Source organism: Dipodomys merriami, unplaced genomic scaffold, assembly GCF_024711535.1.
Source record: "Dipodomys merriami isolate MVZ:Mamm:240054 unplaced genomic scaffold, mDipMer1.0.p SCAF_41, whole genome shotgun sequence".
NCBI lineage: Eukaryota > Metazoa > Chordata > Mammalia > Rodentia > Heteromyidae > Dipodomys > Dipodomys merriami.
Window position 1 is genome coordinate 11,896,388 of NW_027205715.1, and position 70,610 is coordinate 11,966,997.

General features: G+C 48.9%; 1 protein-coding gene across 1 annotated transcript; it reads left to right on the plus strand.

The window, feature by feature from the left end:
• The first annotated feature begins 9,979 nt into the window (after positions 1-9,979).
• On the plus strand, positions 9,980-51,962 carry LOC138807041 (cadherin-3-like). The gene is made up of 16 exons (XM_069992614.1): positions 9,980-10,062; positions 10,270-10,390; positions 34,395-34,483; positions 36,868-36,993; positions 37,124-37,279; positions 37,396-37,540; positions 38,669-38,844; positions 39,387-39,515; positions 41,105-41,290; positions 43,105-43,346; positions 43,679-43,824; positions 44,829-45,053; positions 46,488-46,694; positions 48,523-48,653; positions 48,994-49,140; positions 51,007-51,962. Exons 1-16 carry the CDS (start codon positions 10,012-10,014, stop codon positions 51,217-51,219), a joined length of 2,490 nt encoding a protein of 829 aa, XP_069848715.1. The 5' UTR covers positions 9,980-10,011; the 3' UTR covers positions 51,220-51,962.
• The last annotated feature ends 18,648 nt before the right edge of the window (positions 51,963-70,610 follow it).

A 70,610-nucleotide genomic window follows, 5' to 3' on the forward strand; every position in this document is an offset into this window, starting at 1 on the left:
TTAAAGGTTTCAGTTTCTAGACTTTTGCCAACCACTGAGATTCTAGGGTTTCGTGAGTGCTTATTGATTAATCAATTCCTTGCTGGCTATATACACATCTACATAAATGCTTGAACTCTGATCTCTGGAAACTGACAGCTCAGGCCTTGGCAAAAATTCACCTGTGTTGAAGGCAGTGCCTCCGCACCCAAGATTCAGGGAAAGGAAGCCCTGCAGGGGATAGCAGGTTTCACAATGCATGCACTTGTCAGGACGTCCAGTGATGGATGGGAAGAGTTGGCTAGTGATGTCATCAAGTCAGAAGCAGGGCCGAGAGAAGATCAGTGATAGACTCAGGACCCAAGAGCAGAGCGTTGGGCGGGGCTTGCCAGGAAACCAGGCTTCTCCCAGAGTTCCTCACCGCTTCCTGGACCACTAGAGCACACCCACTTGTCTCTGGGACACATCCTTTGTGTGTTCTGTGGGAGTGAAGCGCTTGGAGTTTTACTACCAAAAATGGGAAGAAAAGCTCTATGGAAATGTTTCTTGGAGGACCTAGAATTTAACCTTGGACCAAAGGCAAATATGCTCATTTTCAGAGATTCTTAAGAAAAAGGATCTGAGGGCTGGGCGTATAGCTCAGTGATACAATGACTACCATAGCATAGGCAAGGTCCTGGGGTCCATACCCAACACTGCAAAAAAAAAAAAGATAATAATGAATTAATGTTTAAAAACAACAGATGTCAAATTCTTTCTAACAAAAATCTTGTCCCCAATTTTTTTCTCCTAGAAAGTACTTATGGATGGCAGGTTAACAAATAAGTTAGGCAATGGGCTTTAGAGCAAGGCAGATCTTAGAGCAAGGTTAGATTGTGTCTTTCCTTTCCTCTAGCTGTGTGGCCTTCAGAAAGGGAAATCACCTCAGTTTCCTGGAAATAATACTTAGCAGTGCTGCCATCCAGTAAGTAATCAGTGAGTCTGGTATCCAGTGAGTAATCAAGAAATGGTGTGGGCCTGGTGCTGGTGGCTCATGCCCGTAATCCTAGCTACTCAGGAGGCTAGATCTGAGGATCACAGTTCAAAGCCAGTGGAGTCTGTGAGACTCTGATCTCCAATTAACCACTAGAAATCCAGAAGTGGTGCTGTGGCTCAAGTGATAGAGCACTTGCCTTGAGCTGAGGAGCCTAGGGATAGAACCCAAGCCCCAAGTTCAAGTCCCATGCCAAACAAAAACAAACAAATAAAACAAAACAAAAAAAGAAATGATAAGGGCTGGGAATATGGCTTAGGGGCAGAGTGTTTGCCTAGCATACATGAAGCCCCGGGTTCCATTCCTTAGTACCACATAAACACACACACACACACACACACACACACACACACACACGAAATAGTGCTGTGTCTCAAGTGGTAGAGCGCTAACCTTGAGCAAAACAAGCTAAGGGATAATGCCTAGGCCCTAACTTCAAGGCCCCAGGACTGGCAAAAACAAAAGAAAGAAAAAGAAATGATGAGCTGGGTGCTGGTGGCTCATGCCTGTAATCCTAGCTACTCAGGAGGCTAAGATCTGAGGGGTACAGTTCAAACACAGCCTGAGTAGAAAAGTCTGAGATTCTTATCTCCAATTAACCACCAGGATCTATTAGTGGAGCTGTGGCTCAAAACGGTAAAGTTCTAGCTTTGAGCACAAAAACTCAGGGACAGTGCCCGAACTCTGAGTTCAAGCCGACTACTGACAAAAAGAAAAAAGAAAAAAAGAAATGACAGTTTTTTCTTTTCCCTCCCTCCCTCCCTCCTTCCCTCCCTCCCTCCCTCTGTCTCTCTCTCTCTCTCTTCTTTTCTTGTGTAAGTCCTGGGGCTTGAACTCAAGGCCTGGCGGTGGTCTCTTAGCTTTTTTACTCAAGCCTAGCACTCTACCACTTGAGCCACACATGTCCAGCTTGCTGGTGGTTCATTGGAGATAAGAGTCTCATGGACTGTCCTGTCTGGCCTCGCTTTGAATGTTAATTTGTAGACCTCCGACTTCTGAGTAGCTAGGATTATAGGTATGAGCCACCAGGATCTGGCTGAAACCTTGCTTTTAAATATTACTGTAGGTTGCCTCCAAAAAAACGTTATATAAACACTAATAAATCAAGATATGATAGGTGGCGGGGCGCTGATGGCTCATGCCTGCAATCCTGGCTACACTGGAGAAAGATCTGTCGGATTATGATTTGAAGCCAACTCAGGCAGAAAACTCTGCCAGACTCCATCTCCAGAAAAACCAGCAAAAAATAGGGCTGGAGACTTGGCTCATGTTGTAGAAGGCCAATCAAGCAAATAAGCAAGTGTAAGGCCCTGAGTTCAAACCTCTGTACCTAAAAAACAAAGTGGTAAGTGTTCTGCAAAGATTGAGGCAGATAAAAGTAGAGGTGTGTGTGTGTGTGTGTGTGTGTGTGTGAGAGAGAGAGAGAGAGAGAGAGAGAGAGAGAGAGAGAGAGAGAGAGAGAAGAAATCATACTTGAAGCACTATGGTAAGGGGAGTCTCTCTAACAAGTCACATCAAAGCAGATACCTCCAAGGGGTAAGAGGAAGATGGGGAACAGTGAGCAAGGCTTCAGGAAGAGCAGGGTGAGGCCTGAGACAGAACCCCCTGGTACTCAGGGGAACCACAGGGAGAAGCCATGAGTCAGAGGATGAAAGATTGCTCCACCTAAGCTGGGAGCAAGCAACTTCCTTTCACTGAGGTGGAAAGGTTGTGGGAAGGAGCAGGTTGAGGGGGGAGGAGCGGTGGAGTTGAGTTTGGAGTGATCTCACCATCACCCAAATGGGAGTTATTAGCCCCAGAGGTCTTAGAAGGATTAAGTAACTCACTCCAGCTCATCTGGTGGTGATTTTCAGAGGCACTATTCAAACACAGGTCAAGTCTTTTCTCTTTGTAAATGGTCTGCTTTAACATACAGATAGCAAGGTCTCAAAGGCCTTAGATTCTACCCAGATAAGATGTCTGCCACAAGTATCCCCAGAATTGATACATTCTCATAATGACAGATGATTATCCCTAGACTGAATTGATGCATGCAACCACAGCCTCATCCTGCCATTTCTAGATATTCCTAAACATGCCTCAGTGGAAGTCTTGGTCTCTCAATCCCCAGCATTCCCTGCCTGCCAATGGGCCACTCAGAAGCGAACCCTGAGACAATGATTCATGTGTTTGAGTGACTTAGGGAAGTGCTCCCAGGAGGAACTGGTAAATGAGTGGGAGCAACAAGACACAGCATGACAAGAGGGCCAGGCCTGGTAGTGCATACCTGCAATTCTATGGGAGGCTGAAGCAGGGGGGGTGAGCATTTAAATCAAGTCTGGAATACTTAGTGAGTTCTAGGCATTGCAATCCTGCCTTGGCCTATGTTACCCTTCACCCTTCCTGATTCTCACTTCCACAGCCAGTCCTGTTGCCAACACCTTCAAAATATACCCAGCAGCTGACTCCTTGCTCCCTTTTACTGTAATTTTTTTGGTGGTATAGGATTTGAACTCCAGGCTTCATGCTTGCAGGGCAGGCACTCCACCATTTGAGCCACATTCCTAACCTTTTTATGCTTTAGGTATTTTTCAGGAAGGATCTTGTATTTGTGTCCCAGGCCAGCCTCAGCTAGAAATCCTCCTACTTACAGCCTCCCATGCAGCTGGAGTCACAGATATGAACTACCACTTATGATGTGTTGAGATAGGAACTAAGTTTTTGTCCTTGCTGCCTCGAACCTTGATACTACCAATATGTGCTTTCTAAGTAACTAGGATTACAGGCATGAGCCACTGTGCCAACATGATAGGTTTTTTTAACTATGGTAAAATGCATATAAAATTTATATCCTACTAGTTGGCATGTTTTTGTTTTGTTTTTTGTACATCAATGCCTATTTTATATTGTGCTGGTCCTGGAGCTCGAACTCAGGGATTTGGCACTGTCCCTTTTTGCTGAAGGCTAGCACTCTACCACTAGAGCCACAGCTCCACTTCTGTGTTTATTTTGTGGGGGGACAGAAGTGGGGTTTAAACTCAGGACCTCACAATTTCTAGGCAGGTGTTCTATCACTTGAGCCACACCTCTAGTTCTTTTTTTGCTTTAGAAATCTTTCAAACAGGTTCTTACATTTGTGCTCAAGCTACCTTGGACCAAAATCCTATTTATACTTTTGTGTGGCTAGAATTACAGGCATAAACCATTGCATTTAGCCCAGAGCTTTTTTTGCTCAAGGGTAGTGCTCTACCACTTTGAATTACAGTGCTACTTCCGGTTTTCTGGTGGTTAATTGGAGATAAGAATCTCCAGGCTTTCCTGCCCAGGCTGGCTTTCAACTGGGATCTTAAGATCTCAGCTTCCGCTGGGCCGCGTGGCTCCCACGCCTGTAATCCTAGCTACTCTGGAGGCTGAGATCTGAGGATCGCTGTTCAAAGCCAGCCCAGGCAGGAAAGTCCCTGAGACTCTTATCTCCAATAAACCATCAGAAAACCAGAAGTGGCACTGTAGCTCAAGTGGTAGAGCGCTCGCCTTGAGCTGAAGAGCTGAGGGACAGCGCCCAGGCCCAGAGTTCAAGCCCAGGCCCAGAGTTCAAGCCGCACGGCCGACAGAAAAAAAAAAGCAAACAAAAAAAACAGATTTCAGCTTCCTGAATAGCTAGGATTGTAGGTGTGATCCACCAACGCCGGCTTTCCTCCCAATTTTTAAATGTATAGTTCCGTGGTATTAAATACCTTCAATACTGTGATGTTGTCACCAAGCATCCACTCACAGAACTCTCTCATCTTGCAAAACAAAAACTATTAGCTATTTTTCTATCCATTTATTCATCATCAAACACAAGTTGCTCCTGCTTTTCAACTTTTATGAATAGTGCTGTTATAAACCTGGGTTTTTTTGTGTGTGTTTTTTGCCAGTCCTGGGGCTTGAACTCAGGGCCTGGACTCTGTCCCTGAGCTTCTTTTGCTCAAGGCTAGCACTGTGCCACTTCCAGCTTTTTCTGTTTATGTGTTACTAAGGAATTGAACCCAGGGCTTTGTGTGTGCTAGGCAAGCACTCTGCCACTAAGCCACACTAAGCAGGTTTATAGCAGGTATATATCTCCAAGTCCCTAATTTTACTTCTTTGGGGAATGTACCAGAAATAAAATTTGATGGATCATATAGTATTTCTATTGTTTTCTTTTTCATTTTTTGTGTGCTGGTCATAGGGCTTGAACGCAGTGCCTGAGTATTGTCCTTGAGCTTGTTTTACTCAGTTCTAGTACTTTACCACTTGAGCTACAGGAAGTGGTGCTGTGGCCACAGCTCCACTTCCAGCATTTTTGGTGGTTAATTGGAGATAAGAGTTCTACAGATTTTCCTGTCTAGCTTGGGTGCTATCCTTGTTCCTTGTGCTCTTCAGCTCAAGGTGAGTGTTCTACCGCTTGAGCCACAGCACCACTTCTGGTTTTCTAGTGGTTTATTGGAGATAAAAGAGTCTCATGGAGGGGCTGGGAAGGTGGCTCAGTGGTAGAGCACTTGCCTTGCATGCTCGAGGCCCTGGGTTTGATTCCTCAGCATCACATAAGAAAAAAGCCGGAAGTGGCGCTGTGGCTCAAGTGGTAGAGCGCTAGCCTTGAGCTGAAGAGCTGAGGGACAGCACCCAGGCCCAGAGTTCAGGCCCCACGACCGGACCCCCCCCCAAAAAAAAAAAAAAAAGAGTCTCATGGACTTTTCTGCCAGGGCTGGCTTTGAACCACGATCCTCAGATCTCAGGCTCTTGAGTAGCTAGGATTATAGACATGCTCTACTGGAGCCAGTCTTTCTTTCTTCCTCTTTCTTTCTTTCTTTCTTTCTTTCTTTCTTTCTTTCTTTCTTTCTTTTCTTTCTTTCTTTCTTTCTCTCTTCTTTTTTTGCCAGTCCTGGGGCTTGAACTTAGGGTCTGGGCACTGTCCCTGAGCTCTTCAGCTCAAGGCTAGCTTTCTACCACTTGAGCCACAGCACCATTTTTGGCTTTTTCTGTTTATGTGGTACTGAGGAATGGAACCCAGGGCTTTATACACATGAGGCAAGCACTCTACCACTAAGTCACATTCCCAGCCCTATTTTTCTTTTTAATTGACACAAAATCCATATTTCTGTTCACAGTGTGGTGGCTGCAAACAAGTCTACCATGTGTGGTGGTTCTATTTTAAATGTTTGTAATGCTCATTCTCTCTTCCATCGTAGCTGCACCGGTTTACATTCCCACCAGCAGGGCACAAGTGTTCCTCCACACTTACTCTCCCCCCCTCCCTTTCTCTCTTTCCCTCCCTTTCTCCATCTCTCTTTCTTTACTCAGGCTTCAAGTCAAGGTCATAGCCTGGGTGCTGTCCCTTCGCTTTTTCAGCTCAAGGCTGGTGTTCAACCACTTAAGCCACAGCTCCACTTCCATTTTTGGTGGTTAATAAGAACTAAAGAGTCTCATGGACTTTCCTGCCCAGGCTAGCTTTGAACCATGATCCTCTGATCTCAGCCTCCTGAGGAGCTGGGATTATAGCCCTGAGCCATCAATGCTCAGATGCTGTCTACTTTTTAATTTGATCTCTCCATAATGACCAACCAAACCCAAATCATTCCAACTGTTATTTTCCTGGATGCCTGCAATAGACTCCAAGGACCTCCCAGCTTCTGCCCTGGTCCCCAAAAGTTTCCTTCCCACTCAAAACCAGCAGAGGCTTCCTCCCTCCCACCCACCCAGAGTACAGGCCAAAGTCTGACAGTGGTGACCGGCTCTGTACAGTGCTCTCCACATTCCCCAAATCTCTGACTCATTTCCTACTTGCTCTTCTACTCCAGTCCCATTAACATTTTTTTTTTCTGTTCCTTATAATCTACTGCCTCCAGGCATTCTGGTTCTCTTCACATCCTAGTTGTAGCTTGTTCTATTACTTCCTTGGGATCTTTGGTGCAATGTCCACTGTCTTCTTTATGAGGCCTGTGGCATTTTGTGTTTGCTCTCTGCTGGGAATGGTGGGTGTAGCTCAGTGGTAGAGCTCTAGGTTCAGTTCCCAGCATCGAGATAAGAAGAGAGGAAGAAAAGGTTTGAGAATGAGAAAAGAGGAGGGGGAAGTGGGGGAGGAGGGGAGAAAGGGAAGTTGGACTAATTCTGTGACAGTTACCTGTACAGAATGACTCCTAGGGACCCTGCCACCTGGGATTTGTTTCCTCCCCAGAGCTCTTTGGAGGTTTGATGGATGCAGCGTGGATCCAGGGTGGGAAGGCAGATTGCTGGCTAGGCTATTTTCCCCTCAATCTCCCTGCTCTGTGCTGAGCACTGCTGTACTGGGGAGGGGGCCCACACTCCCTCCACCCTTCAGCATCCTGTGTCCCCACCCTTGGACGTCCAGCAACACCATGTCCTCTCTTTTCCCCTCATCCTCAAAGCAGCAACACCTTTCTGCCATTGCTGGGGTTTGGTACCTTCACACCTCTTTATCTGCTTTCCAACCCTACTTTTTTTTTATATTTATTTTAAACAGTCTTAGGACTTGAACTCAGGGCCTGGCACTGTTCCTGAGCTTCTTTTGCTCAAGGCTAGCACTCTATCACTTGAGTCACAGTACCACTTGCGGCTTTTTTCCTTCTGTTTCTGTGGTACTGAAGAATTGAACCCAGGGCTTTTCATGCATGCTAGGCAAGCACTCTACCACTAAGCCACCTTCCCAGGCCCTCCAACCCTACCTTCTGTCCATCCACGTGCACTTCCGGTTCTATCTTTGGTCAACCCAGCACTGTCACGATCACACCAAATTACCCATTTTTTCCTCTTCTAGCCTTTACACTCTGGGCTGGAAAATCCAAGGGTGACAGGACTTTCTTGTGTCCGGTTTGCCACTCAATCTCCTCCAGTGCTTGGCAGGTAGCAGGCAGTCGGGAACTGTAACTCAAATCCATGGAGTGAAATGAGTGACTGAACCGCCGCCAAGGGGCAGCTCGGGACAGGACAGCGAGGCGGTGCAGCGGCGGGCAGAGGCGCTGAGTGTCAATTCCCGGCCTGGTCTCTCGGCCCCCTGCCCGGAATGCTGAGTGCCCGGGAAGATGGCGGAAATGAGCGCCCGGCACAGCTCTCCAGCCGGGTGTTTACTTAATTAGGGTCTGCATCCCGAGGCTCGTTTGTGTTTAATGGCTTTGTCTGGCTCCGGGAGGGGGGGGCGGGTCGCCCCCCACGTTCGGCCTGGGCGTGCGCCATTGCGCCCCCCCCCCGGTAGGGACAGAGCCCCCCTCCACCTCCGCAGGACCCGGAGGCGACCCACCAGCGGTCCTGATCACGCAGCGCTCCCCGGACACCAGCTGCCAATTGCTCGCTTTACCCTCCGCTGTGAAATTGAAGGCTTCTCATTTTCTTAGTGGAGGAAGGAGGGGTGGCTCAGGCAGGAGAGAACCCGCCGGCCAAATGAGCCAGATCCTAGAGCTGCAACAGCAAGCCACATCGGACCGTGCTCTAGATGTCAGGTACTGAGTTTAGTGCTTTTCGTGTGTGAGTTCATTTTGCTCCAAATTCTTGAAAGAGCAGTGGCCTCATAGCTCCATGAACAGATGGAGAATGGTCCCCAGATTGGGCCCCATGATTGTCCTCACCCATGTCCCCTAGAACAGGTAGGTAAAGGCACAAACCCCCTATATCTGAGCTGGGAAGAAAGAAGGGGAAGAACAAAGCAGCAGTATCCTGGGATTCTCCAGGGAGCTCAGGTCTTTACAAGAAATGTGGCCCTGGGCTGGAAATCTCAGCTCGATGGGGAAAAGGTGGAGTGACTGAGTCTTAGGGCAGTTTCTATGTCCTGGGCCCACTTGTGTGCTGCCAAGAAGAAAAGCCCTTCACGTTTAACGAGGAAGGAGCCCCAGGATCTGTGGTTTACCTCGCAGGAAGGGTGTAGGGGAACTGTCGATGAAGAATATAACTTTTTAATGTAGATTATATAAGGTATTCTACGTGAATAAAAGCTGCGTTTAAAAATTGGTCTTGTTTGCATTTTACATAACGATGATACGTTATCTCTGGTACTAGGGCTTGAACTCTTGGCCTGGCACTAGGTTTTCTTTTTGCTCAAAGCTAGAGCACTCTAACCCTTGAGCCGTAGCTCCACTTGTTTTGTTTTTTGTTTTCTGGTTAATTGAAGAGTCTTACAGACTTTGTCTGCGGGGGCGGGGGGGACTGGTTTCAAACGGTGATCCTCGGGTCTCAGCTTCTTGACAAGCTAGGGTTCCAGGTGTGAGTCACCAATGCCTGGCGAGGAAGCGTTATATATTGGGGGAGTTGGGGTGGGGGAGAGAGGAATTTGCTAGAAACTACGGGGCTAATGGCGACTCAGCATCCCCCTACCTCGCGCCCAGCCCCGGCCTCCTCTGCTGGCCTGGCACTGGGTCCGCTGCGGGGCGGACTCGAGGATTCTCCCGCAAGGTGATAGGCTGGTCCAATGCGCCCCCCTCCCCCGAGACATCCCCCCTCCCGCCAGTTTTAAACCCTGGTCCTCGGGGCGGGAGCGCGTGGACGGTGGGCAGACCCCGGAGTAGCGGGTGTTGGGGGGGGACACACACCCCGACTCCAGCCAAGCTCAAAGGGAATCTCTGCTTTCGGTCCGACTCAGATCCGTCTTCCCCCTTCCACACCCTCCTCCCCGCTGTCACCGCAAAGCAAAGAAATCTTTGTCTCCCGCTGAGGAATGGAGTGATTTTTTTCTCTCTCTCCTTTGAATCCCCAACCTTCGAGACCCTCCGAGTTCCAGCTGGGAACAACTCCAGCACTGCCCCAGCGCCCGCGAACGCCCACCGGGGAAGGCGGATGGGGGCTCACCGAAGGCCCCAGGCGCGCCCGTCGCGGCCCCACCTGCCAGGGGGCGGGGCCTCGTGACGCTGGGCCAATCAGCGCCCACCTGCGCTCACCTGGCCCCCCCCCCTCCCGCGGGCGAGCGGCGCGGCTCGGAGCCGAGCGCCGCGGAGTTGGGTGGTCGTCGCCGCGCTCTCACCTCGCTTTCTCCCGCGCGCGCGCTCCCCGCAACCATGGGGCTCCTCCGAGAGCGCCTCGGGCCCCTCCTCCTCCTCCTCCTCCAGGTACCCCGGTGCCTGGCCCGCGCCCTAGCGGGGACCGCTCCCTGGAGGGCGGGCGGGGTCCGCACGCCGCCGGGGCGTCGAGGGCCCGCGCGGGGCCGGGCTCCAGGCGGGTCTGGGCAGTCCCCAGAGTTCCGGTGGGGGGGGTCTCCCCGAGATGGGGCACAGCGCTGACCCGGACTCCCCCCCTCTTTATTTTTAACCCTCAAGGCACAGGTTTGCTGGCCTCGGTGCGCAGCCTCCGAGCCGTGCCCGCGGAGCACCGGGGAGGCTGAAGTGACCTTGGAGGCGGCCAGCACCGAACTGGAGCCGGGCCGGGCGCTGGGGCCAGGTAAGACCCTGCCAGAGACAGCCCGCGAGGAACCGCCGCGCACGGGACCGCACGCCGCCCGCGCCAGGGGTGTCCGGGCCGGGACAGGGCACTTTCGGAGTCTCAGATCCCGGGGAGGCGCAGAAGGCGTGTGAGGGGGGGCTGAGGGTGTGTGTGTGTGCGTGCGTGCGCGTGCATGCATGGCTGTCGGACCCGGCTGGGCAGAGAGACGCCCCCCTAACATCCAGTCCCTCTTTGCCCCCGCAGCCGACGCTTGCTTTGACCCCTCGGTGCCGAGTAGCTGAGCCCCTCACCCAGCCCCGACGTACCGAGCCCTCCCTGGCTGGCCCCAGCCGAGGAATGCGCGATCCGCATTCCTTCCCCAGCCCCCGCGCAGGTGTGGGGATGAGCCTTGCCCCAGCAGCCCCCTTCGCCCCTCTCGGGCCCCCTTTGTGAACCGTGCTTTGTGTCTCCGACAGACAGACCCGGTCTGTTTCTCTTCTCTTTGCTCCCCTCCCCCGCCCCCCTTCTTCCCGGGCAGCTAGCTGGAATGCACTCTTAACCCTGCCCTTCCCGGAGGGTCTGCTCCCCCTGCCGCACGTCTGCCTGCCTACAAAGGACCTGGCACACCTGGGCTGAGGCCATCACGTATGGGGGGGTACGGCTGCTCCCCAAAGTCTTGGGACTGGGATGGTAGATCAATTGGGGAGGGGGGGGGTGAGTGTAGGAGAACCAGAAGGCCTTGGGCAATAGAGAAGGGGGAGGAGAGATCAAAGCACATTTTTGATCTGCCAGTTACTCATTTTCCTCACTCAAGTTCAAGAACTTGAGAGTGGGGGGGACTTTGGTGTGGGGAACCAGTGTGTCATGAGACTTGAGAAGTTGCCGCTGGCCGGTGAGGGTGCTCTTTACCTCTAAGCGGAGAGAACAATTGGGGATTTCAACACAGAATCAAATCCAAGCCATAAAACAGGGGTGTAACTTGGGGGGGACGTCCACTGCAGAACTCCCCCTGTGGAGAGGACCTACAGTTTAACCCGCTTTCAAAACGTTCAGAATGGTGGCCACTTAGCATTTTTTCTAATGTTTCTATCAACATAATCCTTATCCACCTCTCAGCACAAATGCCCACAGCTTGAACGTGGGGGTGTCCGTTCCTAGGGATAGAAAGGCCCTTCTTTGTTTCTCTAAGGAGGATTGGGGGCCTGGAGTCTGTGGAAACCTTTAAAAAAAAATCTTCCCCCAAATAGCTCAGCAGATTGACAAAACAATTAACACCCAGGCTGGGCCAAGCTGCCTAAACCCTTGGCTGCAGGGAGCTGAGCTGAGGCATAAGAGGCCATGCACCATAAACTTTCAATTCTTGCACATGGCTTTATTACTGGCTGGCTAACAAACTGCAACTGAGCCAACCTGTAAAAATGTGAACTTGGGCAGGGCCCCAAATCCAATTCCGGCTCCCTGAGGAAGCTTTATTGCTAACCAGACCTCCGCCAAATCTCCCCCCCCCCCCACATTGTCCAAGTATTCTACTAGCCTCTGAGAGCCCTCTATGGTTTTTGAGCGTTGTCATGTCAGCACTTTATCTTTCTTACTGAAGCGGGAACTATCAGATTCACAGCCACTTCTCTAGGCTCCAGGTTGTTGGGGAAAGCCGTAATGAGGTTTTCGATTTCATGGTTGAATTGGTGGAGCGCTTCCTGGTGACGTCAGGCATTGTAAACCTTTTGAGGAAACTCAACTTTCTCAGGTGTCTGGGTTTAGGGTTGTGAAAATGGTGGAATCAGGCCAGAAACATAGCTGGTTCATGAAACAGTGGGCGAGTATGTAGGCTTACCTTGACTCTCTCCACAAAGGTGACTGGTTCTTAAGGCAGGCTGACTGAAACGGGGTGCCCCTTTTATTTTAAGGGAGAACAAATTAATTGAGACTCCCCAAGCTGGATGTGGTGGTACCTGTCTGTAATCCTAGCAATTTAGAAGTTGAGGATCTTTTAAACCCAAGGATTCAGGGTGATCTGGGCAACATAGAAAGACTTCTCTCTTAAAAAAATGAACAAGCTGGGCACTGGAATCCTAGCTACTCAAGAAGCTGAGATCTGAGGATCAAGGTTTGAAGCCAGCCTGAATTGCAAAGTCCATGAAACTATTTCTTTACAATTAACCACCAAAAAATGCCAAAAGTAGAGCAGTAGCTCAGGTGGTAGAGTGTTAGTTAGCCTTGAGCAAAATAAAGCTAAAGGACAGTGTCTAGGCCTTGAGTTCAAGCCCCAAGTTCAACCCACACAAAACAAATAGGCCTGGGGATATGTAGCTCAGTGGTAGAGTAAGGTCCTGGATTTGATCCCAGCAATGTAAAAATAAATTAAAATTGTAAAGAAAGAAACTCCACAACAAAAATGTTTGTCTTCAACAACAGATTTCCATCTCCCTCTCCCCATTCCTAGTTACCCAAACAAAGGCTTCCCACTTTGGATCCAGCCAGGTGGAAAGGGTTACCTTTCAGGCACGTACAGAATCTTAAATGTGGCCAGGCAGGCAAGTTTCCATATTGCTAAGGAACAGTTGCCCCTGGGTTATGAATATTATGGGTGTCTCTGAAGTTGAGCTAAAAAAAAAGCTTTAATTAATGCCTTGTTTGTATGTGCATCTTTCCCTTCAAAGGCCTTCTACAACTCCGAGCTTGCTTTATCGTAACATTCCTTTGAAGCAGGCAAGGTAAATATTAAATACTTTGAGCTTTTAATCTCAGAGTTGGTACTTGAGAAATTCTATAACCTAACCCTATCAGAGGTTTAAAAGATGGAGAGAGATATCAGAGGTTTGAAAGATGGAGAGACGGAGGCACAGCTTAATGGCTTCAGTTTGCTCACCTTGGACAGCTTGGGAACTCAAAAGAAGGGCTTCCAGACATAACTTTTACCTCTTGGTCTATGCCTGGAGCCCAGCACTTAATAAGATGTCTATAGGTCTTTGCAAGAATCATAACAACCTTTCAAGTTGAGCCCATTTTGCAGAAGAAACCTAAGAGGTGTGGTTTTTCCAGCCATTGCTGTTATGCCCAGCTGAGCTCTGAATGGTAGTTGCTGAGTTCTCTGGCTGAGATCTGAGAACCTCAGTTCAAAGCCAGCCTGGCCACACAAATTTGAGAGGGACTCATCTCCAATTAACCAGCAAAAAGCCAGAAGTGGAAGTGTGGTTCCAGTGGAAGAGTGATGGCCTTGAGTGAAAAAGCTAAGCAAGAACATGAGGCCCTGAGTTCAAGTCTCAGCACTGGTACATGCTCTCTCCCTGTTACCACCACCCCCTTGCCAAGATAGAACGATGATTCCCTGAATAACAATACTTATGTGAGCTCTTAAGTTTTTGTTGTTGTTGTTGTTGTAAAATTTCCCAGAAGCATTTTTCTTCTTTCTTTCTTTCTTTCTTTCTTTCTTTCCTTTCTTTCTTTCTTTCCTTTCTTTCTTTCTTTCTTTCTTTCTGTTAGTTGTGGGACTTGAACTCTGGGCCTGGGCGCTGTCCTTCAGCTCAAGGCTAGCACTCTACCACTTGAGCCACAGTGCCACTTCCTTTTCTGAGTGGTTTATTGGAGATAAGAGTCTCAGAGACTTTCCTGCCCAGGCTGACTTTGAACCGTGATCCTCAGATCTCAGCCTCCTGAGTAGCTAGGATTACAGGCGCCCAGCTTCCAGAAGCATTTTTATAGAGGGTATGAGCTTGGATGCAGTATAAGAGTCCTAGTATGAGCACTTGACTATATGGAGAGTGAGAGTCAAACGAAGAAGGAAATGGAGCAGCAATGTTTCCCTGACACTGTGCATGTCACAGTCCTTCAGATTGGGTCTAGAAGCAAAGAGGAAAGGTGGGAGGAAGAAACTTGTTTGGTCTTGGTGCAGTAACTGGACATGTGGAACGTCCATTGATTTCCTGGCCAGCACTGTTGTATCCCCGCTTCATGAAGGCCTAGCACATCCACCTTAGCCTCTGGGTTAGATTGAAAGCTCATCCCCCAAAAACTTCAAAGTTCATTAGTAAATCCCAACTAAGCTGAGTTAAGGTTAAGATGATTATGTTTATTTCATCTTTAAGCTAAAAACTGCCTTTTAGTGTGGAGCCTATGCTTTAGTTCTACCCTTTATTTATGTTTCATTCTCTCAGTAAACCTGTATTTAGCCTCTGTAGGTGCCAGGGTCTGTGGTAGAACTGCTGTGACCACAGTGCATAAACAAAGTTCTTGCCCTTGAGTGGCTTCCAGTCTAACCTTGGATACTTAGTATGCTAATGGCTGCCTTGCTAAGCTGCCAGAGCTAACTTCCCCTGGGTTGGAGAATGGAGTCCCTGGGGCCAGCAGCCTGAAGGCCAGACTTAAATCCTGGTTGGCTGCCTCCATGGCCCCGGGGGATTTCATGGTGCCCATACATGTGAATGTTGGGGAACTGAGCCAGAAGGGCAGCAGAGTAGGGCTGGTTTTCAAGACTGTCACCAGGGATCGTGTCTGGGGAGCAGGTCTCAAGCCTCCCATCTCCCTTCCCACCTTCTTACCGGGCTCTGTGTTCCTAGGATACCAAGGCAGGTGTCCTTACCTTCCAGCCAGAAGGAAGGTCTTGCCTATGATGAGCAGGGCCAGAAACCAAAGCTCTGCCAAGTGTCTAGAGAGTGGTGGAAGAGAAGGGAGAAAAGGGCCTCCCCTGCTTGTACCAGTTGAGGCTCCTTTCCTGGGTTGAATAATCTCTGTGCAGAGACTTACTGTTAGGAAAGAGTATTACATTAAAGTGCCCAAACCTCTGGTCCTTGCTACTTAGAGATCTGAGAATCAAAGTCTGGAGTCAGCTGTGGCAGGAAAGTCCCTGAGACTATTATTTTCAGTTAACCAGCAAAAAACTGCAAGCAGAGGTGTGGCTCAAGTGGTTGAACAAAAAAAGCCTGGTGACAGCTGAAGGCCCTGAGTTCAAGCCCCAGGACTGGAAAAACAAGAACATGTCCAAGTGCTAAACTGGATGACCTACCAATTTCAAATGCCCATAAACCTACACAGATCCAGAAACTTGATTAACAACACCTTGAACTCTGTGTAAGAGTGGCATGCTATGTCCTGTTGGGGCTGGCTTCTTCCATGGCATATTGGACGTCATTGTAGTTGATTCTCATATTCTATCCATCATGGACTGATACAGTTGCACCAGTGGTGGGCCTTTGAGAGCAGCTTCGGTATTGGGGATGACCCCAGAGCTCTGTGGCTACCAGGCAGGTGCTCTTGTCATTGCACTACAGCTCCTCTGTGAACATTTGTATACACGTCTGTAGCTGAACCTACTACTCCTATATGTTAGGGGTCTACCAGGAACACAGTTTCTGTGTTTGTTATGGGTTTCCAGAACCATCTCAGCATTCTGGTACTGTAGTGGGTAGTTGGCTTTTCTGGGTCCTGCAGTAGCTGAGTCTCTTGGATTTGCTGCCCCAGCTATCTCCTTACCAGCCCCGACCTTATGCTCAGACATTGTAGGTCTTTGTTAGACACTTGGTCCTTTGTTTGGGGAGAGAATATCTTACTATTGTTTGGTTTGTTGTTGTTGTTGTTGTTGTTGTTGTTTGGGAGGGGTGCCTGTCATGGGGCTTGAACAGGGGGCCTGGGTCTGTGAGCTCAGGGCTAGAGCTTTACTATTTAAGCCACAGCTCAACAAGTTTTCAAGCAGTTAATTGGAGATAAGAGTGACTTTGACTTTCCTGCCCTGGCTGGCTTGGAATGATGATCCTCAGATCTCAACCTCCTGAGTAGCTAGGATTACAGGTGTGAACCACCAGCTTGGGCTTTATCTTGCCATCTTTTGTTCTGAAGCTAATGGTTTGGGTGTTGTTGTTTGTTTGTTTGTCTAAAGTAGGAAGGAAAGGGCTTTGACTTTCTTGGAGGGTGGACCACATTTTCCCTGGGTGGAGATTTTTTTTATCCTAGCCTGTGTGGAAGGAGAATCAGTCTTCTGATTTTGGCAATGGGATGGTCAGGTCCAACTCTTTGTTCATAGTAGGAAGCAGTGACGTACAAAAAACCCAAAAGCCAAGGTGAGCTGGTCATTCAGCCAGCAGCCACTTGGTGCTAGATATTGAGAGGTAAGCAAGGCCCATGGCTCCTTGGCTTTGAGCTCCTACTTTAGAGGAGAATACAGGTCAGCCAACAGACAGTTTTAATAGTGACTCCTCCATTTACCAACTGTCCCTTGACCACCTACTAAGTGGGCCAGTCCTACTGTGTGCAGGGGATACGGTAGTGAACAAAGATGGGAGGAAACCCAAGCCTCAAAGGCCACTTCAGTGCTAGTGAAAAAGACATAAAATAAGCTGAGTGAGTGTGTGTGTGAGACAGAGAAAGAGAAAGAGAGAGAAAGAAAAAAAAAAAAAAAGAAAATGGGAGTGGGGGGAGATTGAGTGGTGATGAGAAGAAATGATTTAGGGAGTTGCTCACATGTTTCTGGAATGGCCTGTAGGAAGTGGCCAGGCTACACACTGGGGAGGAGTTAGGAGATTGGAGCAGGATGGGCTACAGGGAAAGTTCTGGCATTAAAGACAGCAGAGTGGGTTCCATTAACGTAAATATGCATACATGTCATCCGGCTGGAGTGTAAAGCAGGGACAGCCAAGTGAGCAGCGGCTTGGAGTTGTCAAGCAGAGGCCGAGGCCGCTGGGAAAGCTGGGAAAGGTGGAAGGATTCCTAACATCTTGGAACCAGAAAGTAGGGCTTCTGCCTCCTGTCTTTCATTTAGTCATAGGGATGGATGGCCAACCTGAGCTGTGGGGCTGATAAGCAAGGAGTTTAAAGATGTCCACCCACTATGTATATATGGACAGGCCAAAATGAACTCTTTTGTACTGCTCATGCAACTAATTGATATTAATAAAATGTTAACAACGACAACCAGAATGCCATTTATTGAGTGCTTGCTGCACTTTCAATCATACTCTGAGCTTTTTAATAAGCTCCTTTCATCCTCCTAAAAGCCTCACTGGGCAGGTGGAATTGGCCCCATTTATCTGGTTTGGAAACTCAAGGTTTAATATGTTGTGTTACTTCTCCATAGTCAGTCAGTAAATTTATGGAGCCTTGAACCCAGCTCTACATCCTGAGTGTGAAGTACCAAGCCAGTGGGTATCAGAGTGTGAGAGGAAGACTGGAAAGAGTTAACTTCTGACCCAAGTGCTTTGAATTTCTGCTCCCTCTCCAGGCCTCTGGTAATCACCAGTAGCAGGCACAGAGGTGGGGGGCAGAGCACGTCTGGTCAAGAGCTCTGGCCTCCCTCTTGGAGGAACCCTCCCTCTTGCATGGAAAGGGAGAGTTCAGATTCTAGGCCTGGTAGCACCTACATCACCATTCTTGGCCCAGAATCTATTCATCTTTTGCCTCTCCACCTCCGATTCCCAGTGGAAGAATGTGATCGAATCTCCCCCTCTGCCAAATTCTGCATGCAAAACCCCACAGCTAAAGATCCCTGCAGGCTGCAGCTGTCCTGGTCCCACTGAGCTTCAGGGTGCTAGGGTCTTGCTGCCTACAATGCAGCTTTCTCTCTCCCTTGACCCACTAACATCTGAGCTGGGGTCCCCCATCCAGGAGGTGGGAGTGGGGGTGGCTGGACTGCTTCCTCCTCAGTGGCCCTAGGGACCATATGGAGGAAAGATCTGTTTTCTCCCAGGACTCTGGAGATTGAGGCTGAGGAGTTGTAATCCCAAGGCCTTCCTTCTCTTCCCCCTCAGTCTCAGGATCTCCACTTTGGGTCATTTAAGACTGTCGGCTGGGTGAAGGTGGCTCACTCCTAGAATCCTACTCAGAGGGCTATGACCTGAGGATCAGTGTTAGAGGCCAGCACAGGCAAGAAAGTCCAGGAGTCTTTCTTCAGTTAACCACCAAAAATCTATGGAGCTGTGGCTCTCAAGTGGTAAAGTGTCCACCTTAAGCGAAAAAGTTAATGGATAGCACCTACGCTCTGAGTTCAAACCCCAGTACTTGCACACATACACATACAGATGCACAGACACATACACAGATGGGCAAAGAAGCCAGACATGGTGATGCATGAGGAGACTGGGACAAGAAAATTACAAGTTTGGGACCAACTTGTGCTACATAGTGAAGTTAAAGGTGCAGTCAGTGGTGGAGTCCATGCTTGGCATGTACCATGCCCTTTGTTCACACTCCAACAAAACACACACACACCACAAAGATGAATGTTATCTGTTACCAAGAAACCTTGGAAACCTGTGTTGTACACTTGAGCAAGTAGGAGGCTTATTTTTGCTTAGTTCTGACCTGGTCGCCTCATTTTTATTTTAGAAAGTCTTCCATCCTGTGGAAAAAGTACATACAGTGGTACAAGTATATCTTTTAAAAATTCCTTGTGCTGAGCGCCAGTGGCTCACGCCTGTAATTCTAGCTGCTCAGGAGGCTGAGATCTGAGGATCACAGTTCAAAGCTAGCCCAGGCAGGAAAGTCCATGAGACTCTACTTCAATAAGCCACAAAAATTGGAAGTGGTGCTGTGGCTCAAGTGGTAGAGTGCTGGCCTTGAGCTGAAGAAATCAGGGACAGCCCCCAGGCCCAGAGTTCAAGCCCCACAACTGAACAGAAAAAAAAAAATTCCTTGTACATTGGTTTGTGACACTCTCACTTTGTAGCCTAGACTGGACTCAAACTAGAGATCTTCCTGCCTCAGCCTCCCATGTGCTGAGATTATAGGTGTGTGCTACTATCACTCCTGGCTTACCTTTTTTTTTTTTTTTTTTTTTTAAGTTGACCACATCACCTCCCTGGAGTCATTTAATAGAGAAGCAAGAATTACTGATCAGGGCCGGGCGCTGGTGGCTCACGCCTGTAATCCTAGCTACTCAGGAGGCTGAGATCTGAGGATCGCGGTTCAAAGCCAGCCCGGGCAGGAGAGACCTTGAGACTCCTATCTCCAATAAACTACCACAAAACCGGAAGTGGCGCTGTAGCTCAAGTGGTAGAGTGCTCACTTTGAGCTGAAGAGCTGAGGGACAGCGCCCAGGCCCAGAGTTCAAGCCCCACGACCGACAAAAAAAAAAAAAAAATCAAAAAAAAAAAAAAAAAGAATTACTGATCAGGCAATAGTTTTCATTAGATCTATTCAAAACCTTATCAGATTCTTGTCAAACCCGGCAACAGGGCAGGCCTATGGTGTGTGTCTGGCCACTGGAGAGGAAAAAGGAAAGAGGCGAGGCTTGGTAACTCACTCCAAACTGTGTGGCCTAAGGCAAGTCCCAGCGTAAGGCCCAGGGAGCTTTGAGGTGGGCTCTGTTTGGACAATATGAGGCCTGGCAGAAGGCTCTGTACCCCTGGGCTGAGCGTGGGTGTCAGGCTTCAGGCTGGCTCTCTGTTGAGCTTCCTTTGCATGACTAGCCCTGACTTGTAGCTGCAGGCAAGGGGGGAGATAGGAACCTGTGGGCTCCCCCGTGCAAGCTGGAACAGGTAGCCAGCCCCACACCCTCCTTCCTTTGCACAGTCTTTCAGCTAGGATTCCCAACAACCGACCAAGACCTGCTGTTCTTCTGACTCGTATGGTCTGTCTGCTCACTTCCAGAACTCCTGCCTTTCCCCAGCGTGGATTTAACACTATTCCTACTGCTGTTGGCCTTTGAGTCTGTAGATTGCAAGTTTGGCTGATATTCAGAATTGCCTGGGGAGCAATTTTTTTTATCACTCCACCTCCATATGTGCTACCTTACATTGTTTATGTAGGACTGGTTGGGATTTAAAAAATAACCCATGAATAGCCGGTGCCTGGCGCCTGGCTGCTCACGCCTGTAATCCTAGCTACTCAGGAGGCTGAGATCTGAGGATCACAGTTCAAAGCCAGCCCAGGCAGGAAAGCCCCTGAGACTCTTATCTCCAAAAAACCACTCAAAACTGGAAGTGAAGCAGTGGCTCAAGTGGTACAGTGCTAGCCTTGAGCTAAAGAGCTGAGGGACAGCGTTCAGGCCCAGAGTTCAAGCCCCATGACTGGCAAAAAATGAAAACAAAAAACATGAATAGACAAACTTTTGATTGTTTTTATTTTTTGGCTAGTCTGGGCGCTTGAGCTTAGGGCCTAGGCACTGTTCCTGAGCTTCTTTTGCTCAAGGCTAGCACTCTATCACTTGAGCCACAGCTCCACTTCTGACTTTTTCTGTGCATGTGGTACTGAGGAATCGAACTCAGGGCTTCATGCATGCTAGGCAAGCACTTTACCACTAAGCTACCCTCCCAGTACAACTTTTTATTTTTTTGGCAGACAAATATGTAGCATTTCATTATGTGACAGGTATAGTTCTTAGTACTTTTTATGTGTTGGCTTATTTCATTTTCAAACATCCCTTGAAGAAGATATGATCTGGGTGTCAGTAGCTCATGCTTGTAATACTACTCAGGAGGCTGAGATCTGAGATTGGAGTTCAAAGCCAGATCAGGCAGGAAAGTTCATACGACTCCTACCTACAATTAACTACCAAAAAAGCAGAATGGTGCTATGGTTTAAAGAGGTAAAGCACTAGCTTTGAGCACAAAAGTTTAGGGACAGTGCCCTGAGTTCAAGCCCAAGGACCTACCTCTCCTACCTCCCAAAACAACAACAAAAACACTATGATGACGCTCATTTTACAGGTGTGGAAACTGAAGTCACAGAGGTTAAACTAACTTGCTGTAGGACACACAGCAAATTAAGTAGTGGGTTTGGATTAAAATCTCTGCAGCCTGGTCTGAAACCACTGAACACTACTACTTATCTATCCTAGGAGCTTTCAAACAGGCTCAGTGTTTAAAGCAAGTCCTTGCAGACTTTTCCATACAAAAACTTAAGGGTACCTACGGGAATTTTAAGAATTGGTCTGTGTCATGCATACAAATACCATTCTACAGTTTGCTTTTTAAACTTAGAGTCACAGGCACCATTCCAGACTGTGAAGTTCGCATCCATCTGAGCCATGATTTATGTAGCCAGTTTTCTATTTTTATCTTTTACAGATGTGGTAGGGAGGAGTCACTGTAAAAATTGTAAAATGTTTGGATTTTTTTTTTTTAGAAAGCTATTAGGAACCACCTTATTAGGGAAGATTGTTCTCATAGATGATGGAGTGAATTGGTTGTCTTAACCCCAGATAAATTGAGCTTTTATCATTAACGGTACCCTCAAGTCATGTGCTATAAGTTCAAGATAAAGTAACCAGACCACTTAAAAATTACTGGTTTTCACAGTAACAAGGCTCTTTTTTTTAAGCTCCAATTATATGACTTCAAAAGCATTTGAAATCACCAAATTCAAAAACTATTTAAAGTCCCATGATATTGAAGTAAACTACTAAATCTTACACTAACGCTGCTTTCCCTTGCGTGCTGGGAGTTGCATGGCCATCTTAGTGTGTTTCATTCTCCAGTTCAAAGTCTAGTTAGCAGACATTTTGCTGAAGGACAGTTGATTTCCATTCTTAAACATTCATTTCTGGTCCTATTGTTCCCTTAAGGAGGTCTGAGGAGTTTTTAACTGGATCCCAAATACCACTGTGACGCAAGTCTCAAACAGGGCTGTGGCACTTGAAAAGCTCACATCATTCTAAGACCCATGCGTGATTCAAGCCTTATGTTTCTCTACAAACACGTGAAGTATATGGGGATGGGGATAGGAGCTGGCCAGATGCTCCAGCTTTGCAATTCTGTGGCTTTCTTTAATATTCTACATGTGAATACTTACAGTATAATGTTATTTTACATTTACATTAATATATTGCATATCATATAATTATAATATAAAAGTTTTAATATGTATGTATTAATATTTGTGATACCACTTCAATTTCAGTAGCTGAGGTTTTGTTTTGTTTTTCCGATTGTGGAGCTTGAACTCTAGGCCTGGACGCTATCCTTGAGCTCTTTAGCTCAAAGCTAGTGCTCTACCACTTGAGCCACAGAGCCACTTCTCATTTTCTGGTGGTTAATTGGAGATAAGAGTCTCAAGGACTTTCCTGCCCAGGCTAGCTTTGAACCACAATCCTAAGATCTCAGCCTCCTGCTGGGCGCTAGTGGCTCACGTCTGTAATCCTAGCTACTCAGGAGGGTGAGATCTGAGGATCTCGGTTCAAAGCCAGCCCGGGCAGGAAAGACCATGAGACTCCTATCTCCAATAAACCACTAGAAAACAGGAAGTGGCGCTGTAGCTCAAGTCATAGAGCGCTCGCCTTGAGCTGAAGAGCTGAGGGATAGCACCCAGGCTCAGAGTTCAAGCCCCACACTGACCAAAAAAAAAAAAAAGATCTCAGCCTCCTGAGTAACTAGGATTATAGGCGTGAGCTACTGGCGTCTGGCAGTAGTTGACATTTTTATGAAATATGTCTGTGCTGTAATGTATATGATGCCTGCCTGAGCCCCTAGGCCTGGGTAGACTCTGCTCCTGCCATGGTAATAGAACCTTGGGCAGATTGCTTCACTCTTACCTACTGTGTCTTAGTCTTGCATTGGAAAACAGTGGGAACAAAGGGAACAATTTGGCTGAGTTAAGTTGGTGGCTAAAATGGCATGTAGTAGGCAGATAGAAGTTGGGTGTTAGTGGTATAGTAAGTGATAACTTTGTTACATTTGGACTAAGTTGGAATATATTTTGCATGTACATGTATGTTCACATGTGCCAGTATTGGGACTTGATCTCAGGCTCTTTCCCACTCTTCCTTCACTTTTTCACTCAAGGCTGATGCTTCTCTACCACTTTAGCCACAGCTCCACTTCCAGCTTTTTTTTTTTTTTTTTGGATCCGGTTGTGGGGCCTGAACTCTGGGCCTGGGCGCTGTCCCTCAGCTCTTCAGCTCAAGGCTAGCGCTCTACCACTTGAGCCACAGTGCCACTTCCGGCTTTTTGCTTATGTGGTGCTGAGGAATCGAACCCAGGGCCTCATGCATGCAAGGCAAGCACTCTACCACTGGGCCACCTTCCCAGCCCACTTCCAGCTTTATTGCTGGGTAATCAGAGACTTTTGCTGTCTGGGCTGGTCTCAAACTCATCCTCAGATCTTAGCCTCCTGAGTAGCTAGGATTACAGGCAGGACTCACTGGCACTCAGCTGGAATACATTTCTTTTAGATTGAATTCCTAGAAGGGAAATTGTTGTGTCAAAGGATGTTGGTGGTTTGACAGTTTGGGATGCCTCCATTTTGCCAGGCCAGGCAGTGTTCCACATGATATTGTGATAAGCAAATTCTAATTTTTATTTTATTTTATTTTTGTTGGTCATGGGGCTTGTACTCTTGGCCATGGCGCTGTCCCTCAGCTCAAGGTTAGTGCTCAACATTTTTATGCATTTTATACAGACTGGCAAGAGAGGCAGCAGATAATCATTTGTGAAGTTATCATTAACTATAGTAAATTCTGTATGGATTCAACTTCATACTTCACCATTCTGGATGACCTTGACTTGTCCTTTAATGTTAAGTCATTAACATTTTAAAGTCATGGTCCCTAGGTTTTTTTTCTTTTTTTGGTATGTGTGGGGGTGCCAGTACTGGGGCTTGAACTCAGGGTTTTTGGGCACTGTCCCTGAGCTTCTAGCACTCTATCACTTGAGCCACAGCTCCACTTCCAGCTCTGTTTATGTGGTACTGAGGAATTGAACCCAGGGCTTCATGCATGCTAGTCAAGCACTCTACTACTAAGCCACATTCCCAGCACAGGTCCCTAGTTCTTTTACTTCATCTTGCTTTTTAAAGCAGAACACATCTCCTTTGGTGCTAGCAAAGCACATAGGTATATGCATGTGCTCCCATTTTATTTAGAGACTGGAGGTTAATAAGGGCTGACATGTATTGATAAAGTGCTTACTGTTCAGCAGCTTAAATATCCTACGATGTGGCTTGAACTGCGGGTTAAATGCGCAGCATATTTACTCACCATGTCTTATTGCCACTGCAGCTGGCCCTAAGTTGATCAGCAGGATTTCTGTTCTGGTATGGTCCTTGAGGAGGGAATGTGGTAAACAAGAGCATACTTCATGCTGAACTTTCTTGTGTATGTGCTGGTCCTGGGGCTTGTGCTCAGGGCCTGGGTAATGTTCCTGAACTTTTTTTTTTTCCACTTCTGGCTTTTTGGTGATTAAGTCTCCCAAACTTTCCTGCCAAAAATCTAGGCTGGCTTCTAACTGTGATCCTCAGATCTCAGTCTCCTGAGTAGCTAAAATTATAGGCATAAGCCACCATGGGTTGGCTCAAGGCTGAGCTTTGAATTAGTGATGTTCCAATCCCCCTTGGAGCCTAGCCTGATTCAATCAAATATCTGCGCTTACTGTGGAAAAGCTGGAAGATAAGCAAAGGAGAAAAGGTGTCCTGGCTCAAGTCAGGGCCCAGGTCCACACTGTGTCGTAGCTGGTCCTCCAGCGCTGTTGCTCTTCTACTTGACTGGGTTTGCAGAAGGGCTTTGTCACCCCCAGGTGACAAAGGCTACATACAAATCCCACTCTCAAACTGCATGTCCTCTGCCGTCTAGCCCCGCTCCTCCAGGGTCTTTGTGAAGCCCCTGGCACCAGGGCATCTCCTGGAGATGCTTCTATTCCCCACTAGTCTCCTTGCTTGTAGCCACCATCTTTTTGTTGTCACTATGTAACCCAGGCTGGCCTCAAACTCTTGATATTCCTGCCTCGGCCTAACAAATCTTGGGGGATGCACCAGCACAGCCAAGCTCTCTTGGGCTCCTCTTGCCTAGAAGATGCCTGGGGAGACCCAGGCAGTGCCAGGGCTCAGCCCCATCTCATGATTTGTGCAAGTATAAAACCGTTAATATTTTATGTTATAATTGTCAGGCTATTATAAATGGCTGCTTTGTGACCTGTTTTCCTTACCTTCTGCAGAGCGCTTTCTCCTAGGTAGGCTTGCTTTTATGACATTTAAGGCCATAAATGAGCCATTTGAATGACTGTAGCACAACATAATTAAGTGTTATGTTGAAAGGTTGAGACTTTTTCCCCTTGTATTTAAGCAACAGCCATGAAGGTCCTTGAAGGAATGGGATGATTTCTGGCACAAAGCCCTGGTCAGAGGGCTTATTTAAGGTTTCTTAATTGCCAGAAAAGTGCCAGTTTACATTCTCCTCCACCCCAACAATATATAGCAGCACCGGGTTCCCAAATAATCCACAGCTCTTAGCCTTTTAATCGGGCAGTATTTCTTAGTAAGTGAAATGTTTTGTAGGTGGGTGCTCTGTGGCTTGAGCCATACTGCCTGCCCGCCCCCCCCCCCCCACTGGCTCTGTTTTCTATATATAATTTTACTTAGGAAAATTCCAGATCTCTTTTTTTTCTTTTGCTGGTTGTGGGGCCTGAACTCTGGGCCTGGGTGCTGTCCCTCAGCTCTTCAGCTCAAGGCTAGCGCTCTACCACTTGAGCCACAGCCACAGCTCCACTTCTGGCTTTTTCTGCTTATGTGGTGCTGAGGAATTGAACCCAGGGCCTCATGCATGCAAGGCAAGCACTCTACCACTGAGCCACCTTTCCAGCCCCAGAATCTCCTTTTGAGTCAATTATACATACATTCTCCACATCTTCTTTTCCCAGCCCCTTATCAGAGGTAGCAATAGCTACAAGTAAGAAAGAATTTGCTTTAGGAATTAGATATGTCCCATAAACCAAGCTAGAATAAGAGATCTGGTAAGCAGTATCTCTTCTCACACTGCTGGCTGCCTTTTGGGCCCACCATGTTCAAGATGATATAGCTATTAAAGTCAAAATACCCAAGGGCTTGGGAAGTAGCTCCGTGGTAGAGTGCTTAATTAAGCACAGGGCCCTAAGTTCAGAAGGAACACACACACACACACACACACACACACACACACACACACACACACGGAAATGCCCACAGAACAGACACACACACACACACACACACACACACACACACGGAAATGCCCACAGAACAGACACACACACACACACACACACACACACACACACACACACACACACACACACACACACACACACACACACACACACACACACACACACACACACACACACACACACACACACACACACACACACACACACACACACACACACACACACACACACACACACACACACACACACACACACACACACACACACACACACACACACACACACACACACACACACGGAAATGCCCACAGAACAGCATCCCTTAAAGGACATTTTGTGTTCCAGGGAGATGGATTCTCTTGTTTTGCCGAAACGTCCAATGTGGTTAGACACTAGGTAGGATTACAGAGCACCTTCCTATTTCAGCCAAGAAGACAAATTCACATCTTATTTTAAAAGCTTTCTCTTTTCATCAGCTCTAGTGCCCGAGAGACTGAACCCTTCTTGCCCAAGTTTTATAGTGGCGCCAGTTGAGGATCTGAGGCCAAGCTTGGCAGGATGGTTTTTGAAGAGGAACTTTGGACCCAGGCCAGAAACTCCTGCTTCCATGGGATGTCTTTTATCTAGTGCAGATGAACAGAACAGAACTCTTAGAGGGCTTTCCTTTTTTTTTTTTTTTTTTGCCAGTCCTGTTGCTTGAACTCAGGGCCTGAGCCCTGTCTCTTTGCTTCCTTTACTCAAGGCTACTAGCACTCTACCACTTGAGCCCCAGGGTAGAGCTCTAGCCTTGAGTGAAAACACTCAGGGACACTGTTTAGGCCCTGAGTTCAAGCCCCACCAACCAAAAAAAAAGGGTGACTGGCTCATTATGTTTCTAGCAATCGTGCACGTAGGCTCGGTGCTGAACACAATCCCTATACAGTAGGGATTGTGTAGATACCTCCTTTTTTTTTTTTAAACCAGTCAGTCCTGGGACTTGAACTCAGGGCATGGGCACTGTCATTGTGCTTTTTTTGCTCAAGGCTCTAGCACTCTACCACTTAAGCCACAGCACCACTTTGGCCTTTTTTGTTAATGTGGTACTGAGGAATCGAACTCAGGGCTTCATGCATGCTAGGCAAGTACTCTACCACTAAGCCACATTCCCAGCCTTGTACCTCGTTTAAAAAAAAATCATTGTTTTTATAAAGGTGGTGTATAGAAGGGTTGTAGTTACATAAGTCAGGCAAAGAGTATATTTTCGCTTTGGACAGTGTTGTCCTTTACCTTACTTCCTCTTTTCCCCCACCCACAAGTTCTATAGTTCATTTTATAGTTCATAGTATCTAGTAAGTATCTCTGCTGCATTTGTTCACCCTTTGTCCTTCCACTTCTGTGCTCCCTGACCTTCCCAAAGACAGATACATGAACAAACAAGACAAAGAAACAAAAGCAACAAAGAGAATGTATGAGAATGTGGTTTAGTGGTAGAGTGCTTGCCTAGCGTGCATGAAGCCTTGGGTTTGATTCCTCAGTACCACATACACAGAAAAAGCTGGAAGTGGTGCTATGGCTCAAGTTGTAGAGTGCTAGCCTTGAGCAAAAGAGGCTTAAGGACAGTGCCCAGGCCCTGAGTTCAAATCCCAGGACTGGCAAAAAAAAAAATCCCTTCTTTCCATATCTTGTCGTTCATTTAGATAAATATTATTTTAGACGATCAGATGCATATAGGCATTGTGCCTTTATGTTCTTAAGAACATGGTCTCACTGAGTGTGAATGCCTAGAGTCTATAATTCATGTCCCAGTGTATTTTAGATCTAACTTCTGCATATGAGAGAAAACATGCGCCATTTGTCTCTCTGAGCTTGACTTACCTCACTTGATTAGTTCTAGGTACATCCATTAACTTGCAAATGACATCGTATTATTCTTATTAATGGCTGTGTAAAATTCCATTGTGTATAGAAACGTCATTTTTTTGATCCACTCATCTTTAGTAGGGCATCTAGGCTGTTTCCATACCTAGGCTGTTGTGAATAGTGCAGCAATGAACATGGCTGTGCAAGTGTCTTCACAGTATACTGGCTTATGATATTCTAAGTAGATGCCTAGGAGTGGTATGGCTGGGTTGTAGGGAAGATCTATGTTTAGTTGTTTCTTGTTTTTGTTTTGTTTTTGGGAGTCGGGCTTGAACTCTGGGTCTGAGCGCTGTCCCTCAGCTCTTCAGCTCAAGGTGAGTGCTCTACCACTTGAGCCACAGTGCCACTTCTGGTTTTCTAGTGGTTTATTGGAGATATGAGTTTCACAGACTTTCCTGCTCGGGCTGGCTTTGAACAGCGATCCTCAGATCTAGCCTCCTGAGTAGCTAGGCTTATCGGTATGAGCCACCAGCGCCTGGCTCCTATGTTTAGTTTTTTGAGCACAGTAGGTACCTTTTGATCAGTTCCTGGAGTTTGTGTTTTCCAGATCCTTGTGAGGGAAACTGGCTAAAGCAGGCAGATGACTCCGTCTGAGGTCCCAGGTGGGTGTGGGAGCAAGAGCTGTGTTTAGGCCTTTGTTTTCCAGCCTTAAAGTCTGAACTATGTTCATCAACTCAGCTCAAAAAGAGTTTGCCACAAGCCCGTTCATGCCCCAGTGACTTGGCCGAGATGTGTGGTCTGGGGGAAAACAGGCTCCAGTCGGAACAGGGGCCCACTCACTTCATGCTCAGGGCAGCTCGAAGGTGAGGCAGGATGAGAATGACTGATGATGCTGGTTTTGAAACAGTGACGTAAGTGAAGCCAGCCATGCCAGGAAGTGTCCAGGAGGAAGCTGTAACCATTTGCCCCAGGGCTTCACCACCAAGTAGCTGGGTGGTGACTCACAGTTGGCAGAAAGGATTACTCATGGTCCTCCAAGTGCCCAGGCAGGTTTCCTTAGCAAGGTAGAGTCCGCCAACACCCCCCGCCCCCAAACACCTGCACACCACTGAACCCTCCTACCAAACTGCCCTCTCCAGATGCAGCCTAAGCTAAACCAGCTCCAACCTATGGTCTCTGATCCTGTGCCTTTCCCTTCCTGGCTTCATCCACCAAGACAAAGCACAGCTGTGGCTAACTCCCTCCCGAGTTGGGAGTTGGGAGGGAGTTATGGTTTATGTCTGGTGGAGAGATAGCAAGACTTAGAGACAGAAACATGTTAAATGTGTGCACTGGCTAATGGTACTTTCGTTGGCGGCTTACTGTGAGCCAGGCCCCAGGCCTGTGTTAAACACTAATTGAACTTCTTCTTCCCAATAATTTTATAAGGTGGATCTTATTCTTTCCATTTTCCAGCTGGGGAAACTGAGCGTCCACAAGCTCTCATGATTTGCCCACACAATCTGTGTCTGTATGTAAGGAGCATTGTATGGATTTGAACACAAATCTTCTGGATTCCATACCCCACATCCTGCATCCCTTTAATTGCCCTCAGAGTGCCCTCCTAGTTTTGGGGGGGGCCTCCTGTGCATTTTCTTTTTTTTCTTTTCTTTTTTTTGGGGGGTCCGGTTGTGGGCCTGAACTCTGGGCCTGGGTGCTGTCCCTCAGCTCTTCAGCTCAAGGCTAGCGCTCTACCACTTGAGCCACAGCGCCACTTCCGGCTTTTTTTCTTTTTGCTTATGTGATGCTGAGGAATTGAACACAGGGCCTCATGCATGCAAGGCAAGCGCTCTACCACTGAGCCACCTTCCCAACCCCTCCTGTGCATTTTCTATAATTGCTTCCCGAGGCAGTTCAGCCCTAGGGGTAGCCTCTTGTTTCCTGAGTTGTCAGGCTGAGAGCAGAAAGATGCACACTGCAGCTTGTTTTTGAGGATTTGGGCAGGGTAACAGCTAGCTGCGTGTTTGGGTTAGCTGGGTATGTCTGGGTGTCTCGTGTCATGCACATTGGGGTTTGAAGCTTGCTCCTGCCTGCCTGAATTCTGGCCTTGCCAAATGTGGGATGGAGCTGATGGGGCCAGGTGCCCTGGGGTACCTGGAATGTGCAGCCCGCACAGCCCAGGACTGCTGGCTCCTTGATTGTTGGCACGTCCCCTCTAAGAATAGATGCCCAGCCTAGATACTGTGCTACTAATGTTTGAAGCCCCAGTAGTGGAAATAAGCACTGCTGTACACGCCTAAGGGTCAGATTTCATAGATAACAGGAAGAGGATTTCTGGGATACTGGTACCCTGGGGAGCAGCAGCTCTTCCAGTTTGGGCCCTAAGCTTCCTAGTAATGAGGAGTCCTTAGCCCCCTGCTGGGTAGCCTGATAGGAGAGGATTGGGGAGCTCTCAGAGAGCATTGAAGGACATCACTGTCTGTCCCCCCCAGTGCTGGCCACAGCACCTCCCCTAGGAAGAGGCTTAAGAAGGGAAAGAAGCTTTCAATTTCCCCCCCCTCCCCCCAATCAGTTGTGGGGCCTGAACTCTGGGCCTGGGCGCTGTCCCTCAGCTCCTCAGCTCAAGGCTAGCGCTCTCCCACTTGAGCCACCGTGCCACTTCCGGCTTTTTCTGTTTATGTGGTGCTGAGGAATGGAACCCAGGGCCTCATGCATGCAAGGCAAGCACTCTACCACTGAGCTACCTTCGCAGCCCTTGATTTTTTAATATCTGTTTGAATAACTATTATAGTTTTTTTTTAAATCAGTGTTTGAATAACTATTATAGTCACAAGGGTCAGAATCCATATCGGTCAGGCTGATGGTAAAAATGTCACTCCTGGCTGGGCAGCAGTTTGTTCATACCTGTAATCCCAGCTACTCAGGAAGCTGAGATCTGAAGATCTTATCTTTTAGCCAGAAGTGGAGCTGTGGCTCAAGCGGTAGAGGCCTTGAGCAAAAAAGCTCAGGAATAGCATATATACCCTGAGTTCAGATCCCAGAACCCACCACCACCCCACGCAAACAGAAATTAGCCATGTATGTGGTTAGCAAGATAGTCATGGGCAAGTGCTTAAGGCAATGGACCTGCAAACAAGTTGCAATTATTGGGAGGGATCGTTTTCTTCCAGTCTTTTCTGCGCATAGTTATGAAGTTCTGCACTCTGCTTACTTTGTTTTACTTCATAGCATGAGATCTTCCCTATGTAATTTAAAACCTCTGTGGTAAATATCATTTCTGGCATGAGAAATAACCTGTGGAGTGTGTGCTCCATAGATGCTTAACCTTTGCCTTGTATTTAAGATCATTTCACCTTAGCTACACGTCAAGCCTGGTACCTCCAGGCGTGTGTGTGTGTGTTTAGAATAAGGCCATGGCCACCCTCAGGCCCCTCTGGAGCTGAATCTGGCCCAAGCCTCTTCCCCTACAGCTGGCCAGCTGTGTCCCAGCTCCAGACTTGTGATGCAGACGTGGGCAAGGAAGCAGCGATGCTCACCAAGCAGGCTGGTGCTTCTCACATAGCCTTCTAGGCAAGCGTCCTGTCTGCACGTGTGAGCTCTGGGTCTCTCTGGAAGAAGCAGCTCTTGATGGTTCTGCAGCCCTTCCCAGCCTCCCATGCACAGCTCCCTCCCCAAACGATGAGCAGACACTTCAGAGGCCCAGAGTTCAAACCCTAGGACACAGTGTGTGTTGGGGGGGGGGGGGGACCGGGGAGAACCCTGGGTTCAAGCCTCGGTATCACAAAAGGAGGAGGAAAAGGGGGAGGGGAAGGAGGATAGATTAATTGGAGCAGCAACAGGAATGGAGTTCCTCCCTCCCCGAAAGGATATAAATTATCCCTACTGGAGACACCTCTTATCAGCTCGGAGACGGTACTAGAGGAATCTATGAGTAAACTTCACCACCAAGCCCCAGTTCCTGCCCTGGAAGCCCCTGACTGCTTTCCATTGTCGAGTTAGCTGCCTCTGGCCGCTCCCTGGTGAGCAGCCATCACACACGAGTATGCTGCCTTGTTTCTCAATGCATACATGCATTCTATCTTGGGTCTGGTGTGTAGGGCTCATGTCTGTGCCTATACTGGGACTTGAATTTGGGACCTAGGCCCTGTCCCTGAGCTCTGTGGCTTGAGGCTAGCACTCTACCACTTAAGGCACAGCTCTACTTCTGGAATTTTTAGGGTATTTGAAGAAAAGAGTCTCATAGACTTCTCCTGCTTGTGCTGGTTGTGAACCACAATCCTCAGATCTCGGTTTCCTGAGTAGCTAGGATTACAGACATGAGCCACTAGCACCCGACTTAGAGTTGATATTTCAGAGTGTGAAGATGCCTTGATAATTCTACCCATTCTGGATAGGCATTGGCCTTTTTTTTTTCTGGTCTGTCGTGGGGCTTGAACTCGACCTAGGCACTGTCCCTGAGCTCTTCAGCTCAAGGTGAGCACTCTACCACTTGAGCCACAGCACTACTTCCAGTTTTCTGATGGTTAATTGGAGATAAGATGTCCCTGCCTGGGCTGGCTTTGAACCGTGATCCTCAGAGCTCAGCCTCCTGAGTAGCTAGGATTACAGGCGTGAGCCACAGGCCTTCGTCTCTTATCTGTTTCTGATTGCAGCTAGTACAAGTTATGCTGTGACAAACATTATGATACGTGTTTTGGTAAATGTATTTTTATAGGGCCTGTACATCAGAATGTAATTGCTGGGTTTGTTGGGAAAAAATATAGCAAAATATTTTGTGTACTCATGAAATAATATTTTCCCTTTCTCTAGCCCTTTGCAACCTTTACTCTTTTTTTTTTTTTTTTTTTTTGCAACCTTTACTCTTATCTATGAATTTTGAATATCTAAAGTTCCCCTTACAAGTGGAATTAGAGACTGGGAAGGTGGCTCAGTGGCAGAGTATTTATCTAGCATGTATGAGGCCCTGGGTTCAATTCTTCAGTACCACATAAGTGAAAAGAAAAAAGCCGGAAGTGGTGCTGTGGCTCAAGTGGTAGAGCCCTAATCTTGAGCTGAAGAGCTGAGGGACAGCACCCAGGCCCAGAGTTCAGGCCCCACGACCGGACCCCCCCCCCAAAAAAAAAAAAAGAAAGAAAAAAAAGAAAAAAACAGAAAAGGCCAGAAGTGGCACTGTGGCTCAAGTGATAGAGTTAGCCTTGAGCAAAGGATGCTCAGCAACAGTGCCCAGGCCTGAGTTCAAGCACCAGGACTGCCAAAAACAAAACAAGTGGAATTAGATAGTATTTGTTCTTTTCTGACTTACTTCACATATTTTTTATTTGGAAGTGTTTTTCTGGTGTGAGAATTGAACCATGACCTCAAAAGTCTGCTGACCTACACCCAGCTTAGCATTTCTCAACATCTATTGCTCATTCTTGTTGTACAGTAGGTGTCAGAATTTTGTTCCTTTTTTTTTTTTAAAGAACATTCCTTATAAAGGCTTAGTTCCTTTTAAAGGCTTTATTCTTTTTTTTAAAGGAATAGTATTCTGTATGCACCATTTCCCCCAGTGATGCAGGGGAATTCTGACTTTCCTATATTCTTGGACTGGGGTGTAACTCCATGGTAGAATGCTTGTTTAAACTGGGTGTAGTGATGTACACCTGCAAATTCGGCATTCAGAAGGCTGAGGCAAGAGGATCAAAGTTCTTGTTGGAAGGCTAGCCTAATAGGGATTTTCAGAAGGAATGTACAGCAAGCTAAAATAACTGGTAGTTGTTCAAGGGGGCATGTGAGCAACAGTGTGCCATCTCACGTGACAGGAGTTGGGTTATATGTAGTCTTATGACCATTAGACCACCATCTTCCTCTTGCTATGCCTTATCAACCCTGTGTCTCACAAGGCTACCCACTGAATGTCTGATCTTGGTCCTCCGGCCACATGAACAAAAAAGGTATTGCAGATGGGGTGCCAGTGGCTCACGTCTATAATCTTAGCTACTCAGGAGGCTGAGATCTGAGGTTCACAGTTCAAAGCCAGCCTGGGCAGGAACATCCATGAGACTCTTATCTCCAGTTAACCACCAGAAAAAAACAGAAGTGGTGCTGTAGCGTAAGTGTTAGAGAGCTCACCTTGAGCTGAAGAGCTGAGGGACAGTGCCCAGGCCCAGAGTTTAAGACTGACGACCAACAAAAAAAAAGGGGGAGGGGCGAATTGCACCTACAAACTGCCAATGGTCAGTGGATGGCCTCTGAATGTAGACTTCTCTTGTGGTCACTTTGTACCAGCCGTTGATCCATTCAGGGGCCTTTTGTCAGGTTGTTTCCCCTGTGGTAGCTTGCAGATGTCACCTTCTCTCTCATACCTCTTCTTTCCTTTCCCACAGCAGCGTTCGCTGGCTCTCCTGGGCAACAGGTGCCTCTGCTCAGCATTGACAATGGCGACTTCAGTGTGCTGGCCGGAGGAACTGTCCAGGTAACACAACACAGGACAAAAGGAAGATGCAGGCTGGGAATGTGGCTTAGTGGTAGAGTGCTTGCCTAGCATGCATGAAGCCCTGGGTTCGATTCCTCAGTACCACAGAAATAGAAGAGTGCCACATAATAGAAGTGGCATGGTGGCTCAAGTGGTAGAGTGCTAACCTTGAGCAAAAGAAACTCAAGGACAGTGCCCAGATCCCGAGTTCAAGCCCCAGGACTGGAAAAAAAAAAAAAAAAGGAAGATACTCTGTGGCCACAGCAGGACTGGAGGCCTTTGGCTATAGCAGCTATCAGCCTAGTTAACCCTTCCTAAGAAGTGGCAGAGAGTCCTTAGCCATCCAATGTGAGCAGGAGGGCCTACCCAGCAGGGAAGTAACTGTGGCTGCCCAATAGGGGGCACCAGAGAGTCAGGTCAGAGAGGCAAAGTGCTGCCTTGCAGGATCTTGGGACTCTGTTCAGTGGACCTATCCCTACCTTCCTTCCTCCCTGCTTCCTTCCTCTCTTCTCTCATTCTCCAGGCTAACCCTAATGAAAGCCATCCCAGTAAGCACTGCCAGTCCCATGAGCCTCTAGGAAAGTGGACTTCAGGCATTGGGCCATGCATTTTGGGGGTTTTTTTTGGGGGGAAGAGGGGGTTTGGTCGTGGGGCCTGAACTCTGGGCCTGCCCGCTGTCCTTCAGCTCAAGGCTAGCACTCTACCACTTGAGCCACAGCGCCACTTCCGGCTTTTTTGTTTTTGCTTATGTGGTGCTGAGGAATCGAACCCAGGGCCTCATGCATGCAAGGCAAGCGCTTTACCACTGAGCCACCTTCCCAGCCCTCTTTTAATTTTTTAAATAGCCATTTTGGAACTGTTGGCATGCCTGAAGTGGTAGAGTATCTGCCTAGCAAACACAAGGCCCTGAGTTCAAGCCCCAGTATCACAAAAAGGGGGAGGAGGGGGAAAAAGTCTCTACAATGAACAATCTGATTTCTCTGTATCTACCTAAAGCTCCTGTACCTCTCTAAGACAAGATATAGATAATCATGGGCTAGAACCCCCCCACCCCCTCCCTGCAGAGTCAAGATATTTCATTTTATATGTGTTTAGATAGGTTAGGTGTTAACTGGGCACTAATAGCTCAAGCCTGTAATCCTAGCTACTCAGGAGGCTGAGATCTGAGGATCCCCTTCAAAGCCAACCTGGGCAGGAAAGTCTATGAGACTCTTATCTCCAATTAACCACCAGAAAATAAGAAGTGGCGCTGTGGCTCAAGTGGTAGAGTGCTCACCTTGAGCTGAAGAGCTGAGGGACAGCATCCAGCCCCAGAGTTCAAGCCCCAAGCTTACGTGTTTCATTTCCATCTAGATAGATGAATATAAAAATAGACATATCCTTTCCTTGCAAAAAGCCAATAAACTTTGTTGTTTTTTTTTTGTTTTTTGTTTTTTTTTTGGGTCCGGTCATGGGGCTGAACTCTGGGCCTGGGCGCTGTCCCTCAGCTCTTCAGCTCAAGGCTAGCACTCTACCACTTGAGCCACAACGCCACTTCCACCTTTTTTTTGTTTGCCTCTGTGGTGCTGAGGAATTGAACCCAGGGCCTCAGGCATGCAAGGCAAGCGCTCTACCACTGAGCCACCTTCCCAGCCTAAGCCAATAAACTTTGTATCTGAACCTTTATGCATGTGGTTTATTATGATTACAGTTTGTTCTTTTTCCCCCTGAAGATAAGCACTGTTAGTAGTTTCCTCTCTATTATCCCAGACTTTATCTGTGCCAAGAACATATAAAGGCTGAACATGGTAGTTGTCCCCAGACATAACCAGGAGATTCTGGTATAGCTTAGAGCTCCTTCCTACCTCCTTAGCAAGTGCAAGTCCCCTGAGTTCAAACCCCAGTACTACAAAACAGCAACAACAAAAAACATGAACATAGGGTCTTATTTCCCTACCCTCTTACGTAAAAGATAGATTAATGCCTGACACATAGTAAGTGCTATGTTTTTTGTTTTGTGTTTTTGTCGGTTGTGGGGCTTGAACTCAGGGCCTTGGGTGCTAACTCTGAGCTATTTTGCTCAAGGCTAGCACTCTACCACAGCATCACTTCTAGTTTTCTAGAAGTGGTGGTTAATTGGAGATAACAGTCCCACAGACTTGCCTGCCCAGTCTGGCTTTGAACCATGGTCCTCAGATCTCAGCCTCTTGAGTAGTTAGGATTACAGGCTGTTCCTCAATTTTTAAAGCTACATAGTATTCCTGTACATGAGTGTGCTGTGGTATATGGCCCTCATCAGTGCACCCCTCTAGGTCTCTCTCCTCACCCTTAGTTGCTATAGCTAAGAGGGTGCTGGGTACAACCATCTCTTACACATTTGAGCTCAGGGTCTTCTCTCCTTGCAGGAAAGGAAAGAAGCAGAGATCTTCCCATTAAAACGTATCTTACGAAGACGCAAGCGAGAGTGGGTGGTGCCGCCTATATCTGTTCCTGAGAATGGCAAGGGCCCCTTCCCCCAGAGGCTGAATCAGGTATGACTGCCCTCCCGCCGCCAGCCATGGTGACTGCAAGCTGGGCTGCAGAGGCTCTTCACTGTGCTGGTGAGGAATTGGCAATGTCAGGAAAATGTCGATGTCAGTTGCCATTTGGTTTTGCTTCCAGCTCAAATCTAATAAGGACCGAGGCACCAAGATTTTCTACAGCATCACAGGGCCAGGAGCAGACAGCCCCCCGGAGGGTGTGTTCACCATAGAGAAGGAGACAGGCTGGCTGCTGCTGAACAAACCCCTGGACCGGGAAAAGATTGCCAAGTACGAGGCAAGTGGCATCTCTGTAGCATCCCCGCCCCCAGCACTGTGTCTGTCCCCCCGGTGGGCCAGGCGTCAGGGGTGGTGGGGGAGCGGCAGGCTGAGTGCAGACTTGTGTGCCCGCAGCTCTTTGGCCACGCCGTGTCGGAGAACGGGGCCTCGGTGGAGGATCCCATGAACATCTCGGTCATCGTGACGGACCAGAACGACCACAAACCCAAGTTCACCCAAGATGTCTTCAGAGGGAGTGTCTTAGAGGGGGTGCTGCCTGGTAAGGGGACCAGGAGAGGGCGACTCTGAGTCTGCTGCACCCAGACCCAGCTTCTGACTGGAAGTTCTTCTGCTATGAGGGTTGTGGCTGGGAGGCACTTGATCTGTGGAGAACAGAACAAGTTGCTAGGGCTGGAGAAGAGGGTGGTGGGGACCAGCACACCTCTGAAGGAGAGACTCTTCCTCTGTAGTGAAGACTCGGAGACTGCTAATGTCAGAAAGTCCCACAATAAAAACACTTTGACTAGGTGCTTACAGCTCACCCCTGTAATCCTCACTATTCAGAAGGCTGATTTATGATTTAAAGCCAGCCCAGTCAAGAAAGTCCAAGAGACTCCCATCTCAGTTAACTACCAAAAAGCCAGAAGTGGAGGTGCAGCGCAAGTGGTAGGGCATAGCCTTAGCAAAGAAGCTAAGGGATAGCACCCTAGCCCTGAGATTGAGGCATATGTGCATGTGTGGGTGTGGGTGCACACGCACCCACACATAGACTTTTTTTTATTATTATTGTGAACATACTGTACAGAGGGGTTACAATTACATGGGTAAGATAATGAGTACATTTCTTATCAAGCATTGTAGCCTCCTCCTTTGTTTCCCCTTCCCATCCCTTTGTATCCTCTCTCCCCTCCCAACCCCCCCCCCCCGTCTCCCCCACCAAAGTTGTAAAGTTCGTTTTTCGACATAACGACTTGTACATCTCATTGTTGCAATGGATCCTCCTGTATCCCTGTTTTAACAATTTGTTTTTTCCCTTCCCCTCCACATATACACAACATCATATATAGTTATATATATGGGGGTTATACCGTGGGGGAGGGACATACAAGGCAACAAAGACATAATCTTATAAGTACACGCATAGACTCTTAACTCCAATTAACCAACAAAAAGCCAGAAGTAGAGATGTTGGCTCAAGTGGTACAGTGCCAAAAAAAAAAAGCTTGGGAAATAGTGTTTTCTCCCAGGTGGATCAGAGCCCGGCCTGAAAAAAAAAAAAAAAAGATGGCATCTTTTAAGAAAGAAGAATAGGTTCCAGATGGGCTCCAGCTAGCTTCAAAGTAGAACCGCTGAGGTTGGAATTGGAGCTGGCAGAGAAAGCTTGTCACCTTTCCCTTCTCCTCTCCAGGCACTTCTGTGATGCAGGTGACAGCCACAGATGAGGATGATGCCATCAACACGTACAACGGCGTGATCGCCTACACCATCCACAGCCAGGAACCGAAGGACCCGCACGACCTCATGTTCACTGTCCATCGGAGCACTGGCACCATCAGCGTCATCTCCAGTGGCCTGGACCGGGAGGTTGGTGATCTGGGAAAATGCTGACCACCGGGCTCTCCCAGGCTGGGCCTGATCAGAGAGAAGCTCTAGGCACCTCTCCCTTTGGCGTCCTGCCAGATGGCCTCCCCGAATCCCTGCTGAGGAGAGGGGGGAGATGGCAGGTGCCACATGGAAACTCGGTGTTTTCTGGAGGTTTTCTCATTTCCTCTCAGAATGGCTCTCAGTGTGCACATTGCTTCAATCTGTCCCTGGCGGGCCACAAAGTGGGATTAGCTCCGAGCAAACTGGTGTTGCATTCTGTTTCCTAATGAATGTCTTTGGAGAGACAGCCGAGGGTCAGGAACAGGCCCTGGGGAGCTATTGGGACCTGTGATCATCCTATGGCCCCCCCTCAACTTCTTGCCTCTGTTCTATCTGGTGGGGGCCCAGGGAAGGGGGGAGAAAACATGAGAGAGGGGAAGAAGCCACCATTGCCTTTCCTGCTATCCCAAGGCTGTGCTTTCTGGAGCCCCAGCAAGGACTGGAGTCCCCATGACCTTCCTCTCTCCTCCTTTTCTCCCCAGAAAATCCCTGAGTACACGCTGACCATCCACGCTACAGACCTGGATGGGGAAGGGTCCTCTGCCACAGCAGTGGCCATAGTAGAGATTCTTGATGCCAATGACAATGCGCCCGTGTTCGAGTCCCAGAAGGTAATGCCCCTCTTCCCTTGCTCCCAGGCACTAGCAATGGGCTGAGTGTTTACCTAGGTACATTGCTTTTAGTCCCAGTCTCCTTACTTATCCCAGTACCTGACCATTCTGTGCCCCATTCCCTCATCTGTGGAACAGAGATAATGATAAAATGACTGCCACATCTTTCTGGTCAGAAATGAAATGATATATGTTCAAGTCTTAACACAAGCCTGGAAAAGGGTGCTTAACAGGAAAATTTTTGATATGGAAACATACTGGCCACATACCTATACACGCTCACCTTCCCCATGAATTCGTGTTCCTTCCAGTGACAGACAACTCGGTGTGAGTCAAGGGGACATACATACTACATCTCATCCATAGACAAGACCAGCTGTTGAATGTTATTTAAGGGATTGTTAAAAGCTTGTTCTAAGCCAGGCACCAGTGGCTCACACCTGTAATCCTAGCTACTCAGGAGGCTGAGAGCTGAGGATCACTGTTCAAAGCCAGCAGCAGGAAAGACCATGAGACACTTACCTCCAATAAACCACCAGAAAACCGGAAGTGGTGCTGTGGCTCAGTGGTAGAGCACTCGCCTTGAGCTGAAGAGCACAGGGACAGCACCCAAGCCCAGAGTTCAAGCCCCGTGACCGACCCCACACACACACACACACACACAAAATTTTTTTTTTGTTCTAAGCTGGGCACTAGTGGCTCACACCGTAATCCTAGCTATTCAAGAGGCTGAGTCTGAGGGTCATAGTTCAAAGCCAGCCAGGGCAGAAAAGTCTCCATGATACTGATCTCAAATTAACCACTCAACCACAAGTGGTGCTATGGTTCAAGTGATAGAGTGCAGCCTTAAGCAAAATTGCTCACAGATAGCAGCCCAGGCTCAGAGTTCAAGCCTTATAACCAACCAACAAACAAAATAAATATGGCTCACACCTGTAATCCTAGCTACTCTGGAGGCTGAGATCTGAGGATCATGAGTCAAAGCCAGCCTGGATAGGAAAGTCTGTGAGGTTCTTATCTCCAATTAACTATCAGAAATTAACTACCAGGGCACTATGGCTCAAAGTGGTAAAATGTTAACCTTGAGCAAAAGAGCTCAAGAACAGCCCGGGTGCCCCGAGTTCAAGCCCCATAACAAAAAAGAGAGAGAAAGGAAGGAAGGGAGAGAAAAGAGAAAAAAAAAATTGTTCTCAGTGGCTGACCTTCCAGCCTTTACTGACCAGCACAAACTTCCATAGAAGTTCCTGGCCAGCGCACTGACATAGCCAGACACTGGCCCTTCAGATCTCAGCTGGATAGGCGGCTGTGCACAGCCTTGGCTAGGCCGCCCAGACCAGCAAAATTCTTGGGCACTAGGCCCTGGAGGGAGACAGAAAGTGGGTCCAGTGTTGGTGTGTCCTGTCCCCATGACAGGGAGTCTGATACTCAGGACTTTCTTCACAGTGTGTGCCTCTAAAACCTGCTGGGGGCGGAGGCTGGTGGTCCAGGAAAGGGGAAAGGCCATGGGGTTTTCTCAGAAGTGGTCTAGAGGGGTTGCAGGCTCGGATGGTCAGGCTCTGCTCTCATGAGGCTGCTTCCCACGCTGACAGTACGAGGCCCGGGTACCCGAGAACAAAGTGGGCCAGGAAGTACAGAGGCTGACAGTGACCGACCTGGACGCCCCCAACTCACCAGCCTGGCGTGCCTCCTACCGCATCGTGGGAGGTGACGCCGCGGACCATTTCACCATCACCACGCACCCTGAGAGCAACCAGGGCGTCCTGACCACCAGGAAGGTGAGTGCAGTTGGGCTTCAAGCAAAGGGCATACCTGGGATGGCCAGGTCTGCATCCTCTCCCCCCCTCCCCCCCCCCACCAAGAAGGGCTGCTCATCACCTCAGGTCACTTGTCTGGGTCCATTCCTGGGGGATTGCCCCCCTTACTCCTGTGTTGAGGATCCTGTTGTCCAACACCCACTTCATGACAATGTGAGAAGTACTGCTGTTTCTCCTCTCTCCCTCCTCCTTTCTCCCCTTCCTCCTCTTCCTTGTTCTCTCTCCTCTCCCTCCTCCTGTCCCTCCTCCTCCTCCTCTTCCTTTCCCCACCATCCTGGACCTCCTTCTAAAGCCTGGTGTCCACAGGCTGCATGTGTCCAGTCATCTCCCACTGAGGGGCTCGGCCTTACCCGGATTAGGCTCATTTGCTCCTCCTTACTCTCTTACAAACCTTTCTAGGAATTTAGAAGTAGAAAGTTTTAAATTAGTAAATACATCTTTGACTTTCAAAAAGCCTATTTTGCCAGGCACTGATGGCTCAAGCCTGTAATCCTAGCTTCTCAGGAGGCTGAGATCTGAGGATTACAGTTTGAAGCCAGCCAGGATAGGAAAGTCAGTGAGACTCTTTGCTCCAATTAACCACCCAAAAACCAGAAGTGGATCTGTGGTTCAAGTGATAGAGTGTTAGCATTGAGCAGAAGAGCTCAGGGACAAAGCCCAGGTCCTAAGTTCAAGCCCCAGGATACCTACCCCCCCCCCCATACACACACGCTTAAAAATGGATGTTTCTAGAAGAATCAACTACATTAGAACACATCATGAAGCACTTGAGAATCTAAAACATTCGAGCCACAAATATAGCCAGAGGCTACATGTCTCAAAAATATAAACATAATGAAGTAGTTAACTCAGCCTGTTTGTTGAACCATCCAGATGCATGGATACTGTATCGTCTTGGCAACACCACCACTACTGGTACTGATGTCCTCTCGGAACAGTGAGCAAACAAGTCCCGGAGAAGTCCCAAACAAATTCAATTATGAGCCCCTTTAGAAGTTGCATGGCTAGAAAATGCAGTATATATTAAAACCACGCCAACATCTTGGCTATATATGTAAAACATATTCTTAACTCAAATTCCAAGCAGATTTTCTCCTACCCACAAATGTATAGATGGCCGAGGGGATATTGGCTAGTCATGTAGGATGTGGGATCAGTTCCTGGTGTCTCAAAGGGACAAGGGACCACTGCCCCCACCTATAGATGCCAAAGCACCCCCATCTGTAATAACTAGAATGTTTCTAGAAGTTTCTCAAACACCCCAAGGTCCATGTCATCTGTCCTGGAGGATGTCGCTGCCCCATTGGGAACAAGTGTTCTAGGCTTTCCTAAGCTAGTTGTCTTTGGAACAATCTCAGTGTCCACTTGGGAAAAACAGGAAGCTTTGAGAGTGGGGGACAAAGAAGAGGCAGGACTGGGCCGGGCGCTGGTGGCTCACGCCTGTAATCCTAGATACTCAGTAGGCTGAGATCTGAGGATCGCGGTTCAAAGCCAGCCCGGGCAGGAGAGACCGTGAGACTCCTATCTCCAATAAACCACCAGAAAACCGGAAGTGGTGCTGTAGCTCAAGTGGTAGAGCGCTCGCCTTGAGCTGAAGAGCTGAGGGACAGCGCCCAGGCCCAGAGTTCAAGCCCCACGACTGACAAAAAAAAAAAAAAAAAAAAAAGAAGAGGCAGGACTGTTGTTTGTGGGGGCCTCAAAACCCTCCTTGTGGCCCTTGTCAGACCCATATACGTCCTCACAGAATGATGGTTCAGATCCTCCTTCTTCCCTAGGGTTTGGACTTCGAGGCCCAAAACCAGCACACCTTGTATGTCGAAGTGACCAATGAGGCGCCCTTCGTGGTGAAGCTCCCCACCTCCACGGCCACCGTCATGGTCCATGTGGAGGATGTGAACGAGGCTCCCATGTTTGTCCCATCATCCAAAGTCATCGAGGCCCAGGAGGGCATCTCCATCGGGGAGACTGTCTGCATCTACACTGCACAAGACCCTGACAAGGAGGGTCAGCAGATCAGGTACCCAGGCCCCAGGCCAACCAAGCACACCGGGACAGTGAGTGGGTTATAGGAGTTACCATAACGATTGTTCGGAAGTTTGGACTTCACCCTTAATTAGACCTTTCTTCCTGCAGTGCTCAAGGCTGACAACGAGGTAGGGGTTCAGGGGACAGGTGTGTCCTATTGACGCCCTTCCATCCCTCCCTGCCACCTCAACTCCTCCTCTGCTTTAGGCTCCATTTACAGTGAGATACAGCCCCTGTGGTCTTTAGCAACTCAGTCCTGAGAAGACTTTAAATGGTGACGCTACAGTTCTAAGTATGCTGGATATGGGCCTTCTCTTCCTCCAGCTACCACATCCTGAGAGACCCGGCAGGGTGGCTGGCCATGGACCCAGAAAGCGGAAGGGTCACTGCAGCAGGCACATTAGACCGAGAAGATGAGCGGTTTGTGAAGAACAATGTCTACGAAGTCATGGTCTTGGCCACCGACAATGGTGAGAGCCTGTGGTGCAATCCCCAGAGTCACCAGTGGTTGTGAAGACTTTCTTCAGCTGAGGTTTTGGTTCACTGAACCCTGAATTGGTCTTCAGTGTTGTTGTTGGTAGTGGTGGTGGTGGTGGTGGTGGTGGTGGTGGCGTTGGTCATGGAACTAAGGACCCGGGCCCTGTTCCTGAGCTTTTTCACTCAAGGCTAGCACTTTACCACTTTGAACATAGCCCAACTTCCGGTTTTCTGGTAGTTAATTTGAGCTAAGAGTCTCATGGACTTTCTTGCCCAGGCTGGCTTTAAACCATGATACTTAGATCTCAGCCTCCTGAATAGTTAGGATTTTAGGTGTGAACCACCAGCTTGGCTTGGTTAATAGTCTTTTAGTTTTGGCTGTAGGGCTTGAACTCTGGGCCTGGGCGCTGTCCCTGAGCTCTTTAGCTCAAGGCAAGCACTCTACCACGTGAGCCACAGTGACACTTCCAGTTTTCTGGTGGTTAATTAGAGATAAGTCTCATAGAGTTTCCTGCTCAGGCTGGTTTTGAACCGTAATCCTCAGAGCTCAGCCCCCTGAATAGTTAGGATTACAGGTGTGAGCAACCAGTACCTGGCTTGGTTAATATTCTTATGGTTGATTAAAGGGGTAGGTCTTGAAAATACTATGATTAGTGATGTCACACCATGACCAATGGGGCATAAAGACAGTTGTCATCTCTGCCTGACACAGAGTGAATCATGACCTGGAGGCAAGTTTCCTGAACTAATCAGCTGACATTGCTGTGGCTAATAGATTTTTCTCTGTGATATATTATGACTATCCAGATGCTGTGGTGGCTGCATCTGTGCTGTGATAGGCTAATAATGTCTACCATGGTCAGAAAAACAAAGATAGATTGCCATAGATTACAGCATGAGGGACCATGAAGTTTGAGCTGGGAGCCTCTCTGAGGCTGACCAAGTAGGTCTTGGGACATAGGCTGAAACAACATTGCTTGTATGTGATTATGAACAGGGAGCCCACCCGCTACTGGCACAGGGACCCTACTGCTGACACTTACGGACATCAATGACCATGGCCCGCTCCCCGAGCCCCGTCAGATCATCATCTGCAACCAAAGCCCAGTGCCTCAAGTGCTGAACATCACCGACAAGGACCTGTCGCCCCACTCTTCCCCTTTCCAGGCCCAGCTCATGCACGACTCAGACATCCACTGGATGGCAGAGGTCAATGAGAAAGGTAAGAGCAAATGCTAGCTCTGCTGGATGGCTGTCCCCGCGCCTGGACCCTGCACACATTCTTGCTCCAGCATCTTGTGGGTCACAGAGTCAATGGGCTCCTCAAAGATGGCAGCCAAAGCCAGGTGGCTCACACCTGTAATCCTAGCTACTCAGGAGGCTGAGAGCTGAGGATCACTGTTCAAAGCCAGCAGCAGGAAAGACCATGAGACACTTACCTCCAATAAACCACCAGAAAACCAGATGTGGTGCTATGGCTCAAGTGGTAGAGCACTGGCCTTGAGCTGAAGAGCTGAGGGACAGTGCCCGAGCCCAGAGTTCAAGCCCCACAAGGACAAAAAAATTGTGTTTTGGGGGGAGGGGGTTGTTTGTTTGTTTTGTTTTGCTGGTTGTGGGGCCTGAACTCTGGGCCTGGATGCTGTCCCTCAGCTCTTCAGCTCAAGGCTAGCACCCTAACACTTGAGCCACAGCACCACTTCTGGCTTTCTGCTTATGTGGTACTGAGGAATTGAACCCAGGGCCTCACGCATGCAAGGCAAGCACTCTACCACTGAGCCACCTTCCCAGACCCCCGACAAAAAATACATAGCCGCTAAATGCTGTTTGTTAGCCCCTAGCATCCTCTGAGCCCTAAAGAACCTTTCTCATCCATACAACCTTCCTGTAGACATGGGAAAACCACCCAGACAGAGGAAGTGACTTGCCCAGTATTACATAGCAAGAGTCAGGAGCCCAGCACAGTGATAGTAGCGGACGCACCCTAAGTGAGCTTGCTGTGGACACTGCACTCTGGAGAGGGTGGTGCTCACATCTGCCCTGGGAAGGAAGAGCTGTAGCCTACCTCCTCCTCCCCATCTCTTGACACACATGTTACAGATGCTTAATCTTTTTATGTGTATACCAGTACTGGGGTTTAAACTGAGAGCCTGGGCACTGTCCCATAGTTTCTTGGCCTTTTCTACTCAGGATGCCAAGATCTGAGGATCATGGTTCAAAGCCAACCCAGGCAGAAAAGTCTGTGAGACTCTTACCTCTAATTAACCAGGTTGAGTGTCAGCCTTGAACAACAAAAACAAAAAACAAAAAAACTAAGGGACAATGCCCACGTCCTGAGTTCAAAGCCCAGTACTGATACGCATACACACACAGAGGAAGGAAGAGAAATAAAATGATGAATTTATTTTCATTCCCCATAGTCGTCTCCATGACAGTGAATTTGGCATTAGCCCTTTGGGCTTTTGAGTTCAGAGATCAAACCCCTGGCCTCCTGGGCATGCTCTATCCCTGAGCCGCCCTCCCACTTAAAGTGCTAATGTAACTTGCTCGGGGCTACTCTTGATGTACTCTGCTCTGATGCTGAGCAGCCCTCATCCTGGGGTCCTTACTTCCCACCACCCCTGGCCCCCAAGACTAATGACTCACCCGCCCACTCCAGGAGACTCGGTGGCCTTGTCTCTGAAGAAGTTCCTGAAGCAAGACACGTATGATGTGTACCTCTCTCTGTCTGACCTCGGCAACAAGGAACAGCTGACGGTGATCAGGGCCACCGTGTGTGACTGCCATGGCCACGTGGAAAACTGTCCGGAGCCCTGGAAGGGCAGTTTTGTCTTCCCTATCCTGGGGGCTATCCTGGCCCTGCTGTGTGAGTATCACGTGCTTCCCCATCTGACACCAGAGTGGTTGAGAGAATGGTTCTTCACTGAACTTCTGAGACTAAGGGACCTTGAGTACCACTAACTAGTTGGCTGGCAGAAGTACTTCTTGATTTGGATATAGTGACACATGCCTGTGATCCTCTAGGCTGGTGACATGGGAAGTTCTTAGAAGTTTTTTTGTTGCTGTTGTTTGTTCTTTTGTCAGTCCTGGGGCTTGAACTCAGGTTCTAGGCTCTGTCCCTAAGCCTCTCTGTGCTCAGGGCTAGTGCTCTACCACTTGAGCCACAGAGCCACTTCTGCTTTTTCTGTTCATGTGGTTCTGAGGAATCAAGCCCAGGGCTTCCTGCATGCTTGGTAAGCCCTCTACCACCAAGCCACATTCCCAGCCCCTTAGAAGGTTTTAAGCAGAAGAATGATGTGCTGTGATGTAAATTCTTCATGATTCCTACTGAAAGGAATGTTGGAGGCCTAGGGTGGAGGCAGGAAGACCATACAGAAAGCTGTTGCCATCATCCAGGGCAGAGCAAGTGTTTGGTGGCTATGACCAAGATGGCTGTCTCTGAATAGGTTGTATTTCAAGACAGTCAATTCAAATTGATATGAGAAGACGAGCCACCAAAGACGTCAAAGCTTTTGGCCTGAGAGATAGAAACCAGGGGTTTCCTTCTGCTCACCAGTTGGAGAAGGAAAGGGGGGAAGAAATTTTTGTCTGTCTATAAGTAGAGAGATGAGTGGGCACTGGGAAATGCAGTCTGCCTCTTGCTTTCTTCCAGACCTGTGGCATGGGATTGGGGAGTGAATTGAGCATCAGAAAGCTGGCCAGGGAATCAGCTTCCAGCAGCAGCGAAAATAGCAGTAACGCTAAATGCTCTGTGTCCTTCCATCTGAGCCACCACAGAAGGAGGGCGGGAGGGTGCCCCTTTACGGTGGATTATCTGTTCAGTTCAAGTCTGGCTAGTTGAGGTGAATAAGGGGCTCATTGGAAGGTAACACCTAGAATATGGAAGGGCCAATCAATGTCCCCTGTATGGGATGTCTGGCAGTATGATCTAGAACTCCACATGGGAAGATGGAGGCTTACTGCTGCTAGGAGGAGGTGACTAAGCCTGAAACTGTGTTTCACAAGTGAGTAGATTTGAGGAAGTCTAGAGAAGCGGGTGTGGCTAGACCTTGGTAAGTGGGGAGAGGATGGGAGACCAAGAGGAAGCCAGATCGCAGACAGGTGCCGTTGGCTCACACCCCCGTAATCCTAGCTACTTGGGAGGCTGAGATCTGAAGATTGCAGTTCAAAGCTAGCTGGGGCAGGAATGTCTGTGAGACTCTTATCTCCAGTTAACCACCAGAAGATGGAAGTGGTGGTGGAGCACTAGCCTTGAGCAAAAGAGCTCAGGGACAGTGCCCAGATTCTGAGTTAAACCCCATAACCACCACCACCAACAACAACAAAAAGCCAGATTGCGGGAGCTTTGAGGAGTTGAGTGGAACTTCCTAAGTGCAAAGGAGTAGTCACTGTGTGTTCAATTTCGGAGGGGTGGGGGGTTGGTTTTCACTTGTTTTTTCCTGCTCAAGGCTGGTACTCTGCCACTTGAGCCATACCTCTACTTCTGGCTTTTTGCCGATTAATCAGAAATAAGGGTTGAAGCCTAGGTTGGCTTCAAACTGCAGTCCTCAGATCTCAGCTCGCTGAGTAGTTAAGATGACAGATGTGAGCCACCAGCTCCTGACTGGGTTTTAATTTCAATGGGGCTTCTAAGAGCCTGGGGGTCGTGGCAGGCCCTGTGCCGGGGTGAGTATTCACATCCCCAACTATTTCAGTCCTCCTGCTGGTTCTCCTCCTACTGGTGAGAAGGAAACGGAAGGTCAAAGAGCCCCTCCTGCTCCCGGAAGATGACACACGGGACAATGTCTTCTACTACGGCGAGGAGGGTGGTGGTGAGGAGGATCAGGTGAGGGCCTGGGGTAGGGGTGGAGTGGGCATCCACCAGGCAGGAATGGGTTAAGGCCACCCAACCAAGCCCTGGCCAGCCTTGGCAGAGGCCTCGGCTTTAGTACAGAATAGAGCACCAGCTTTCCTCTTCTGTCCATCACTGTAGTCCATCACTATAGTCTTTCTGGCCCAGTCGACTGAACCTCAAGTCCGTGCTTAAGTTGAGAGGCTGGGGAGGGTGGAAATGGGGGCTTTTAGAGGTCTCTGGCATGATCAGGAGCAGCACGGCCCAGGGTGAGGCACAGCGGCTGGGGGCTGCGGAGATGCTCAGCCCTGTGCTTCTGTTCATTTTCCTGAAGGACTACGATATCACTCAGCTGCACCGGGGGCTGGAGGCCAGGCCCGAGGTGGTCCTGCGCAATGATGTGGCGCCCACCTTCATCCCCACGCCCATGTACCGGCCCCGGCCCGCCAACCCTGATGAGATCAGCAACTTCATCACCGAGGTGAGGTGCGGTGGGCCTCATGCATGAGCAGCACCACAGAACACGCTTGGGGCTTGCAGGCTTGTCTGTGGGTTCAGATCCTGTTTCTCTACCACCAATTGACTCTATGTCCTCTGCATAGCTAAGTGCCTCTGTGCAGGTTTCTTTCTTCATAAACACATTTGACTGACTGGGTAAGGATACATTAGGAATCATTTATTCAAATCTCTCCATTTTATTTTGAAGATACTGTGGAGCTAGACTTACTGGGCTTGAGGTTTAAAGAGTTCAAAATGGAGCTGGGAATGTGGCTCAGTGACCCATGCTTGCCTAGCATGCATGAAGCCCTGGGTTCGATTCCTCAGTGCCATATAAACAGCAAAAGCCAGAAGTGGTGGTATGGCTCAAGTGGCAGAGCTCTTCAGCTCAAGGACAGCGCCCAAGCCCAGAGTTCAAGCCCCACTACTGACCAAAAAAAAAGGAGTCCCAAGTGGAAGAAAAGGATATAGAGGAAAAGTCTGGAAGTTCTGCCTGTAGATTGCTTCCAGGGTTAAATGAGGAAGCTTCTAGAACAAGGCTGCCACAGAGGCTCCCAAAGGACCCTCCGGCCATTGGAATCACTTGGGGAACCTGAAAGACCATGAGAGGCTCTGACCCCCTCGGGCTGAGACCCTGCCAAGCAGATCACACACGCAGAGTCAGTCACGAGTTTGATGTGAGGGTGGTCAGGGACTGGAGCCAGACAGTAAACCAAGGTCCTTAATAACAGAAAGAGGAATTCAGCACCTGCTGTGGCCATGTGATGGTGGGCAGAGGGGCTGGGCTGGGCTCGGCCCCAGCCCTCCCCCCATCTCTCTTCTTCCCTTCTTCTCTCTCTCTCTCTCTCTCTCTCTCTCTCTCTCTCTCTCTCTCTCTCTCTCTCTCTCTCTCTCTCTCTCTCTCTCTCTCCCTCCCTCTCCTCCATCCCTCCCTCCCTCAGTTTTCTCTTGCTGAGTCCAAAACTTGCCTTCTACCAATAATGCGATGGGGGTGAGCCTTTGTTCCTTACCCTGGTGTGTGTGTGAAAGAGTACTGAGCCCAAAACCGTGTGGGGTGGGAGGGGGGGAAGCTGCTCATGGCACAGGGTAGCTGGTTTGAAGAAGGTGCTGTGGACTAAAGACCCAGTGGTCATCAGAGGAATGTGTGTGTGTGTGTACACTGGGGCTTGAACTCAGGGCCTCGGCACTGCCCTTAGGTTTTTTTTTTCATCAGTTGTGGGGCTTGAACTCAGGTCCAGGAGCTCTCCCTCAGCTCTTTAGCTCAAGATGAGTGCTCTACCACTTGAGCCACAGCGCCACTTCCGATTTTCTGAGTGGTTTACTGGAGATGAGAGTATCATGGACTTTCCTGCCTGGACTAGCTTTGAACTGTGATCCTCAGATCTCAGCTTCCTGAGTTGCTAGGATTACAGGCGTGAGCCACCAGCACCCGGCTGCCCCTTAGTTTTTTCGCTCAAGGCTATACCTTAGAGCCATACTTTCACTTCCAGCTTCTTGCTGGTTAATTGGGAATAGTCTTGTGAACTTTCCAGTCAGGCTGGCTTCGAACCACGATCCTCAGCTCTCAGCCTCCTTAGTAGCTAGGACTACAGGTGTGAGCCACCGGCGCCCAGCTTCTTTATTCTTTATAGACTGGTGAAAGCCTGGCCGTCCAAGGTCCCAAAATGAGTGTATGTGGAGGTGGACAGTGTCACCCTTGCCCACAAGCCATGTCCCATTGAGCTGACCTGCTGAGTTATTCCTTCCTTGAGTTATTTCAACCTCCGAAGTGGAGGGCGAGGCCAGCTGGCCTGCCTGCCCAGGACCTGGAGGTCAGCGGCTCCTCACTGGCCATTCTCTGTTGTGGCAGAACCTGAAGGCGGCCAATACCGACCCCACGGCCCCGCCCTACGACTCCCTGCTCGTGTTCGACTACGAGGGCAGCGGCTCGGACGCGGCGTCGCTCAGCTCCCTCACGTCCTCCGCCTCCGACCTGGACCAGGACTACGACTACCTGAGCGAGTGGGGCAGCCGCTTCAAGAAGCTGGCCGACATGTACGGAGGTGGTGGCGACGAGGACTAGGCCGGCCCACAGGCCCAGGGACTGAACATCTAGCCACAGCAGCTTCTCCCAGAGGGGTCGGTTCCCCTCCATCACCTCCGCCCCCAAGGAACTAGGGGCGCTGCTCAGCAGCCTGGAGGGCAGAGGCTGCAAGGCTGGCGCTCAGAGCTGGGTTCTAGGCCATTGACAGTGGAAGACATGGATACCTTCAACACCCACCACCTCTTGCCCTGGGTCCAGATGGCCACAGGAGCTGAACTTCCAGAAGTTTCCCACCTGCTGTAATGTTCTCAGCCAGGGCCCTGGCCCAGCCCTCAGCCCTCTCCCATGCCCCATGTGGCATTTCCCTCTAAAAAATGGATCCTTTTCTTTGGACAGAGGCCTATTACTAAAACTGATCCGATTTGGGGCGGGGGGCCTGTTTGTTTTTTGTTTTTAATGATATATTCAAAGAGTTCCAGGCCGGTCCCTGGTGTCCCCTTGGGTCTGCTATGTCCCCGCACCTCACCCCCACGCGCCCGGTGCTGGTCCTCGTGCCTCTCCGCTCTCCAGGCCCTGAGGTGTTGCATGCGGCTGGATCACTGCATTTTTATCTGTGGATGTCTAGGTGGTTCTGTATGTTTTTGTTTTTGTTTTGTTTTTAATTTTCCCCCTATTTTTTTTTAAATTTTCCCCATGGCGTGCCGTAGATTGGAGGGTGATGACAATCGTGTAAATGTATTAGAACTTTTTTATTAAAGGAACTTTTCCCAGAAGGGTCTGGAGAGTGGATTATCTAATTTCCATACTCGTTCACCCACGGCAAGGGTTCAGTTCAGTGGGTTTGAAGTTTTTCGGGGTTGTGTCAAAGGATGGCTTCTCCACAGCTTCGCCCCGCTACTCCAGCAGGAGAGACCTTGTGAAGGATTCAGGAAGGCCCGGATGAGGGGTGCTGACCTCCCCTCCCCCTGGAAATTCAGAGCCATTCCATTGTGGAACCATTAACAACCTCCTTCCCCTGGGGCTGAGTGTCGCCAGTGGCCAGGCAAGGCCACCTAGCCAGTACTTGCTTCAGACTCTTCTTTACAAAATGGGCAGTGTGGGGGAGGTGGTTATAGTGATTAAATGACTTAATATCTGGCATATAACAAGTGCTGTTTGTGCTAGGTGGTTTACTGTGGAAATAGGGTCAAGCCGGGCGCTGGTGGCTCACGCCTGTAATCCTAGCTACTCAGGAGGCTGAGATCTGAGGATCGCGGTTCAAAGCCAGCCCGGGCAGGAGAGACCGTGAGACTCCTATCTCCAATAAACCACCAGAAAACTGGAAGTGGCGCTGTAGCTCAAGTGGTAGAGCGCTCGCCTTGAGCTGAAGAGCTGAGGGACAGCGCCCAGGCCCAGAGTTCAAGCCCCACGACCCACAAAAAAAAAAAAAAAAAAAGAAATAGGGTCAAAACTTTTACAGCCAGACAACAGTTAACTTTTGAGTATTTCCTTTCAGTGACCCTCCTACTAAGTAGTCTTGGGATTTTCCTGCTTTAAAGAATCACCTCACTGCCTTTGGTTTGGGTTTGTTTTGTTGTTTTTAATGATGCAAGGGCTGGGTATGGTAGGGCGTATCTGTAATCTCAGCACTTGAGCTGCAGGATTATGAATTCAAGGCTAGGCTGAGCTACATAGTGAGACCTTGTCAGAAGGGAGGGAGGGGAAAAAAAGAGGGAGGCATGGCCTAGGTGGTGGAGCATCAGCCAATGAGTGAAAGCGTTAGAAACTGAGTTTAAGTTCCAGTCTCAGACAAAAAAGAAGAAACAAAAATCTGGTCCTCATCAAAATCAAGCAAAATGGAAAATTAGAGAACCCATCAAGACAGCATACTGGAACATACTGGACGATGCCAGGGCAGGAATACGGGAGAGAGGACAGAGGCAGGGATGGTATGATTCCACGTGTGTCTTTGTTAAAGTGAAGTGGAAAGTTTTGTCTCCAGTGAACCCAAAGAAATGAATGTCTCCTGCCCAAAGAGCAACTCGGTCCTTCAAGCAATCCTCGGCGCCCAGATTAGCAGCAGCAGCCTCACCGGCTGACCACCCACCCCCCCACCCCGCCCCGGGGGTGGACCCAGCTGTCTGGTTTAAGACTCTACCAGATAATGCTCAAGCGCCCTCAGATTTGCCACCAAGGCTCTGACAGCTATTTTTTTTCCCCCCTCATCAGTTCTGGGGTTTGAACTCTGGGCCTGGGTGCTGCCCCTCAGCTCAAGGCTAGCTCTCTATCACTTGATTTCACAGCGCCACTTCTGGTTTTCTGGTGGTTTATTGGAGATGAGAGGCTCACGGATATTCTTGCCGAAGCTGGCTTTGAACCTCAATCCTCAGATCTCGGCCTCCTGAGTAGCTAGGCCTCCTGAGTAGCTAGGATTACAGGCGTGAGCCAGTGGTAACATACTTGCCTAGCCTGCACCAGACCCTGGCTTTGATCCTTACCATCCCACAAGAAGAGGAGGAGAGATTGTGTAGATTTCTCCTGTATCCTTGGACCATTTTAGCTTAGCCTTTCGGCCAACGCCCCTTCCTGCCTCTCCTGAGTGGCAGCCTCTGGGTCCCCCTGGGCTGCTCTTGCTGATAAGGGGGTGTAGAAGGAGTGAGTGCTTCCCATGGGCAAAGTGATACCTTACGTCTGTGCTCTTCCTATGACAACAAAGATGGAAATATTTTCAGCTGCTCAGCCACCATTATTAACGACTCCGCAAGTGAGCACTAGCCACACACGCAGCAAAAGAACACATGGCCAGACATGCTAATGGGGACCACCTGAACATTTGACTTGCTAATCCCTCACATTTTGTGATTCCCACCGTATGTTGTACATCCTTCTCTTGTTCACCCTCTGTGTATCACACCCACATTTTGTTTGGATCCACAACAAAGCACACAGGCTGCCTTGCCCATTGCCTCCAGTTTAGCTATAAACATAAGTAGCTGGGCACCCATGGCTCACACCTGTAATCCTAGCTACTCAGAAGACAGATCTAAGGATCACAGTTCGAAACCAGCCCTGGCAGAAAAGTTCCCGTGAGACTCATCTCCAATTAACCACTCAACCAGGTGTTGGAGCTGTGGCTCAAAGTGGTAGAGCACTAGCCTTGAGCAAAGAGCTCAGAGACAGTGCCCAAGCCTTGAGTTCAACCCCTACAATCAACAACAAAAATTCAAGGTTGTGTGTGGGCTGGGAATATGGATTTGTGAATTAGTGGTAGAGTAACTGCCTAGCATGCATGAAAACCTGGGTTCGATTCCTCAGTACCATATAAACAGGAAAAAGCCAGAAGTTGTGGTGTAAAAACTCAAGTGGTAGAGCACACTGGCCTTGAGCACAGAGAGGCTCAGGGACACAGACAAGGCCCTGAGTTCAAACCCCAGGACTGGCAGGGGAAAAGAAAAGCAGGGTGCTGATGGCTCATGCCTGTAATCCTAGCTACTCAGGAGGCAGAGATCTGAGAATTGCCCGCCTAAGAAAGTCCATACTCACATCTCCAATTAATAACCAGAAAACTGGACATGATGCTTTGGCTTAAAGTAATAGAGCACTAGCCTTGAGCTGAAGAGCTCAGGGACAGTGCCCAGGCCGAGTTCAAGCCCACAACCGAAAGTGTGCGTCTGTGCATGCTAGTACTGGGCCTTGAACTGAGGCCTGGTACTCTCACTTTGCTCTTTTGCTTCAGGATATCTCTCTGCCACTTGAGCCATGGCTCCACTTTAGCTTGTTGCTGTTGGAGCTAAGAATCCCTTGGATTTGTTTGCCCAGGTTGACTTTGAACTGGGATCCTCAGATCTCAACCCACTAAGTAGCTTCAAGTTTTTTGTTTTTGTTTTTGTTTTTTTTTGGTCAATAACAATATCAGGCATTCCAGGACATCCATCTTCTGAGACTACTGAAGCCAATTCTCCAGGGTCTAATGTGGGGTGTTAGGTGGAGAGCATGATGGCTGACGATCAGTCTAAGATAACTGGTTGGAGTTGGAACTCTTAGCTTTTTTTTTTTTTTTTTGGTCGGTCGTGGGGCTTGAACTCTGGGCCTGGGCACTGTCCTTCAGCTCTTCAGCTCAAGGCGAGCGCTCTACCACTTGAGCTACAGCGCCACTTCCGGTTTTCTGGTGGTTTATTGGAGATAGGAGTCTCAGGGTCTCTCCTGCCCGGGCTGGCTTTGAACCGCGATCCTCAGATCTCAGCCTCCTGAGTAGCTAGGATTACAGGCGTGAGCCACCAGCGCCCGGCTAACTCTTAGTTGTTTTTTTTTTTTCTCCTGGTCCTAGGGCTTGAACTCTGGGCCTGAGTGCTGTCCTTGAGCTTCTCTGTGTTCAAGGCTAACACTCTACCACTTGAGCCATAGCTCTACTTCTGCCTTGTTCTGATTAGGTGGTACTAAGGAATCGAACCCAGGGCTTCATGCATGCTAGGCAAGCACTCTACCACTAAGCCATATTCCAAGCCCTGAACTCTTAGCTTTGAACTTGCTAACCAATTACTACCCTGGGCATTTTATAGAAAGAAAAAGACTCTAAAGAAAGAACTCTTTCCCTCTCTGCAGCAGGGCAGAGATCCACCAAGCCTTGTTGCTGATAATCCTTTTTTTTTCCTCCTCCCCAAAGGAGGGAATAACTCCCATTTGCCTAGGTGGACAGGTAGCTGAAGCCCCAAATTCCTAACCCTTCCCTCACTCTTCTTCCTTAACCACTGGAACCCACCACATGGATATTGGTGATCCAGTCAGGGTCCTGCCTAGCCATGGCCAGTCAGGGAGCGATAGCCATGGCAGTGTTACAGTATTGGGGGGGCGGGGAGGGAGCAGTCATACTGGGACCAGCCCACTATGAGTCCAGTCCCAAGGAGGGTAAATCCTTTCCATTGAAGCCGCCTCCAGTGAGAGCAAGGCTCAGCGCAGGTCCTTGGAGAAGTTGCTTTGTTGCTCCATCCTGTACCTTGGGTTCCTATCTATTCAGTGCCCTGAAGGGTGCCTGGCATACAAGGGCATGTATGCTGTCACTGCTGTTACTACTAATGTGGAGGTCAAGGGGATAACGGGCAATTGTTGCCCCCTTTGTTTCCACACTCCCACCGTGGGTGGAAAATGCATTTCCAGCAGAAGGAATTCCTAGAGATTCCCAGGCTGCTGGAAATGTCTTCAGTGGTCTGACTGCTGTGTATGCGCCAAAGATACTTCCTCTCTCTGCCGGCAGAGGGCACCATTCACCTAAACCAACAAAGCCCTACCAGGTGCCTCCCAACCTGGTTCCAACAGTCAAGCTGGGAGCTGAGGATGGAACAGCATGAGTGTTTAGGGAGTCTGCTGTGTGGCTGGGACATGCTGTCACAGAATGCAGGCTCAATTTAATAGTGGCTAAAACAATGAGAGATTTTCTTAATCTCAGAGTGGCCATCAAAAAGCCAGAAGTGGGGCTGTGGCTCAAGTGGTAGAGTGCTAGCCTTGAGCAAAAGAAGCTCAAGGACAGTGCCCAGGCCCTGAGTTCAAGCCCCAGGACTGCCAAAAAAAAAAACCTGCAAGGTTTGGTGTGGTGGTGCATGCCTGTAATCCCAAGTCAGCCCAGACAAAGCTATAGAGACCCTGTCTCAAAAAACAAAATGCACATACAAAAAGGGCTGGAGGGGTTGTCTGGCCAACATGTAAGGCCCTAGGTTCAATCTCCAGTGCCATTAAGAAAACTTTTATCGGTTGTGGGGCCTGAACAGCTCTTCAGCTCAAGGCTAGCACTCTACCACTTGAGCCACAGCACCACTTCTGGCTTTTTCTGCTTATGTGGTACTGAGGGATCAAACCCAGGGCCTCATGCATGCAAGGCAAGCACTCTACCACTGAGCCACCGTCCCAGCCCCTTTTTTGTAAATCTCAAGGTAGAAGTTTTTCCTGTCCTGCCTAAGAGGGTCTTCAATGACAGACAGACAGCTCCAGTACAAGGTCAAAATCAGCCATGCCCACAGCTCAGTAAGAGGCAAGAAAATAGCTGAATGATGAAGAAAGAGCTGGAGTAGAAATTAAGTTCTAATAGCCAGGGAAGGCCTTGCTGAGAAAAGTATAGCATTCCAGCAAAGATCAGAGGGTATGAAGGAGCAATCACACATAAATCACTGCTGTATAGAAGCAGTGGCAAGTGCAAAGGCCCTGTGCAGAAGTGTGCTTGATGGGGTTCAGGATGAAACAGAGAGAGAGCCAGAGTGTGATGGGAAAGGCAGGCAGAGCAGCAAAAGTGGATCCCAGGACACCAGGCTGCGCTGAGAGCAAGGAACAGCCCCAGAACACCTGGGAAAGAAAGGCCTGACTCAGCTCCCCCCCCCAGAGCTGGCTCAACTTGATTTCTTTTCTCTGTGCCATCCTCCCTCACTGAGGAGGAGGCCGGGGCCTGCCTGGGCCTGTGAGCAGCTGCCGAGCTGGCTGGCAGGAGCTGCAGGATTCCTGTCTCAGGGCCCCAGGGCTGGAGAGTCTGTCAGAAAGGACTCCTGCGCGGTGGGGCAGGGCCTTCGTTCACGCTGCCGTCTCCCACAGGAGTCCAGAGATAGCACAGGCATCATTAGCACGGTGGCTGTTACTCTGCTGTTATGCCCGGCCTTGGGTGCCCTCCCAGCAGCGTCCCCTGTATCCCCTGCCCAGCAAGCTACAGGGCATGGTGAGGGGGAAGGAATCCAAGGAGGGACGGGTGGGTCCTGTCCCCACTGCCCACCAGTGGCTGCTAGGGTAGGGAAGGATTCTGTATGTCACCCCAGGAGCCGGAGACAAGGTGCCCAGAATGACCATGAGAACCGATGCCAAGGTTTTTTTTACTACTGTTAATCACATACCAGATACATGCCAGGCAAGACGATATATCAAACCCAGAGCTCAGATTTTGGTATCTCACCCTACCCATACCTGGCTTCTCACCTTCAATGAGTTGTGGGAGCCCATGGAGGGCCAGAAAGAACTAGAACTTGTTACCTGATCTATCTTTTCACAGATATCCATTGAGGCCTTACCAAGTGTCAGGCTGAAGGCTGGGCCTTGGGGACACCGGCAGGGAGGGGATAGCCCTGGGACAATGAGGGGTCAGTGAGGAGACAGGCAACTACCCTCTCGCTGGTGATGGTCCTACTAAGGTAACCCCCCAATCTGAACCCACATGGAGAGCTGGGTTGGAATTTTCCAGAGGTTGGGAGGGATTCCAAGCAGCATGTGTACATATGCAAGATTCCAGAAGGACAAAATGCAAGCCGGGTGCCCATGGCTCATGCATGTAATCCTAGCTACTCAGGAGGCTGAGATCTGAGGACCACAGTTCAAAGCCAGCCCAGGCAGGAAAGTCTGTGAGACTTTTATCTCCAATTAACTACCAGGAAACTGGAAGTGGCGCTGTGGCTCAAGTGGTAGAGCACTAACCTTGAGCTGAAGAGCTGAGGGACAGCGCCCAGGCCCAGAGTTCAAGCCCCACGACCGACCAAAAAAAAAAATGCATTCTACCATGGAATTATCTGTCAAAGCCAAGGATTGAAGCCAGCAGCTGGGCCTGTCATCCTATCTACTCAGGAGGTTGAGATTTTAGGATTGCAATTTGAAGCCAGCCTAGGCAGGAAAGTCCATGAGACTCTTATCTCCAGTTAACCAGCAAAAAGCCAGAAGTGGAGCTGTGACCCAAGTGGTAGAGTGCTAGCCTTGAGCAAAAAAAAAACTCAGAGATAGTGCCTATGCCCCAGAGTTCAAGACCTAGGACCAGCATAAACACACACACACACACACACACACACACACACGAAAGTAGGAGGAAGGGAAGGGTGGCAGGCAGGGGGGGAAGGGGAGACACTTTAATATTTTATACTTCCTCTGTGTTCTGTTATTTTTGAATCGTGCTTGCCTTACCCACCACAGAGCTAACCTTTGAAAAATGAGAAAAAGGAGGAGAGAGGGAAGGCGGGCAGGCAGAGGAAGGGAAGGAGGGAATAAGAGATGCCGAGCCGGGCCTGGGAAGGTGGCTCAGTGGTAGAGTGCTTGCCTAGCATGCATGAGGCCCTGGGTTCAATTCCTCAGTACCACATAAACAGAAAAAGCCAGAAGTGATGCTGTGGCTCAAGTGGTAGAATGCTAACCTTGAGCACAGAGAGGCACAGGGATGTGCCCAGGCCCTGAGTTCAAGCTCAAGGACCAACAAAACATAAAAATGCCGGGCGCTGGTGGCTCACGCCTGTAATCCTAGCTACTCAGGAGGCTGAGATCTGAGGATCGCGGTTCAAAGCCAGCCCGGGCAGGAGAGACCGTGAGACTCCTATCTCCAATAAACCACCAGAAAACCGGAAGTGGCGCTGTAGCTCAAGTGGTAGAGCGCTCGCCTTGAGCTGAAGAGCTGAGGGACAGCGAGCGCTCAGGCCCAGAGTTCAAGCCCCACGACCGACAAAAAAAAAAGAGATGCCGAGCCTCCAGCGTTGTCTACGTAGTCTCCATGGAGAATGGATCCAAAGGAGACGCATCAGTCAGCTCCTGGCAAGGGAGAGGCGAGCTCTACAACACACTGCAGGGCTGGGGATGAAGCTCAGTGGAAGAGCATTTGCTGGGCATGCGCAAAGCCCTGGGTTCCACCCCAGCACCAACCACAAAAAACAAAAGACCCCTGGAGGAGCAAATGGTGGGCGGCCACCATGCTGTGAGCCTGGCTGCCCTTTTCCAGCCTGTACCCCCAGCCCCATGGCAGGCCGATTCATTGTTATAAAAGCTACCCAGTACATTTTAGGGTACTTAGCAACATCCTAGATGTAACACCCCCCAAAATATCCACAGACATGATCAACTATCCCCAGAGGAAGACCCCCCCCCCTCACCGTGGAGAACCACTTGGGGAAGGTTTGTGATCAGGATGGCAGGTCATCAAGCAGGAAGCAGGTACCTCGCTGGTGAGTCCTCCAGAGGCAAAAGAGGGAAGCGGGCCTCTCCCCCTGGACGAGGCCACGTGGATGGAGTGGTGGCTATAGGTGCTGACACAGCCAGCCACCACCATAGCCTGGCAGGGAGAATACCACTGCAAGCTCGCCTCCTCCCACTGCCTCCCCGGCTTCATTGACTCAGCCAACCCAAAGCCAGAGTACAGGGAACCGGGGTGCCATCCACAAAGGCCAGCGTCCTAGGGCCCCGGGCAGGGGGTGGCAGAGGAGAGGAATGGCAGACTGCATGGATCCATGGGTATCTGGTGTCAGTCACTGAAGGAAAGCTAAGGACAGGGAATACTGGTTTCTGATCTAGGTAACTCAACTGCTTGAGCCACAGCTCTACCTCTGGCCTTTTAGTAGTTAATCAGAAATAAGAGCCTCATGGATTTTCCTGCTTGAGCTCAGCCTCCTGAGTAGCTAGGATTACAGGTGTAATCACCGATGCCCAGTAATGGTGCTTTTTTTTTTTTTTTTTTTTTGTAATTGAAGAAGAGGGAAGGAAGGAATGAAGATTGGAGAAGTTTGGTTTTAAACTTTATCTGTTTAGTATGTATTCTCTCTAAATAATTCTATGAAAGGACTTCAACCTAACGACTTATGAGTACAATGCATCTTAGCCTTTCAGATTTTGTTGTTGTTGTTGTTGTTGGTCATGGGGCTTGAACTCTGGGCCTGGGCGCTGTCCCTCAGCTCTTCAGCTCAAAGCTAGTGCTCTACCACTTGAGCCACACCACCACTTCCAGTTTTCTGGGGGTTAAATGGAGAGTCTCAGGGACTTTTCTGCCCAGGCTGGCTTTGAATGGAGATCCTCAGATTTCAGCCTCCTGAGCAGCAAGGATTACAGGTGTGAGCCCCTAGCACCCAGTTAGTCTTTCAGATTTTTTCAAACAAGGTCTACCTGTGTGGCCCAGGCTGGCCTTCGAACTCATGAGCTTCCTGCCCCTCTGCCTCTCTAGCACTGGGATTATAGGCCTGGACTACTATGCCCAGATCTCAGCTAGTTCAGACTATTTTGAGGAGCCTATGGGATGCCCATGGAAATGCTCATGCACAGGCTGGTTCTCTGCAGATGTGGGGTGCTAGAGAGAGGAGGGAGGGGCACTGGTGCCAGCTTCCCACAGCCGATACCCTGCTTCCCATTAGAGATGGAAGGGAGAAGTCGCTGGCAGCCACAGAGGAAGGAAGAGGAAGAGCGAAGGAGAAGTAGCGGCTTCACAGCACGGAGGGGTGGCGCGCTCTTCACCCGCAGCCCCCATCGCCTGCCCGGTGCTTTCCCGAGGAGAGAAGTCAAAGCTGAGAGGGGACGGGACTCACGGACCAAGGAAGAGCAGCAGGCGAGCTGCTTGCTTCCCCCTTTGGGAGCCAGACACTGGGAGTGTAACAACGCTCTTCCCACCACTGCTGCTGCTGCCTGGGACCTGACGGCGGGCCTTGAAGTGACAAAGCGTGGGCTTGGGAAGATGGCAGATTGCCGGGCCAAGTCCCAGTGTCACTCTCCCCACACCCAAGAGGTGGCAATCGGAATTTAAGTGGACATGATCATCTGTAGAACTCAGAAGGAGCCGGGGGGCTAGTGGCTCATGCCTGTAATCCTAGCTAATCAGGAGGTTGAGATCGGGGAACTGCAATTCAAAGCTAGCCGGGTCAGGAAAGTATTGAGACTCTTTTTATTTTTTATTGGATCCAGTTGTGGGGCCTGAACTCTGGGCCTGGGCGCTGTCCCTCAGCTCTTCAGCTCAAGGCTAGCGTTCTACCACTTGAGCCACAGCGCCACTTCCAGCTTTTTTCTTTTTGCTTATGTGGTGCTGAGGAATCAAACCCAGGGCCTCATGCATGCAAGGCAAGCGCTCTACCACTGAGCCATCTTCCCAGCCCAGTATTGAGACTCTTATCTCCAATTAACCACCGGAAAACCAGAAGTGGGGCTGTAGTTCAAGTGGTAGTAACTGAGCAGAAGAAGCTAAAGGACAGTGCCCAGTCCCTGAGTTCAAGACCCAGTAAAATAATTAAACAGCCTGGGGGGTGGGTATAGTTCAAGTGGTAGAGTGCTAACCAAGCAAGCAAGCTGAATGAACTCAAGGCCCTGGGTTCAAATCGTAGTACTGTATGAAAAGAATAAGATGCTGCATGGACTATTTTGGCGCTCATGGCTCATTCAGGCCCATCATCTCTCTTGGCTCCAGTCACACTATTGCGGCCTTCGTCCCCCCTCTCTCCTCCATTCAGTGACACACTGCGGTGTTTCATGCATTCTCTCACTAATGGACTTCTGCTTTTTTCAGGGTTTTTTTTTTTTTTTTTTTTTTTTGCTATTATGAATAATGCATCTCTGAACCTTGAGTGTGTTTCCTGTTGGTGTTTTCTTTCTCTCATTAAATGCTGAGCACCAGGTGTAGGATTTGTGCACGTCCACTTTTATTAGAATCTCACTAGTTTTCCCTCAGAGCAGCAGGCAAGACAGTCTGTGAACACTTGGATAAATGAGTAAAATACCTTTGTCCCTTTGTCTGAAGGGACAAAGGCTAAATGTCAATTGTGGTTTATCTCTAGAGAGCAAGGTGACTTCTACTTTTCATTGCCTTCTCTTTGCCTCTCTCTGTATTTGATTTTCTTTTCTACCCTGAATTGTGTGTGAGTGTGTGTGTGTGAGTCATGGGGCTTGAATTTAGGTCATAGGTGCTACCCCTGAACTCTTTTTGCTCAAGGCTAGGCCTTTACCACTTTGAGCCACAGTGCTACTTCTGGTTTTCTGGTGGTTAATTGGAGATAAGAGTCTCATGGCCTTTCCTGCCTAGGCTGGCTTGGAACCACCATCCTCAAATCTCAGCCTCCTCATTAGCTAGGATTACAGATGTGAGGCATGAGCACCCAGCTGGTTTGGCAATTTTTTTATAAAAGTAAACCTGGGCCAGGTGCTGAGTCAGAGATGATCAAAGAGGAGCCTCCAACTGCCCAGGGTCACACAATAGGCCTAAAATCCAGTAGTCCTGGCTCCAGGGTAAATCCATTCAATTCTCTTTTTGTTTTTGTTTTTTTTTTAATTGTGAAAATACTATACAGAAGGGTTATAATTACATGGGCAAGGTAATGAGTACATTTCTTATCATTGTTGCCTCCTCCTTTGTTTCCTCTTCCCATCCCTTCCCATCTCCCCCCCCCAAGTCTCTGTTTCTTTTTTTTGTCTGTTTGTTTGTTTGTTTTTGTTTGTGTTTTGTTCAGTCTTGGGGCTTGAAGTATGGGCCTGAGAATTGTCTCTGAGCTTTTCAGCTCAAGTCAAGCTCTCTACCACTTGAGCCACAGTGGCCACTTCAGTTTTCTGGTGGTTAATTAGAGTTTAGAGTCTCACAGACTTTCCTGCTGGGGCTAGCTTTGAACCTTGATCCTCAGATCTTAGCCTCCTGGGTACCTAGGATTGCAGGTATGAGCTACTGCCCCCTTCCCCCCCCCCCCCCCATTCCCGGACCCGTTCAATTCTTTTTTTTTTTTTTTTTTTTTTGTCGGTCGTGGGGCTTGAACTCTGGGCCTGGGCGCTGTCCCTCAGCTCTTCAGCTCAAGGCGAGCACGCTACCACTTGAGCTACAGCGCCACTTCCGGTTTTCTGGTGGTTTATTGGAGATAGGAGTCTCACGGTCTCTCCTGCCCGGGCTGGCTTTGAACCATGATCCTCAGATCTCAGCCTCCTGAGTAGCTAGGATTACAGGCGTGAGCCACCAGCGCCCGGCTCCGTTCAATTCTTTATTAACAGCTATTAAGTGTAATCTACTCTGTTCTGTGCTGTAGTTCAGTACCAGGAGTATCTGTCCTTAGGACCTCAGTCTCCCAAGAGGGATGAAAATCTGCTGATATTGTAGACAATTGTCACCAATTTACATATGGCTGGGTCACAGTGGACTCATTCCCAGACAAGCCTAGCTAGGAGGTTCTATTTCTGATCTCCACGATCAACCTGTTTCAGAGATGAGTAATTGGAGGCACAGAGTCTGCTACTTACAGGTCTCTGGTAAGCAGAGCAGGGCTGAGTCCAGGGAGCCTGGCTCTGTATCTTCCCCATGCCCCATGCCCATCTGCCTCTCATTGTAGACAGCTGCAATATGAGCCACAGCTTGAGCTGTGGTCAGAGAACAGAGAACTTACTGCAGACTCCGCCTCAGCATCCATATGGGGTCAAGCCATTTGGGGCTCTTGGGTTTTTTCGCTAAGATTTTTTTTTTTTTTCTTCACTTAGAGCTTGAACTCAGGGCCTGGGCACTGTCCCTGAGTTTCTTTTGCTCAAGGCTAGCTCTCTACCACTTGAGCTACAGTGCCACTTCCATTTTCTTCTGTTTATGTGGTACTGAGGAATCGAGCCCAGGGCTTCATGCATGCTAGGCAAGCACTACATTCTCAGCCCTTGGCTTTTTTTTTTTTTTTCCTTTGGTCGGTTGTGGGGCCTGAGCTTTGGGCTTAGATGCTGTCCCTCAGCTCTTCAGCTCAAGGCTAGTGCTCTATCACTTGAGCTAACACCACCTCTGCCTTTTTCTGCTTATGTGGTGCTGAGGAATTGAACCCAGGGCCTCAGGCATGCAAGGCAAGCACTTTACCACTGAGCCACCTTCCCAGCCCTTGGCTTTTTTTTTTAAAGCAAATTTTCCGATGTCTTAAGTCCTGTCTACTAAGAGGAATGCCTAGAGGAAATCAGCCTGCAAGCCAGCCCCAGCAGCTCAGGCATCAAATTGGCATGGAGAAGGGCAGAGGCCTAGGGGGCTCCCCGCAGGACTGGGGTGTTGTCCACCACGTGACCAGGGCTCTCACCCAGCGGCACAGACGCACAGACGCTATCACTGTGGCAACCATACCGGACACACACACACACACACACACACACACACACACACACACACACACACACACACACACACACACACACACAGTTCCCAAGGCTGGACACACACACACACACACACACACACACACACACACACACACACACACACACACACACACACACACAGTTCCCAAGGCTGGAGTGGTTAATTTGGTAGAATAAAGCCAACATGGAGGAAAGTAAAGACAGAGTAAAGCCCTTCCCTAATGGCATCCATGGAAGAAGTCCATTTCTTCTTTCACTTTTTAGTCCATGGGTTCTACATCTCCACCTTTTTTTTTTTTCTGTCGGTCATGGGACTTGAACTCTGGGCCTGGGCACCGTCCCTCAGCTCTTCAGCTCAAGACTAGAGAGCTCTACTACTTGAGCCACAGAGCCATTTCCAGTTTTGCAGCAGTTTATTGGAGATAAGAGTCTCACGGACTTTCCTGCCCCTGCTGGCTTTGAACCACAATCCTCAGATCTGAGCCTCCCGAGTAGCTAGGATTATAGGCGTGAGCTACCAGCTTGTTTATTTGTTTAGGTATTTGTGTATTGTACATTTATTTCCAACTCAAACCAACTGGAGGACCCATGCCAGGGCACAGTATGGAGAAGGAGGAAGTGGCTGGGGATGGGAGTCAGACTAGGATTTGAAAGAACTCTAATTCCTTGCTGTCTTCTGGGAGGAATTTAGAAGGTTGATTGGTGACGTTTAAATCCTGTGATCTGATCTGGGTCAGAGCTCTGTAGTCCAGTCAGTGCTTAGTTTGGGACTATGCCCTGGGTTCTGTCATTAGCATAAACAAACAAATAACTTCCTGCCAGGTCTCTGGCTCTGATTGCTTTCAGAAGAGAGAGGAAACTGCTGACCATAAACAGAGCCCACTTCTGCTTGTCTTTCCCTGCCTCTTGGGATCTAACCTCTGCCTTTCCCTTTCCTCCTTCCTGAGCTTTAGCAAGACTTTTTCTCTTTCTTTGTCTTTCTTTCTCTCTCTCTCTGTCTTTCTTTCATCTCTCTCTTTCTTCTTTTTTTCTTTCTTTCTTTCTTTCATCTCTCTCTCTTTCTTTTTTTTTGTGTTGGTCTGTGGCTTCAACTCTGGGCCTGGGCGCAGTCCCTCAGGTCTTCAGCTCAAGGCAAGCGCTCTAGCACTTGAGCCACAGTACCACTTCCGGTTTTCTGGTGGTTAATTGGAGATAAAAGGGACTTTACTGCCCAGGATGGCTCTGAACCATGATCCTGAGATCTCAGCCTCCTGGGTAGCTAGGATTACAGTTGTGAGCCACCAGTACCCGGCTTTCTTTCTCTCTTTCTCTTTCTTTCTCTCTTTCTTTCTTTCTGATGGTACTAAGGATTGAACCCAGGCCCTTTTCATAAACACTACACTACAACTTGACCCACATCTCTAGTCCTTGTTTTGAGGTAGAGTCTCACCTTTGCCTGTGGGAGCCTTGAACTCAGAATTCTTCTGTCTTCACCCCTTCCCAAGAAGTTGAAATTACAGGCAGGTACCACCAAACCTGGCACAATTTAGGTTAGATGTTAATCCCACTGACCAGTTTTCCTAGCATCCTCTATGCCTCCCCATTGTACTCCCCTGGTTAATCACAGCCACTGATCCCAGGGGATGGCTCCCAAGCAGAACTACAGAGCTGGCTCTCCTCCTTGCTTAACAAAAGTCCTACTGATGCCGGCCAGACACTGGTGGCTCCGGCCGCCTGTCATTCTAGCCACTTAGGAGGCTGAGATAAGAGGATTGGTGTTCGAGGCCAGCCCAGGCAGGAAAGTCTCTGAGAGTCTTCTTTTCGATCAGTCACTAGAAAACTGGAAGTAGAGATGTGGCTTAAAGTGGTAGGGCTCTAGCCTTGTGCAGAAAAACTCAGGAACAGCACTTAGGCCCTGAATTCAAGCCCAGGACTGGCACCAGAACCAAACAAAAGACGTGCTACTGAATACTGAGTAAGCACATGAGCATGGAGGAAAAATCAAGAATGACTCAGAAAAATTACAGGATTTATCCTGAATCTTGATGCTGGAATTTTCTAGACCTGCCTTGCAAACCTAGCCCTTTGTCCACACTTCATTGCTGTGTGTCTCTGCCCCAGGAAACTCCTACCACCTGCTCCAACCTGGCGTCAACTTGGCCCTACCTACCATCCCTTACCATAACGCCTGAGGATCCTGCCAAGTGTGCACCTCTAAATCTCAGCACTCTGGAGGCTGTGACATGAGGACCTTGAGTTTGAGGCCCACCTGGGCTATCAAAGCAAGACCCTGCTTCAAAAACAGTATGCCTGTAATCCTAGTTACTCAAAAGGCTGAGAGCTGAGGATCCAGGGCTGGAGACTGATCAGCAGTCAAGTCCACAAGATTCTTATCTCCGAATAACAGCAAAAAGTAGGAAGTAGAGCCATGACTCAAGTGGTAGAGCATGAACCATAAACAGAAAAAGCTGAGTGTGAGGCTCTGTGTTCAAATTCCAGTGGCAATGGCTCATGCCTGTAATCCCAGCTACTCAGGGGGCTTGAGTTATGAGGATCCTGGTTCAAAGCCAGACTGGGCAGGAAAGTCTATGAGACTCTTATCTCCAATAAATCACCAGAAAACTGGAAGTGGCGCTGTGGCTCAAGTGGTAGAGCATTCGCCTTGTGCTGAAGTGCTGAGAAACAGCGCCCAGACCCAGAGTTCAAGCCCTACAACCAACAACAAAAAAAAGGAAGGGAGGGAGGAAGGAAGGAAGGAAGGAAGGAAGGAAGGAAGGAAGGAAAAAGAAAGCAAGAAAGAAAGAAAGGAAGGAAGGAAGGAAGGAAGGAAGGAAGGAAGGAAGGAAGGAAGGAAGGAAGGAAGGAAGAAAGAAAGGAAGGAAGGAAAGGGATTAATAACCTCCATCCCAAATGGACCAGATCTTAGCCTGATCGCTCTTACTACCAGAACGCTGAGGTAGCTTGGAAGTGGGTACCAGGACCCCATAGATCTCTAGACCTCCACAATTATTCTGTGGTGCCTTATCTGTAACTTGAGACACCAAGTCCAAGGACATGTGTGTGGAGAGAGGGGCCTGGCCAGCCTCAGAGCTCAGTGCCTGCAGGAGGCCCTTGGCAAGAGCTCACTGGCCTCACGCTGGAAAGAGCCAGTTGCCCATAATCTTGGGTTCATTCAAAAGCCTGGCCCCTGAGGAATGGGGAAATAGTAATCATTAATGTTTACTTAGGTTATCTCACATAGTTCTTGAAACCACTCAGGGGAGCCCAAAGGGAGTTTAGATTTATTACAAAGCCTAACTGGGTTTGGTGGTTTAATTGCAGTACTTGTGAGGCTGAGATAGAACAATCAAGAGTTTATGGCTACGTGTCAAAATTCTATCTCAAAACAACAAAAACAGTGTGGCTCAAGTCAGGCACTGGTGGTTTATACCTATAATCCTAGCTGTTCAGGAGGCTGAGATCTGAGGCCCCAGGTTCAAAGCCAACCTGGGGCAGAAAAGTCCATGAGACTTTTATTTCTAATGAGTCACTATGAAACCAGAAGTAGAGGTGTGGCTCAAGTGGTAGAGTGTGAGTTAGACTTGAACACAAAAGCTGAGAGACAGTGCCCAGAGATTGACTTCCAGCTCCAGGACTAGCACAAAACAAAACGAAAAACAGAACTCTTAGTCCTCTGGCCTTTGGATTATGGGATTTGTACCAGTACCTTCTTTTTCTGTCTTCAGTTTCTCAGGCTTTTGGACTTGAACTAAGCCCTGCTACCAACTATATATCTTGTTGATTTTGGGGCTGGGAAGGTGGCTCAGTGGTAGAGCGCTTGCCTTGCATGCATGAGGCCCTGGGTTTGATTCCTCAGCACCACATAAGCAAAAAGAAAAAAGCTGGAAGTGGCACTGTGGCTCAAGTGGTAGAGCGCTAACCTTGAGCTGAAGAGCTGAGGGACAACGCCCAGGCCCAGAGTTCAGGCCCCACGACCGGACCCCCCCCCAAAAAAAAAATCTTGTTGATTTTGTTCTTTGGAGAGCCTTGACCTTTAGCCCATCTCCTTACTTCTGCTTCCAAATCTGTTCAATGGGGTTCATTGATGGCAAAGGGCTATGAGGTCTGGTGAGATATGGTGAGGTCCACAAGTACAATAGCTGATACAGAAAATCAGCCTTCAGTGAATATCTCATAAATCTGTTTGTCTCCATCCTGGATTTCCTTATGAGCCCTAAAAAGTCAAGGACTGGCTTTTATTTATTTCTGGGTCCCTTGTGTTAAGTAGTTGACTGGGAGTGCTGAAGAAATGCTTGTTGTTTGCTGTAATGAGATGACGAATCAGGAAAGCTGTCATCCCCGAGGTAACAGACTAGAAGGTACGGGAATACTGGATGCTGGAGGAGTCAGCTGACAGCGGCTGAATCTTAGCATCTTCAAAGGGAACATTAGACAATTCCCTGCCTCCTGATGTGTGCGTGGGAGGTGTCCAGCCCCACTGACGAAATGTTTTTGCCTAAAAAATATTTTGCAAACCAAGCACTAAATGGCTCTTGCCTGTAACCCTAGTTACTTAGGAGGCTGAGACCTGAGGATTGGAGTTTAAAGCCAGCCCCTGAAGGAAAGGCCTTGAGACCTTTATCTCTAATTAACCACCAAAAAGCTGGAAATGGAACTGTGGTTCAAGTGGTAAAAGAATATCAGCGAGGGCTGGGAAGGTGGCTCAGTGGTAGAGTGCTTGCCTTGCATGCATGAGGCCCTGGGTTCAATTCCTTAGCACCACATAAGCAAAAAGAAAAAAGCCGGAAGTGGCACTGTGGCTCAAATGGTAGAGTGCTAGCCTTGAGCTGAAGAGCTGAGGGACAGCGCCCAGGCCCAGAGTTCAGGCCCACGACTGGACCAAAAAAAAAAAAAAAGAATATCAGCGGTCTGGGAAGGTGGCTCAGTGGTAGAGCGCTTGCCTTGCATGCCTGAGGCCCTGGGTTCAATTTCTCAGCACCACATAAGCAAAAAGAAAAAAGCCGGAAGTGGCGCTGTGGCTCAAGTGGTAGAGCGCTAGCCTTGAGCTGAAGAGCTGAGGGACAGCGCCCAGGCCCAGAGTTCAGGCCCCACGACAGGACCCCTCCCCCCCCCCAAAAAAAAGAATATCAACAACAACACTAATAATCAGTGATGGCTCATGCCGGTTATTCCAGCTACTTGAGAGGCAGGGATCAGGAGGTTCATAGTTCTAGACCACTCTAGGCAAAACGTTAGTGATACCATTTCTACAAACAAGCTTAGCATGGTGTTGGGTATCTGTCATTCCATATACACAAGAATTGCAAATAGGAGGGTTGAAGTCCAGGCTGGCTCAAATAAAAAGCAAGACCCTATCTGAAAAATAACTAAAAACAAAAACTGAGGGCTTGGCTTAATTTTTTTTTTTTTTTTGTCGGTCGTGGGGCTTGAACTCTGGGCCTGAGCACTGTCCCTCAGCTCTAGAGGCTCAAGGCTAGCGCTCTACCACTTGAGCTACAGTGCCACTTCTGGTTTTCTGGTGGCTTATTGGAGATAGGCGTTTCATGGACTTTCCTGCCCAGGCTGGCTTTGAACCTCGATCCTTAGATCTCAGCCTCCTGAATAGCTAGGATTACAAGGGTGAGCCAATGGCGCTCAGCTCAGGGCTT

Bases quoted from the DNA above. Each gene is read 5' to 3' on its own strand.
- LOC138807041 (XM_069992614.1), top strand. From the start codon at position 10,012: ATGGGGCTCCTCCGAGAGCGCCTCGGGCCCCTCCTCCTCCTCCTCCTC. The intron at 34,484-36,867 runs GTAACACAACAC...CTCTCCTTGCAG, and splicing joins TGGCCGGAGGAACTGTCCAG to GAAAGGAAAGAAGCAGAGAT. The intron at 48,654-48,993 runs GTGAGGGCCTGG...ATTTTCCTGAAG, and splicing joins GTGGTGGTGAGGAGGATCAG to GACTACGATATCACTCAGCT.